At 37.5% G+C, this 72,089-nt stretch overlaps 2 protein-coding genes across 5 annotated transcripts; one reads left to right on the forward strand and one right to left on the reverse strand.

Annotated features, from left to right (window-relative positions):
- Positions 1-5,058: 5,058 nt before the first annotated feature.
- On the reverse strand, positions 5,059-36,905 carry LOC148845596 (alpha-L-arabinofuranosidase 1-like). 4 transcript variants are annotated; one of them, XM_088955611.1, is made up of 18 exons: positions 36,637-36,905; positions 35,631-35,836; positions 34,918-34,972; positions 33,203-33,414; positions 32,447-32,568; positions 32,177-32,330; positions 25,905-25,974; positions 23,729-23,874; positions 23,566-23,611; positions 23,395-23,447; positions 18,794-18,938; positions 17,243-17,361; positions 17,069-17,140; positions 16,889-16,992; positions 11,509-11,565; positions 11,203-11,401; positions 10,261-10,407; positions 5,059-5,429 (listed from the first exon to the last, which is right to left on the reverse strand). In XM_088955611.1, the coding sequence occupies exons 2-18, from the start codon at positions 35,802-35,804 to the stop codon at positions 5,283-5,285; spliced, it is 2,022 nt and encodes a 673-aa protein (XP_088811737.1). In that variant the 5' UTR covers positions 35,805-35,836; positions 36,637-36,905; the 3' UTR covers positions 5,059-5,282. The 4 variants fall into 4 exon arrangements, with proteins under 4 accessions (XP_088811737.1, XP_088811736.1, XP_088811739.1 ...); XM_088955610.1 differs by having other exon boundaries at positions 17,069-17,152; positions 36,637-36,897; XM_088955613.1 differs by lacking the exon at positions 34,918-34,972 and having other exon boundaries at positions 36,637-36,883.
- Positions 36,906-61,120: 24,215 nt separating this feature from the next.
- Positions 61,121-68,084, forward strand: LOC148845597 (Exostosin family protein). The gene is made up of 7 exons (XM_088955883.1): positions 61,121-61,824; positions 61,984-62,157; positions 65,218-65,375; positions 65,517-65,685; positions 66,132-66,560; positions 67,077-67,145; positions 67,737-68,084. The coding sequence occupies exons 1-7, from the start codon at positions 61,276-61,278 to the stop codon at positions 67,854-67,856; spliced, it is 1,668 nt and encodes a 555-aa protein (XP_088812009.1). The 5' UTR covers positions 61,121-61,275; the 3' UTR covers positions 67,857-68,084.
- The last annotated feature ends 4,005 nt before the right edge of the window (positions 68,085-72,089 follow it).

A 72,089-nucleotide genomic window follows, 5' to 3' on the forward strand; every position in this document is an offset into this window, starting at 1 on the left:
GCATAGGTATAGAAATTTCCCCCCTAAAACCAGGGCTCGCCTTGCCCCAAATAGGGTAGGGATGGGGTTGCATATAATTCTCCAAACCCGATGGTAAATTTGTAATATATCCCTAGATTTAATATTAATTTTTAAAGGATTTTTTGCATATTAAATGACCAAGCTTGGTTAATTAGCATATTTGGTCATGTTTTGAAAATAATTGCAAAAACAATGAGTGGGAGAGATTTTAATTTTTAGGTCCAAATTGCCCTTCATTTAAACCCACTGATAAGACTGTATTCATCTCTCTTTTCTATGATTCTTTTAGTCTCTCGATCTCTCCCCCTTCTTACTCTTTGTCTTCTTATTTTTATGGTTGAAACTCCTCTCCCCATTCTCACCATTCTCATCATCTTGTTTCGACCTTCTCTCCTCTCTTATTTCATATAGGTAAGCATCTCTCTCTCCCTCTGGCATCAGTGGCAGCAACCAACTCCACTATTACTATTCACCAATCCAATAACCAATTCCACTGCTACACCTACCCCAAGCCACCGCACTAGAGGCCACATGAGCACATAGTGATGAAATGATAGGGTTATAGTACTAAGATGAAACCTTTGCCATGGAAGTAAATTACGAAAGGGACAAAATTGTATATGATTCTTATAAGTGCCTAGGCTATCCGATATATGATAGACCGGATGATGTTCAATAAATTTAGGCATCATCCAGCAACAAGCAGTTCGAATGGTGTTTTATAGGCTTAACAACCATTTGGTATTACAAAGATTGGATAGTTCCTTGTAGTTTGAATCATCAATTACAGTTGTAAATATCTATCTCTCAAGTGACAAAATATTATTTATACTTTCAAATTCATCTAAAACCCAACAGATCACAAGGTTTTATATGATTTTCACAACTACACAAACCATCTGGTATAGTGGAAACCGGATGGTGTTTTATAGACTTAGAAACCATCCGGCATTACACAAGCTAGATGGTTGCTTACAATTTTGAATCATCAATTATAGTTATAATAATTAATTACATAGGTGATCTAACACACTCAAATTCTTTTAAAACCAAACAAACCACATGGTTGTATATGATTCTCATAGGTACACAAACCATCTAGTATGGGGAAGACCAGATAGTGTACTAGGCTTAAAATCCACCCGACATTGAAAAGACTGGTTGATTGCTTGCAATTTTGGAACATCATTTATAGTTGTAAACATGTATCCCCCAAATGATTTGGTTTTACTTACACTATCAAATGCACCTAGAACCCAATAGACCACAAGGGTTTGTATGATTTTCACAAGTGTATAGATCATCCCGTATAGTGGGAACTGGGTGGTGTTTTACAAATTTACAAAGCATCAAGCATTACACATGTCAAATGATGTTTCACAATATTAGTCTAGCGAGCAAGGAAGCTCTATCTTCCTCGATCGTTTAAGATGAGCAGCGTACACTTACATGAACTCATGAAGCAAAACATCCTTTACCATTCTAGCAGTCTCCATGACTACAATAACATGTAGAGTTGTAAAACAACGATGAACTTTTAGGGTTTTTACTCTCTACGAAGTTTAGGTGGCATTTTTGTAGGAGATTTTACTTTTAAATAATTGAAAAATCTAGCAAAAATCAAGCTAATTTTTTCTTCTTTGAAATAAACCAATTTTAGACTTGTGATGTATGTCTCCCCATATTAATAGCTCTTTATTCTACAATATTGCCATTGCCATTGTCATCATCATCATCATCTATATTAACATGTTGAGGCTTTACTTGTATGTTCTCATCCACAACTTCATCCTTAGGTCCTAATTTTTTTTGCAATTTTGTATATTTTTTTGTTGCTTCTTTAATACCTTTTATTTTATGAGATGTTTTTCATTTTTCTAGAAATCTCAAATAGGTGTTTTGGGCAATCAATAACATTTGAATATTCTCTAAATTATATTTCAAATGAGTTATACCACCACCCCTCATTTTTTGCCCACATAAGTTACACTTTGTATGAAGTCTATTAACATATCAATTTTTGTATCAAATTTTCAACCAATGTCTAGTTCTTCCCTTAAGTATCATATCAAATGACTCAAATTCAAGTATCCAACTATCATAGTTTATATATAGCTAAAAAAATACTATCATAGTTCATATTGCACAAAAATTGATTAAAAATAAATTTAGAATTTTAAAATGATAAATCTAAGAAATAAATACTTAAAAATAACAAATTATTATGTTAACATTCAAATTCAACTATAAACTAATTGTATAAGTGTTAAATAGTTCAAAATTAAAATAATAATGTGTTCTTAATTCTTATTTGTTTTCAATAACTTGTATTTGCCTTAAAAATAATTCAAAATCTACTTGCAAAAGACAAAAAGAAAAGAATATAATTATCTAGTTTCCCAAAATAAAAACCATTAATAATCTATGAATATAATAGGTCATCCATAAATCTAAAATATAATCATTCTTTATGATTAGGCCACACTAAAAATATATTTTTTTTGGCTTTTTTAGAGTTCAGTCCACCTCATAATTCATAAATTAATTCCCCAAATGTATTTATCCCCAACCCCTATAAACAAAATCCCCCTGCGAATTAGGAATCTTTCCCCCTTGACATTGATCCGAACTTTACAGTCACATTATGAATTCTAAGACCCTTAATTTTTTTGTTAATTTTCATTTTCCCATTTTCTCCACAAAACTTCATAAGTTTACTTATAGCACAAAAAAATGTAGGATTTTTAATACAAAAGAGCATATCAACGAGTATCCAAGCACTCAAATAAAAAACAAAAAATTTCAAGATATTCTAATACAAATTTAAAAAGAATATTTATTTAATAGTTTTTTCCCAAGGGTAAAATGTCTTTTAAAATCATGAGTTTTGATTATTTTTTCTTTTGTTTCTTTTTTTTTTTTTTTTGCAAATCTCGATATATAGGGTGTCTAGACTGGGTTTGGAAAGCTTGGACTTGAAAGAAGGCTTCTGAAGAGGGTTAAAAGCCTTCTTTCTTTACCTTTTAATTTTTGTTTTCAGCATTTTAACTTTTGTAGCATATTGATTGATACACTACCAAAACATTTGAAATGATGCTGAAGGAATCAATATGACAAATAGGAATAAAGCTCTCAATCTCGATATGTTCCCCATCTCAACCCCTCAACGAAACCATGTATATTAGTTGATACAAGCTGATATGTTGCAAAAGTTTGACATTGGTAGGAGAGAACTATAAATTAAGTGGATTTATTAATGATCTATCAAACTCATTGATCTTACAACAATTTGATGCATCTTGTAATGTATTTTAGTATATTGGAAACTCAAGCAAGCATTGTTTGGTAAGTTGCTAGTAAAGTTATAGCATGGTATTTACATGCTATATTGGTGTTGTTGATTGTAATGTATCTCTATATATAAACTATTAAAATGTGCATTTCTTATGTATATTCATATTTTAGAGTTCCCCAATATATTCAAGTGTATCCATATATTTCCATTGTATGCAAAGTGTATTTGTATCCAAACTTCCCTTGTGATACATGATATTAATATTTTGAACCTTGGCTGGGAAAATTCAAATAACTTCAATATTTCCTTAGAAAAAGTTCAACCTGAGGTCTTACATGACTATAAATGAGACATATAAGCATAAGAAACACACACCTTAATTGTTTATATTAAGTATGAACTATTGGGAAACAATTGATAAATGTAGACAAATGTTAGAATGGTCAAGATATGCATGTGCATTTTAATTATTGGGAAAACAATATAATCATTATTATTATTTCTAAATAAATAAATTTTAATAGCCAACTATTTCTTAAAAAATTGTTCATAGACATGCACTAAGAATAAATATAAATTAAAATTGAGAATTCATGTGGTTATAACAAGAAGTTGAAACATGGCATGGTGATAGATTTCTTGTCTTTAACAGTTTAACCTAGATATTCAAGTTCGCTTCCCCTTTTAGATTTTTGAAACTTGATGCTTAAATACTTTGCAATGCAAATTTACTTGCATTGGTTTAAAATTGTAAATGGATGAGAGTGTAAATTCTAATATACTTGTACTTCATATTTGACTGTCTTATTTGTTTGTGAGAAGTAAAATGGTGTGTGTCCCCACCCCAACTTATATGAAAGAAAATGGAGGTAGAAGGGTTATTTGTTTAGGAGTGAAATAATAAACAGAGATGATGTGATCAATGTTCTGAGAACTGAACCGGGCATAAAACTAGAGAGGGGAGAGGTTCACTGGTCAGAGATTCAACCAAGGTCAAACCGCAATAACGTGGCATATACATATATATACTAGAGGTCATATAAATATTGTATGTAATACATTTTACAACTTTTAATATACTTAAACATGTTATATTGATGGCAAATCCCTCAATTTTTAAAGCAAATGATTAAGATTCAAGTTTCTTAATTTACATTTTCTTTAAATACACACATAATAAAGTGGACTAATGGTAATTAAGAAATATATAAAAATTTTAAGCCATAGGTTTAAATCTTGTTAAACACATTCTAAACTTCATATTAGTTAAGGGCCTTGGCAGTTTCATGAAACCAAGACTGGTTCATCAATTTTTCAGTTAAACCAGCCCGTTAACTGGTTTTTACCAATTTTTTAACCAAAGTGGTTATTGGGGTATGACAGAACCAGCCAAGGTCTCGGGTCATAGTTTAACTGGTCCAGTCCGGTTTTCTAAACACTGGATGTGATCCCACTTTATATGAGAGATTTGACATAGAAAGGAGGTGATGCAACTTTTGCATCAGATTTTAGGATTCAAAATTTGCACTGCCAGTAAGTACGGAGACAAAAAGTACAAATTTTGTATAAGTAGTGCAAAACATTATTAGATACGAATAGATGCAAATTTAAACTGGGTGCAAAATTTATATCAGGTTCACATTTGCATTGCAAATAAACACAGCCTAAAATATTCATTTGGTATAAAGTTAAATTAGTGGAATTTAACGGGGTTGTTGAGAAGAGAGAGCTAATTCTAGATATTTTGAAACGCGAGGTTTCCATTTAATGAATTATGGTCTTCATATGATACAGCCATATGCTTGAGAGAGAGAGAGAGAGAGAGAGAGAGAGAGAGAGCATGGGGATGGAATTGAAGTAAACAAGCCACCAGAGGATGGTTGGCTGCAACAGAAGCCAACCTATCATATACACGAGGTGGTTTTTATTTCTTTTAGATATTTACATCGTCTTTTATTTAAAAATTCTAAATAAAGGATTGATGGACTGATTCCACTTCTTTAAAGCGAAGATCTGAAGTTCTTATCAAATCAAACGACGTGAAAGAACGTGGAGACAGAACAACATCCATGTCTTTTCCAGCAGTTTGAAGTTGGCTTGTGATCGGCACCACCTACGGAGAAAATATCAAATAACAAACATGAGTAAATGAGAAGCAGACCAAATCCAAAATCATCATAAATTCACATCCAACTCTCAATTGGTTACTACATTAAGATATACTTTAGAGAAACACAATAAGTCATGGTCATGGGGTACTGGGGGCAATTACTTTGGACGTCTATACAGTACGAGGGAATTGTGATCAAATGTATATATATATATATATATATGTTTTTTTTTTATTTTGTTGTATTATTCCAGATTGGTTTATCTTGGTTACATATAGACACGTATACTATGAGAATTGATAATGTGAAGTTAATTGGATGGTAAGGAATCACAGTTTCTTTCTTTTCTTTTTTATTGCAATCTTCTGCCATGCGCAGACATTACTTGCAGTTACAGGTTTTATAATCTGAATAAACAAAATTAGAGAAAAACATTACTTTTGAATGTGCTTAAAATTAAAACATCCTTTGAATGTTGATTTGTATACAGAAAAATACATTACTTGCAGTAAAATGTATAGTAAGCACGTTTTAATGAGCACTTGATAAATACTCTGACAACTGTCAAAATTGGCTTTGAATATTTTTTAAGGGTAGGCTGGGGGTATTTTAAGGGACAAGTGTCAAAATTTTCCAAGTGTGCCTACCTGATCCGGATGTGCTATGCATTTATAAGATTAAACGGTAAAAACAAACTTTATATGAATTCCAATACTTTGATTTCTTTTATAGTATGCACAGAAACCAATGCAAGCATCCGCTTTCTATATATTCAATAGGCTAACTATAAGGTCCGTGTGTGGTTCTCAGGCCCCCATAACTTGCAACCGGTCCAGCATGGGTGGTTCCTAGTTAATAATAGGTTTATCTGGGCTAAAAATAGCATGTACAGAAGACTGTAACCTACTGAATTCAATGCATTTAATTGGAAAACAGGGGAAAGTTTGCCTAAAAGTTAAGAAGTCATTGGAGTAACTAGACAGACCCTGCATGTGCAATACATATATTAAAAAGACAAGCATTTCTATGGACCACAGCATAAATGCAAGTGTATTGTGCATTTATATTTAAATTGTTGTATTTATTGGATGAGAAATCCTAGCAGAAAGATCAGTTGTATATCAACTAACCATAAAAGCAATTACTTTAGTTGGTCCAATCATGTTTGTAATGCACTGTGTAGTCGTGTTTGCAGTAAACCGGCTTTAAGCCTTAAAGAGATGAGTGGGATAAAAAAGATGTCATAGGAGTAAATACAATTTGTTTCACAAAACGGTCCAGCAACTGCTTAGGCAATGGGCTCGCATAGGATAGGAGTCAAAGTGGAGCATTAAGGCTTAAGATTCAAGGGGCTAAAGCAATATGCCAAAAATAGGTTCCATGAAATGGGCTACGCTTTTCATTCGTTGTATATAGGTTATATATGAATGTCCAAATTAGGTGGTTCAAAATCATCAGATTATTTTAATTTTTAGCATACACAGGGACATGTGATATGCCATGGGGGATGAGACCCATCTCCAGGTATGGGTCCTACATTCCCAGACTTGAGACACTCCCTCTTCAAAATAGTGATCATGACTAATTCGTAATGCTTTGCTCACCTAACTACATTTTATAAGCTAGCCAGATTAAATATAGGCCATGAGTAGTGTCATATGTACTGTAAAAATAATGGGTCCTTCAGCCCATGTTCTTTTTGGTCTACCCCCTAGCTCTTCTAGCTCCTTCAACTTGTAATAGTTAGCTTCTTAATGGTGCAGTAGATAGTCTTCTTTGCAAATTAGCAAACCATCTTGGTCTATTTTCATCATTTATCACCTATTGAAGGTAGTCCTAGTTCCCTTGAGTGAGTTCATTTTGGTACTATCTTTTCTAATTTTCCCACTCATCCATCATTCACATATTTGTAATACTCATTTATTTTGGACATTTTGTTTCTTGACTGCCCAACACTTTATATAACATTGCTGGCCTTGTAACTGTTGTGTAAGTTTTCATTTTGGCCTAAGTGGTATTGAAAAAATACAGATGTCAAGGCTGTGTGTTGTTTGAAGGAAAAAGTAGGGAAAGGAAGGGAAAGATAGGGAAACCTTTACAAACCTTGTATAGATTTCCTTACCTTTCCCTACCTTTTCCTTCAAACCAAACATAGCCTAAGGACAAGGTTGCTCCGAACAAGGGAGAAATTGAAGATGTCACCCATAGAACTAGAGTAGGATGGGTTGGTGCATCCAGAGTCTTAGGATTAAATGCAAAATTAGCTTATGGACAAATGCCTTGGAAAAAAGAGGTTTTAAAATAATCAAGACTAAAAAAGAATATAAAAGGGCAGCCCAGTCCTGCCAATGTGTGGTCTGGTTGTGACATGGGAGAGATTGAGGAGAAGCTCACCCATAGAATTAGAGTACGATGGGCAAAATGGAAGGGTGCATCCAGAGTTTTATGTGATAGGTGAATGCCAATTGAATTGAAAGGAAAATTCTATAAAACAGTTGTAAGGCCAGTTATGCTGTATGGAAGTGTTGGGCAATCAAGAAACATGTCCAAATGTGTGTGGCAGGAAATGTGTATGTTGATATGGATGAGTGGAGAAACTAGAAAGGATAAGAACAGGAACAAAGCCATTTTTAGGAACCTAGGAGTAGCTCTAATAGGTGATAAAATGAGAGAAAGTAGACTAAAATGGTTTGCTCACATGCATAAAAGGCCATCAACAACACCACCCATAAGAAGAAGTGATTTGTTGGAAGTTGAAGGGACTAAAAGGGCTAGGGGTAGACATATAAGGAATGGGTAGAAGTAGAAAGAAATGATTTAAGCATCAATAATTTAACAATGGATATGGCATTAAACAGAATGGAATGGTAAAAAAGGATTCAAATACCCAACTTCATATAATTGGGATAGGGATTGGATGATGATGATGAACAGAAGATTTGGAACAACAACCCATCAATTTCTTTTACTGTTTACTCTCAATAGAAAGTCAAACAAACTCAAGTTGTTACCAGAAAAGATGAAGCAAATTTTATTCTAGATGGTTATTTCCCCTAAACTAGTTTCTTTCTTCTCTTTTGAGAGGTGGGTCTGCCAAACATTAGCCTCTTAGGTTTTGGTCTTTCTTTTGTAACAAGGACACTGTTATTTACCTATTAGTAATTTTCCAGTTGTATTTACCTAAAGTAAGATACTACATCCCCCCTATATATTCATATTTTTATTAATAAATTCGTAAAGCTGAAGGGGGAGGATGGAAATGGATATCCTGTTACAATGAAGAGGGAGGACAGGGGTTGTGTAAAGCCCTGACCCCAAAATCTTTCATTTTGATTGGTCCAGAGTAGCCCAACTTTTTGAGGTAGAAAGCTGTTGTCCAGGATCAGTAGCGGAGTTTATAAAAGATTGGAGGGTGGAAGGTCTGAACAAAATAGGAAAACTGATCTGGAACTTGGTCCCAGCAGTGGTATTTTGGTGCTTGTGGCAGGAGAGAAACACAAGAATTTTCAAAAATAAGAGCAGTTCTTTAGATTCTGTTTTTCAGAAAATTTCAGGAAAAATGCATTCCTGGATTATGGGCCATTTGCACTTTAAGAATGCAAGCTTAGTTCCCTTTTTGTCTATGAAAACCTTTTTGTAAAGCAGGGTGGGGGGTTTAGTGCTGCCAGGGCAGTTTTTTGATCAGTCCCTGTGTACATCATCTTGTTGTACATGTTTTGTTTTTCTTAATATAATTCTTACCTTACCTCATAGTTTTCAAGGCGTCAAGGCGAGGCTAGGCGACTGGGGGGTGCCTAGGCCTAGGCGATGGATTTTTTATGTTAAAAACATAGATCCTAGGGTAGTTTCCTAGGTACCATAACCATATTTCTTTAATAATTATTCATGATTTTCATAAGAAAAGTATAAATTTCAATTAAAGTATAGAAAATCAACATATTCATGAGAAGAAAAGGAAGAAGGAAAATAAAATTCAAAAAATATAGGGGCTGAACCCTTATTTTTGTTATAGGAAAAGAAGAAAATAAAAAGTATTGGTAATAGTAGTAGTAGAAGAAGAAGAAGTAGAATAAGAATATATGGAAGGGGAAAATATGCTGATTAGATAAAATTTTTAGTTCTTCCTTATTGGTTCAGGTTTTTAAGTCTTTGAGGGTTCAATACAGCATTTAGCAATGTTTTTGTTGATTAAAACCCTAATAAATAAGAAAATAATAAAAAGAAATTAGTATATAAACACAAAAAATGATTATTTTAGTTTAATAATGTCTATTTTATAATTAGAATATCAAAAAAGAATGATAAAAAGTTTTTTATAGTAGGAAGTAGAAAACTGTTAGGCGATTAGGCGAGGCGAGCCTCAAAGGTCGCCTTGACAACTATGCCTTACCTTGTCTCAAAAAAAAAAAAAATCTTTCATTCTGATAATGATACATGTACACAAACAGAATGGACATAGCGCGTTAAATATTACTAACATGAAACTGAGTTCCAAGAATTAAACGGTTGTTGTTCACATTAGATATAACTATGGGGATTTTGATACCAACAAGTGGCACCAATTATATTGGGCCAAGAAATGCCTAACTGAAATCCTCAAATAGTCAATACTGTTAAGTAGACTGTGGTAGGGGTAGGAGAGGAGCCTGGAAGTGGAATCAGGCTGGATCAGAAAAGCACGGAACAGAGCGACCTTGCTCACTAGTCAACTTATCTCAAACAAAATCTAGAAAAATAATGGACTGTTGAGCAGACTGATCAAGGATTCCCACTCATTTATATATTATGGGCATGCATAGGCATATAGAATAGTAAAAGAAAATGATCATTTACCTTATTTGGTGCTCCAAAGGAATTCTCATCCATCAAATTATTGGATGTAAGTACAACTTTTGTTGAACCAGACAACGCTATGGAGTTTGGTTCCAATCCATCAATGGAGATCTTAAGATTCACAATGCTGCTTCCAAAATTGACAATCTACCAAAAGCAGAAAAAGAATGCACAGATTAGTTGACAGAAATAATGGTTTCCATACAGCAACAAATAAGTGATTTTAAACTTGAAAATGAGAGAACAATGGGATTTGGACAACTGGAACCACAGAAAATGGATAAACCTGGAAAAAATATCCTAGCAATTCAGTGTCTTGTGACCTTCTGTTTCTGTTTTAGTTTCCCTACTTTTGTTACCATTTACATTTTTTTATTGACAAAGGACTGAAGAAGAGTTTACTAAAAGAAATTAACATACAGAAGAGACCTATAAAATGGAAGACAACTCTCAACATAAAAGAAACTTCTTTTGACCTCTAGTCAATGAACTAGTGATCTAACGGTATTCTTGGAGAATATGGCTAAATAATACAATGTTTGCCTTTAAATTTCTTATTCATTGATGAGGCATGAAAACCAAAATTGCAAAAGACAATTCCACCAGCCAACCATAGGGCTTAGAAAGGATAAATATCTTAGTGCTAACCCATAAAGATGTCAACACAATAATCCCAAGACTGCTAACATACTTTTGCATTCATCTTTACTATGTAATGCATAAACTTGCTGAAGAGACTTCATGACAATGCCATAAAGCAGAAAAAGCACAATTAGTTGCAATTTTTTTTTATCCATGTGCTACCTTATTGTAATAAACATGTTATTAATGTAATTTTTGTTTATCCATGAGATTGCAAAATGGATGATAGAAACATTAATGTAATATGCACTGCTGAAAATTTAAAAATATTAAGAACCAACTTATATTGAGTATCAAGACCTTTATTCTTAGGTAATTGTTGTTTCCAACTGGATCATCCCATGTAATTGCAGAAGTAATCAGAGAACTTGGAGAACTCGCTTGAAGTGTGGTGTTGAGAAGAGTTGCACCACTTGATTCCCTGAAGAATGTTTGCATCCAGTAACTAGGAGTTCCATACTGTTGCCATGAATTGAAGACGATTGCATCTGGGTTCCACCTTCAAGATTATGAAGTTCAAAACTTAGAAGCTTCATAATGTAAAACCAATAACATTAGATAATACTATCGTAATTGGAAAATTTTCAAAAATCAAAAGAAATTTACCGTCGATCATTGGTATTTACAAAAAGTGGTGCATAGCTTGCCATATGAACAACATCACTGTGTTAACAGAAAAAATTATAACCTCACTCAGCAAGCAACATGGGAAAGCTAAATAAGAAAATATAAAGAACAAATCTTTAGTTTTCTCATCTATCATAGATTCATAATCATAATGCACTGAAACTAATCTCAAAATTGTCATATATAATTAACTTTGTGGGTCACAAACTGCACTGGGCTGTGTTGTAACTTGTTTATTTTGGTGCCAGCACCTCTTTCTGGGTGGTTGAAAGTTGCATTTCCTTGATGAATGTAACCATTTCCAATTAAAAAAAAAAAAAAACTGCACTCGAGAAAGACGTATGGATGGAAATAATAGTCTAAAGACATGGGTGGAGAGGCGGTATGCGTCGTGCAATCAAAAGATTATTTCTGAAAGAACTCTGGAGCTTCATTTAGTTGGGTTTCCCTTCAATTACTGGAAGGAAGAAGTTGGTTTCTTTCAATCTTGGCAACCTTCATGCTGCAAGAGTAAGAATCGAAGGCCTTGAACCTGAAGAAGTTCCCAGATGTTTAAAGATTCTTGTCGATGGCGACTGGCTTAAGGTGTGGGTACTTCTGGGAGCAGTATCGTCGCACTGGAGGAGATGTTCCAAGCAAGAAGACGATGGAGTCCTCGAACGTTGGGTTACACGTGGAAAGGAGAGAGATGGTCAAATGTAATTGGCTAGAGAACAGACGCCGGTGGATTTTGAAGAGACTCCACGCGGGCTAGCTGGAAGGACTCTGATTACGAATTTTAGTAGCTCAAAATTGTTGGAAAATGGAGAGAGAACGAGGGGCAAAAAGTCTTTTGCAGAGCCCATAGGGGGCGGTGCCACATCACCCATTCCATTTGGTCCACAATACATATTAAATCAAAGAAGGCCCAACCTGGTCCAGGTAATGGGAGATGAACCGGGTCCTGGTCAAGCTGCTGAAGTTGGTCCAGGAGATTTTCAAGTGACCTTTGTGTGGGGCCCTTTGTCTGGCTTGACAGGAGAAGTTGGTCCCTTTATTCCTCTCTAGGTAGGAAAACAATTGGTTCTGAGTTCGCAAATGCAGGAGATTTTCTTCATGTTCCGAAGGAAGGTATTAAAGTTTCTGGTGCAAATGCTCCCATGGATACCGAAGAGAAAGGCTCTTGTATGAAGTACTCATTTCATCCATTAGGTAAGGAGGGAAGTGAGCAGGAGCTCAAGGTCAGTCTGCATATCGGGAGGAAGGGATTTAGTTGCAGAAAAAGGAATTGTGATAAGAGGAAGCTGTTAGGGCCAATCAAACCAAAGATGAAAAGAGTTAAAGGGACAAGGAGGAACTCGACTGAGGCTAGAAAAATAAAGGAAGAGAACTGGATCTGGGTGATAGTTAAGTTCGATAAAAGCGGTAAGAAGAAGATTTTTTAAGGCTCAGGGAAGATTCTCAACCAATTACCATTGCCTCAGGTATGTGGGGGGACTGATAGGTTTTGTGAGTCTGTTAAGACTGGGGAAGAATGTACGAAGTCTTTAGGGATCAATCGTGATTCTGAATTTCAATCTTCACAGCCTTCGGAGGTTCTAGCCTTTACCGAGACTGAGAGGTTGGAAGTGGAAGAGGAGAAGGGCTCGGAGAGGAACCATAGTGCTGATGACCAGTCGGAAATCGAAGACAAGGCTGAAGGAATGATTGATTCGGGTAATGAGGAGAACACCGAAGAACAGGTTGAAAGAAATGTCGAAAGTAATCTATATTTTGAGGAGTTTGAGGCAGGAAGATTGGGGGTTGATTTGGGTCGAAGGAGCAATGTAGAAGAATCTGAGAAGATTCAAAGTAATGGGATAATCAGCAAGAAACCACGTAATCCGAGATCTCATAATACAGTTCATGTGACGAAGATCTTTTCAAGGTAAAAACTCGGACTAGCAGGGGCAGGACCTACAAAAAAATACAAATGGGTATACAGAAGGAAGAGAGTAAGAGGTATTGGGACTTCTGATTCCAGTCAGAGGGGGTGGCGGTGCAACTTCAGCCACAGTCTCCTCCTACATTGAAGGAACAACAGGAAAAACAGATGAGTGGTGTCATTTCTAACTCTAGTGGAATCCAGTTGATGTAGGAGATTGATGGGGATGAAGAAAACCCAAGAGGTGTGGATATCCAGAAATTAGTAGATAGAGAGGTTACCGTTGGGAAAAGCTTGGGCTTGGTATTGGGGTGGCAAGGAATTTGCCAGGAAGGCCTTTGAGATTTTTGAAGGAAGTAGAAAGGAGGAGAAAGTGAACAAAAAAGCCAAGTTTCAGGGGAACAAGGTTTGGGCCAATGATTTTACAAATCATGAGGATGGGTTTACAGATGAAGATTGAAGTGTGCTTAAGAATGGGCTTGCAATTTTAGTCTAGTGCTGGTTTGGTGGTCTTTGTCTTCTGGATCTTTTTTGGGCCTTTTGTTGATCTTTCTCTTGGTTTTGATTGGTTTGTTTTGGGTGTGTGATGGGGTGCCTTTAGGCCTTTCGGGCCCCCCAAGGTTGCTTCCTTGTTTCTGGTGATATCTTATCACCCATGCTGTACTCACTTCTTTTTCTTTTAATGAAAACTTTCTTTTTATTCTTCAAAAAAAGAAAAGGAGGATAATGAAGTCTTCAAGAACGCAAGGGATCAGAATTTATGCTTTTGATGCTTTGGAGGTAATGGAGCATGTGGAAGAAATTTCAATCAAGAGGGGAGATGTCAGCAATCAATTGAACATCTCTATAGAAGGACCAGAGTTTGAAGTGGATGACCGTCGGAGATAACTGCAGTAGCAATGGTGAGATTCTGAACAGGAACTCTTGCTGTATCTCTGTGGGTCATCCAGCATCTCATATGGATCATCAAATTATATGAAGCCTATGATATTTATGGATTTCTTATATGCATCCATTGTATTCGTGACTAATCAGAACTCTGAGGATCATGTTCTGTCTCCTATGATACCAATGTTATTAAGGAAAGGAGATCCACTTCTTTTGGAATGGAGGCTGAAAGCATGAATGTCATACTCTTGGAATCCAAGGTCAAAGATTTGCAGATTAGTAGAATTAGGCGACTGGGTTTAGAATTGGAAATATCGAGATGATGAAAGGAATAAGGAGCTTTGCAGAGAGAATAGGAATGAAGTGGAGGGTCAATGCCTATTGTACAAGAAGGACATATCTCTAAGTTGTCTTTGAGGCTGAACAGAATAACGAAGATGAAGGTAACAAATGAGCTTATGATGAAACATAGGATGAGGAGTTGCTGATAACAAAAAAAAAAAGGATGAGAAGAGGTGGACAAAATACATCATTAACAAGAAATTTTTTATTGAAAAAAGTGGGCAGAATCTTTGATAGAAAAGGAAATACAGAAAAAAAAAATGTAGCTAGAGCAGAAAGGCTTTTGATTGGATGGACTTGTGTCTTGAAGGAGCTCAGAGGTTTTTTGTATAAGCATTTCAGGGATCACTGCAAGCAGATAGTTTTCAATTCTAGCTTTAAAGTTGAATGATCCATTTTTTTTTTCGTGTACACCTGTAGCTGCATTGTCAATACAAAACATTGATGCTTGTATCTATTTTTGTACAGTTTGAGGGAAACTCTCGCTCATTTTAGTATAAAGTTCAATATATTGGGCATTTATAAAAAAACGGCCAAGTTTTTATGGCTAATTCTTTTTGGCAGGGGTGATTAACAAACAACCAATTATTTTCAAAACTCTGGAAGAAAATAACAGAGTGACACCAAAGCTTGTTACTTTATGAAACTCATAGGGAGGTCTGTACTCTTCTAAACTGGGATATGCCAGAACTTTGGTGATAAAGCAGGGAGTAGAGAAAGAGGCAGAGTTGGTGTAAGCAAAAGATGAGGAGCTCATCTTTATATTGTGTACCTGCAATTATTTTCCTCCATTGGGGGCGGGAGGTGTTTTGTGGAAATGTTATAGGCTAGCTTTTGGGTGCAGATCTCTCTCTGTCTCTCTCAGTTTGCATATATAGGCATTAATATTGTTAGGTGGTAGTCTTGTTGGACTAGTGTTGTCAGACTCTTACTGGATTGAAAACCGTTTTGGCAACTGGGTAACAGGTTGAACAGTTCAACTACTTGACTTTTTTTTTGATAAATGAGTGCAACTACTTGACTTGCTCAAATAAAAAAAATGTGAAATTAAAAAATAAATAACAGAATTGATTCTGGACTTTCTTTTAAAGCTATTTTCATCAAAATAAGCTTAAAACAATAAATATTGGAGGGTATAAAAGACATTAAACCATGTAAATAGGGTTAGTTTGACCAAGCCAATATTTTCAAAAATAGTCAATAAAAAAATCATTTTAGCTGCTGATTCCCAGTTCTGACATCCAACTTTCCAGTATGGTCTGAGTCTGAGAACATTGGTAGGGACCCTTTCCTGGCTGTAATGGATTTGATATTGGGTGTGGGTTGACAGCGTGTGGTTGGTCCTCACAACACTTGCACTACTCCTTTTATGCTTCTCCTTTTTGTTAATAATTTTTTATTTCCCACAAATGAATCCCCAAGTTTATAGACAACTGATTCTGAATCACCCAATCAACAAACTTCTATGTACTGTTGCACATTTTATAATTGAATCTCTATAAGAGAGCTCGTTGTTATGATTATTAGTATTGTAGTTAATACATTTTAATTAAGATTGCATGGCCAAGACTTGGCATCATATTAACAATATTGGAATGGAAAAACCATCAGATTAAAAGGGGCATGACACACTTGAGGATATTGATTAACGAATACAAGAAACTAAGAAAATATAGGAAAAATCATTTAAATGGAACTTGGTCAGAACTAGTTTTTGTAAGGTTTTTATAGCTTAATTGATTTCCATTCACATGTCTTCTAATTGTTGTCTTAATTTTAAGGGAAAAATACTTTTATTTTATCTTAAATTTTATGTCAATATAAAGATTCAATTGAATGTCAAAAATTGTGATGTTATCTGAAAGAGTTATTGATAATTTTGTGGCAGAGTGGAAAGCCATGATAGAAATTCAAATTTCAAGTTTATTGTAGTTAGAAGTATCTTTTCTTGGAAACCAATCATTACCCAGAATAGAAATTTCTTATGTACATATTTATGGGATTGAATCTGAAGAAACAGAGACTTACATTGATTTTAATAAATTTAGTTTCTTCAACCTAGAGTATTTTGCTAGACTTACACTTGCCTTTATATTCTTTAATTCAGAACCAGGCTTTCCATTTCTATTTTTAATTTACTCTTGGTTATTGGTTGCAATTGTTTCTTTTCTAGTTCATTTAATTATTATACTAAATAATGCAAGTATTTGTAAAGTCAAATGTAACCTGTTCCTTTCTATTCCAATGAGGAATCCAGCTTCCGCTAGTCCTGCTAAAAGACTTCCTGTGCCAGCATCTTTTCCAGTTACAGCATACTCGCTCACAAAAGCCTGAAATGCATATTTTGAAAGGATTATTATAACCAAAAGAAAATGTCAAATTTACAAAAAAGGAACACAATCATACCTTTGGGCCTGCACGTGATGTATGATCAAATTGATGGCCCATTGAAAACATATTATTTGCAGATGTGTAAATCTGACAAGGAAACTGGTGAGAAGCCTAACAACATTACCATACATAAATGATACATAACTTACACTACATATACAAGAGGAGTATAGATTATGATATTCTTACATGAAAATCATACAGATCAGCCGGATGATCCAACTTGCGAGAGGACCCATCACAGTTTGAGATTATGTTGATGTCTGGGTAGGCATTCTTTATAGCATTATAGAATTCAATGTAATTTCCTGATCAATAGGGTGGTAAAAGTCTCAGTTCACATGTAAAGTGCTACACTTGAATTATGCATGCAGATCTAATCAAGTTTCTTCAAAACAAAGGCAATGTTCATGACAATGGAAATGCTTCTAGTAAAAGATCTGAAACAGAAGAGAAAATTAAGAAAAAAGTAGAAAAGTGATTTAGAAAGTGAGAAGAGAATGATGGAGAGAAAGGATCAAAGGGGAGCAAAAAGTGGGCAGCCACCCCCTTAGGTTTCAATTTATATCAACATAAAGATGTGTACAAGGAATATTGTACCCCTGCCCGGTCCATAAAACCAATAAAGGGAATAAGAATATAACAAGCTGCATGCCTATCTCGACACTTCTTATCATGCACAGTTTCTTATCAGTAACTTGAAAATTTTTATTGATATTATATGGAAGACAGAATCAATGTACAAAAGGATATTATCTCTTTGACAGCAAAGAAAAATATTGAGGTATACTTACGAGACACACTGTGAATCTTCAGTGTAGAGTAACTGGACAAGGATTGGGACATGGAATGAGACTACCAAAAAGAATTTTGCATCGTGCAAGTAAGGTCAATTCTTGATGCTTATTTGCATTCTTGGGTAATAATAGGGAAGTTTAGGGGGGAGAGAAAGATGTAGTCATGATGGATTAGGATAGGGAAGTAGGATAATCAGGTTTGAAATAATAAAGGACTCATGAAATATCTTGTTTCTTATTAACAAGGATAACCAAGGTCCAAACCTACAGTCCAAGAAAGAGGTCCACATCTTTTCTAAAAGGTGCTGCATTCTGAGATTCCTTACAGTGCAGCTTATTGTTCTTATGTTTCTCTGGGATTTGTGAAAGAATCTTCGAGGGATTCTATGATTAGCTGGCCATAGGTAGGAGAATCCGCCCTGTGCTTGCTGATTTTAGGGATTATTTCAGTTATTCTAGGAATTGGAAAGACTTTTAATAAGCACTTTCTGTTTCTTTGACGGAAGATCGTTCTTTAGTACACAGATTTTAGTTTAGTCAAAGATTAAAAAGGTTACTTTAAAGAAGATACATCTGATTGTACATTTTTGAGGATGGCCTTTTTTGAGGCCCTTCTGGTTTGTTTTTTGTACAGCTTCTCATTGTACAAAGGACCTTTTGATTAATACAGTTATACTTTACCTTTGCTCAAAAAAGAAAGGATACTTTAGAAGTTTTAAATGTTTTAATTTAAAAAGTCAAAATATAGTGTTAGAAAGGTTTAAAATATCAACATACTGGATACACAAACGTTGTGTATCAAGCGTTTTGATCAAACAATACAATAACTTTTTTTTGTAACTTTTTCAGTGTAATAATTCACAGACACGTATCTGAGAATGGGCATTAACATTTGAAACCATTAGAGTACATGAACTCTTATTTCTGGAAAAATCAAACATACCTCGATAGTTTTTCTTCCAACAATCCTCATTCCCAGCTGCAACATATCTCAAGTCAAATGGTTCTGGGTGACCCATCGCTGCTCGAACAGAACCCCATGTTGAATTGGGATCACCTCTAGCAAACTCAATGCTATCAAGAACATCCTGCATTAAGATGACAAGGCAGAAGGAATGCTTGTTTGGAAATCCATCAAGATTGAAATGTATTGGCATCAACAATGAATACCTTTTAATGTTAAAAATGATTAGAATGACTAAGAATAAATGTAGAAGCTAGGAAAATTAAATTATAGTAGATAGCCACATCTTATCATATCTTCCTAATTTTTTACATTAGAGAAGCTTTTTGCAAAATATCTTTCACCAGTTATATTAAAGAATTAGTTTCTTTTTTGGTATTTAAGAATTAGTGTCTTTCTCTCTATTTATTAGCATAAAAAAGGAAAAGATCCCAATCAGAACATCTATATGAGAAAAACTATACTCGTTTACATTTTTAAGTTCTCTTGTGTTAACATTTATTGGACCAATTTAGCTAAGGAAAATGGATTTGTAAACAGGAAATCATTACATACACAGTAAAAATGTAGACAACCCATATAATTCTAAGTATAGGGTTGCAAGAAATGTCATCCAGTACCTTGTATTGATCAGCCAGCAGTCACCCAACTATTACAGTAAACCAAATTGATAAATAGAAACAACTCAAGTTCAGAAATCCATGTATTAGGGGGCATTTGATAACCTGAAGTAGCTGAACTAAATGGCTTATTGTTTTGTCTTTTAGTGAACATGCTATTAAGGAGGTTGTGAGCTCCTTATTAGCTGAAACTGAAGTTGGGACGGTTAACATTTACTTGAATACTTTATTATTTAATTAGTTTATTTACTAAAAGACAAAATCAATAAATGAAACTGATGATCAAGGGAGCTACACCGGAGATGGAGTAGGGAGCTACAAACTACAGGCCAGTCACGAGATGGAGAAGGGACCTAGCTTTCGAGGCAAAGAAGTTCGTTTTTGAGGAGTGTAGAAACAACGGCCAGGTCTGCCTGAAGATCAGGGAAGAGAAAAAATCCACCATTTTTCTCTTCAGGGATGCAGTGGTCTGGGTGAAAGGCTTTATGGATGGAGCCTTGCATGGAAAAAAAGAGAATGGATGGAAGGGCCATTTGAAGATTGAGAGGAAGAGGTTTATAGCAGAACTAAGAAATAACAAAAAAGGGTTGGTTTATAGTGGTGACTGAATGCTTCGGAGAAGAATTAAAAAAGTGCTTCCACGCATAATTTCACAAAACCAAGGAGCTTTTGTGGGAAATAGGCAGATTGTGGACCAAATTTAAATTGCTAATGAATGTGTGGAAGATTTAAAGAGAACAAAGAAGAAAAAATTTGTGTAAGCTGGACCTAGAAAAAGCTTATGATACGGTGAATTGGTCTTTTCTAATGCAAGTGATGGATTACTTTGGATTTGGGAAGAAATAGTGCAAATGGATCATGGGTTCTATGGAGACATGTCATTACTCAATTTTGGTAAATGGAGTTGTAGTAGATCATTTTCAGGCCATTAGAGGAATCAGACAAGGAGACCCCCTTTCTCCCTTCCTTTTTACCTTGATTGCAGATGTTTTGGGGAAGTTAATGGAGAGAGCAGATTCAAGAAACCTAGTGAAGGGGTGGAGGGTTGGGCAAGATAAAATACCTATCACTCACTATGAAGTGGAGGACATCAGATGGGTGAAGTTGGTAGTTCAAACCTTTGAGAAAATGTCAAACATGAAGGTGAATTTTGATAAGAGCTGTGTGGTGGGGATTAATATGGAGGAGAGCACAATTTTGGTAAATGGAGTTGTAGTAGATCATTTTCAGGCCATTAGAGGAATCAGACAAGGAGACCCCCTTTCTCCCTTCCTTTTTACCTTGATTGCAGATGTTTTGGGGAAGTTAATGGAGAGAGCAGATTCAAGAAACCTAGTGAAGGGGTGGAGGGTTGGGCAAGATAAAATACCTATCACTCACTATGAAGTGGAGGACATCAGATGGGTGAAGTTGGTAGTTCAAACCTTTGAGAAAATGTCAAACATGAAGGTGAATTTTGATAAGAGCTGTGTGGTGGGGATTAATATGGAGGAGAGCACAATGATGGAGAGAGCTGAATTATTGGGGTGTGTGGTATCACAATGGCCTTTGTAGTACTTGGGGATGCCCTTAGGGGATAATCCGAGGAAGAATAGCTTTTGGAGCACAGTAATTGATAGATTAACAAAATGGTTGGCCTCTTGGAAGAAGAACTACCTATCTCTAGGTGGTAGAATCACTTTGATTAGAGCCACCTTGTCCAGCTTGCCAGTTTACTACCTTTCTGGTTTTAGGATTCCAAAGAAAATAAGCAAAGTATTGGAAAAACTGATAAGAGATTTCTTGTGGGAACTAAGGGAGGACAGGAAAGACCATAGGGTGAAGTGGGAAATAATGTCTAGGGGCTGATGGAGGCTTGGGATTAGGCAACATTCAGAAGAGAAATGAAGCTTTCTTGGGAAAGTGGTTGTGGAGGCTAGCAAGAAAAAGATACAAGTTGTGGGGTAAGGTAATACTAAGCATCCACGGACAGGCAGATGGTGGCTGGGACTTTGGGGTCTTGGCAAGAGCTACTAGTACCTCTCCTTGGCAATCCATACATGCCATTCTTCCCTCTTTTCTACAGCACATCAGGTATAATCTATGTTTTGGAAACCAGGTGAAATTCTGGGAGCATATTTGGGTGGGTGATAATGCCTTTAAAAGACCAATTCCCTTCTGTTTTCTCTCTCTACCCCTATATAAAGGGAAAACTGTGTCTATCTTCTTGGTCCCTTCTGAGTCCAACTTTGGTTTTGACTGGGATTTGGGTCTTAGAAGAGGCATTAAGGTTTCAGAACTTGAAAATGTTTTGGGGTTAATTCAGGTTTTGAAGGGAATGGTTTTACATCTTTCAAAAAGGGACAGCAGAATTTGGACCTTATCTCCTTCCGGTGTCTTTTCTTGTGCATCTTTCTTCAAGTCTTTGGTGCAACCTGCCAATTCCATTGCCCAAACTTTCCTAGTAAAAGAAGTATGGGGTAAACCGATCCCTCCAAAGGTTGGATTTTTTTGTTGGGAAGCCTTTTTGGAAAGATGTAATACCTGTGACTTACTCCAAAGAAAAAGGCCTAATTGATGCTTGTCCCCAAATTGGTGCATACTGTGTAAGGCTAATGGTGAAAGTCCCTACCACTTATTAATCGCTTACCCGTTTGGTTCTGTATTTGGGAGTGGTTTATGGCTTTATTTGGTTATAGGTGGATCCCTCCTAAGTATACAAGGGTTGTTTGCTGCTTCATTCTTCAGGTGGCCAAAAAGGAAGGGGAAAATCTAGTGGAGATGCTTAAGAGCTGCCATATGTTGGACTCTATGGGAGGAAAGGAATTTAAGGATATTCTCTAACAAGGAAAGGAAGAAAGAAGGTATCATTGAAATTATAACAGTTAGGGTGGTACAATGGGTAAAATCATTGGAGTTGTTTGTTGATATCTCTATAGGGATGCTGCTTAATAGCTGGAAGGAGGTGGCAAATTCTGATCCAGCTCTTTCAGCTGTGAGCCCTCAGTGGTGACCACCAGTTCTAGATTTTATAAAATTAAACTTTGATGGTAGTAGTGAAGGGAATCCAGGACCATCAGGAGTTGGGGTGTATTCAGAGATGAAAATGGGAAGGTGGTTGCTATGTACTCAGGCCCCACTGGGGTTGGTGACTCCCTTAGAGCTGAGATGTTCACTGTTTTGGAAGGGTTAAGAAAGGCTAAGGAGCTGAACGTTCAACAGTTAGTGGTTGAAAGAGACTCAAAGTTGATTGTAAACTGGTTAGGGAAGGATAGTGGTTTATGGAAATTTGCAAATGAAAGGAGGGAGGTTAAGTGGTTATCCAGCGGATTGGAAGTTCAGTATTATTGAGTGAAGAGAACTGCAAATGCATTTGCAGATACATTGGCAAAGCAAGGTGTGGGAAGGGAACAAATGTTTTGGGCTATTTTGTAATTTCTTTCTTGTTCTCTTGGGGAGAGGTTAAGTCATCTTACCTCTTCCTGGAGTGCTGTATTTAATCCTTTCTTTTCTTAATAAATGAGTTTCTGTTATTGATAAAAAAGACAAAATCAATAAGTCATTAAGTTCAGCCACTTCAGCTGTTATTAAATGGATTCTTAGTCCAATATGTCATCATTGCAATCCATAGTTTTGGAGGAAAGAAGACATAAAATCATAGCATATACATTTGGTAAAATTGTGCATGTATCAAGTTCATACTGAGTTCTGGTGAAATATGTGTGCTATGTGTTGACTTTGAGAACATATCAAATTGAAAGAATCTTATATCATTGGATATGAGCTCTAGCCTTTAGAGCATATAAAGTTTCTTTGACGTTTTTAAGGCATAATGGGATAAGTTTGTGCTGCATTATCAGCATCTAAAGAATTGCTACTCCCTAACAATTTGGAACATCTATTTATTTCATTGAATTGCTTGAGCAATATAATGGATGGCTGACCATATATATTAAAACCAAAATAAAGATGGATATTTACCTGTACAAAAGGGAAAACAGTTGAAGTATCAACTTGGTCATTATGGCTAATTCCTATAAAATGAAAAAAAAAAAGAGGAAAAAGAACAAATTGGAAAAATATTAGTCATGTCTTGTTTGTATTTATTCACATTTCAGGACCATGTTGTTTGACTGAGCAGATGGAAAATACCATTATTGAAAACCCATATTGGCAATGCCCCAAGATCCTCTGCTAGCTGCAGCAATGAAATAGTGATAATCCATTAAACAGCATCGTCTCCAAAAGCTATAGATTAAAACTTCTCACAATAAGATACACCCAAAGAATGCCAAAAAAAAAAAAAAAAACCTACTTGTAGAAATTCCAAGTATCCAAGCCCATCATCAGTCCAGTACATCCAAACATCACCAAAGTGTCCAGGTCTCTCCTCCCAGGGACCGATGGTTTCTTTCCATCTAAATGCATTTCTCAGCCACTCTCCTTCAACGAAACAACCACCTAATACAATATAGAGAAAGAAGTTTTCTGCATCAATCATTTGAAATCTAACTTCCATATTGACACAAGATATTGAATAAATAAATGGTGCAGCAGGCTTTAGAAACTTCTCCTTATCAAAAGAAAATGTCTTGGAAATTTCTGCTTGGATGTCCACCTTCACTGACCCTAACCTTTTCCAAAACAGTTCTTCTTTTAATTCTAAGGACTACTGTGTAAATAATGTCATGCTTCTATTTGCAAGCTAATAGAGTGAATTGGTTATCCTAAATTCAAGCTAAAGTAATTGTTTTTTTTTTTTTGTTAGGTTCCAATTCCATATTCCACGGAGTTTATATTCAACTCCAGACAAGGTTAACTATAACTTATTAAGACTTATATAGATGTATTTGCTCTAGACCATAATACCATATATGCATATATGTAGGGAGAGGAATATGCATAAGAGTTTGACTAATGAATTTGATTGAGTTATATTCACATGTCCAGATACCATGAACAATTCCTGCACTTCAGAGATTTTCACATGCATAAATAAATAAATATGGCTAATTGCAGTTCTTTTAATTTCAGAGACTAATAATCTATAGTAGGATTACCATGAAGAGTCCAACTATGGTATGGCCTATCACCAATTACATAAACACAAGTATGGTATTGACCCTATTGTGTTTGAATGGATAGTAAAAAGGGTAATAATTGTAATATCAGAACACCATGTAAACTTGTTCTTTTTGCTTGAAGCTTCCAGGATCTGTAGATATGATGGGTGCAACATCTATAACTATATAATCTGAAACAGGTAATTTATTAGTCCAATACTGTTCCAGTTAAATGCTATTGATTGTCCTAACAAACTTGATTCCAAAGGAAACAAGGTTAGTGACCTTTAGTCAGCAGCCACAGAAAATGGAAGTATTTCCTTAGAGAGAGATAATGCCTTTGGCTTGGAAGACTCTGAAAAAATTATAGATATTATTGAGGGTGGGGATTCTTGTGATGTTACTCAACAGACTCTCAAAATGGAAGTGTTTTCTTATAGAGTAAAAGCTAAAGCAGGGCATGTTAAGGGGATGGTGGATAAGGTTTAAGATTTTTTTTTATCAGTAACAGTAGGATTTATTAAGAATAAGGAACTTTAATTACAAGAGAGGGGGGAGGTAAACTTTCTTAACTCAACCATTAGAGCAAAACAAAGGATACAAAATTAGAAATGAGCCCAAAAGAAATACCCCCTATTCACCCCTTGCTTGGCTAACCCAAGCTTTAAGATGTTTTGGGGACAAGGAAGGTTGATTCTTGTGATGTTCAACCAGTGGATACTGCAGTTGATCTTGAAAAGGAAGATTCAGATAAGGAGGAAGAAGATTCAAAGATTCAAGAGATTGATGGGGATGAGATCCTCGATCAAATAAGACCGGTTGAGAAGAAGGCTGAGCTAGAAGTAGTGGTTGAGAAAGAGGTTCAAGTGAGTAAAATTTTGGGACTTTTCTTTTTGGGTGGGGAAGAATTCGGTAGGAATACTTTTTGGGAGTTGGAAAGAGCAGAGAAGATCAGATCTGTTAAGATCAGTGCGGTGTCAGAGCTTTTTAGAGGAGGTTTTGTTGATTAGGGAAGAAAAAGGGTTACTTTGGGAGACTTGTAATGTTTTGAGTGGCTGTAAAGATGGGAGTGGCTTCACTTTTTTGGGATGAGGATGTTCTTTCAGGAGATTGTTTGAGTTTTGATTACTTCTGTTTTTTGCAGTGAATTGCTGGGGAGGTTGTGGTTTTTTTTTCAGATTTGTTTAGGGGTGGTGCAGGGCATTTTGTTGGAGTTGTGGTCTCCTTTTCTTTTATTGGGGTGATTTCTCATCACCTTCTTTGTATTGTAATATGTTATTGTGTTTCAATAAAGTTTCTTTTCTATTCAAAAAGAAAAAAGTTAGTGACCTTTAGTTGGTGACGTTCAAAGGTTTTCATGGAAGGGCGCATGCATATTGTCTACCTAGGTCTTTGTCAAACATGAAAGAAACCAACTTCATTATATACCAGGAAATCTAATAAATTGGGGTTTTAGGCGTGCAAGCATATCCACAAGCTCTTTCCGGAAACCATGTCCCTGTGAAAAAAAAAAGGATAAAGATAGAATAATAAGTCAAAATAATACAAATATGTTGAAGGAGAAACACACAAGTCTTCCTATAAAAATGAATCAAAGTGTAGAAAACAATTTTCAGAAATTATAAAAGAAATCAACATAAAGATCCATACAAAGATGATGAAAGTTAGAGAAATAAAGCAAGACAAAAAGATATATAAACTAAACTGGAATTTCCAGAGAAATAAGGGGGAATTACCCAATGTTGGTCCCAACTATCTTGGGAGGGATGGACTTGATATTGGACCTAAACCTTGGAATTTTTTGCACAAAGTGACTGCTACTTGAACCCGTATCCTAACACTTATCAGTCTGATATTTTACCATTGCCCCAAGCAATGGCCCCTAATTTCCAAAGAAATAATAATGAAGATTGATGATGATGATAGTAACAGTAATGGTAATAGTCGTAGTAGGATATAGTCATCATTATGAAAAAAAGGAAATTTTATTCTCTCCTTGAGGTCTGATGATGTAGAAAAACCTAATTAAAGATTGCTTATTTGTTCAACTTGAGAGTTTAGCAACCAGAGTAATAATAAGAAATCCAAGAGATTGGTATGGCTAAAATGACAGTAGGGTAGGCCATTTTCATTTAAATGGATTCAAGAAGGGGATGTTAGCTAGAAGCTAGTATTGAGTAAATCAATAAGGAAAAAATAGGTAGAATGTGGACAACATGAACAGTATTCTAAAAGAAAAGTGCAAGGACCTTCTTGTGCCTGAGGTGCAAGGAGCAAAGCAAGGCCCACACCTTTTTCAGGTATACAAAATTAAATAATAATAATAATAATAATTGTGTTAGTGTCAAATATGTAGGGGTATTTCTATCTTTATACTTATGTCTATGTGCTGATGTGTAAGATTATGTTACATTTAGTATCCCTTACTTAAGTAGGGGCACATGTGTCTTTTCCACAATATAAGTAATATAAATCAATTCTGGCCGAATGGGAGAGTGATCTTTTTCCCTCATTCAAACTAGTTCTTTCTCTCCCTTTCTTCTCTTCTCTTCTCCTTTCTCTCTCTTTCTTTCTCTTCCTTCTTCTTGACTGTTATCAGCTTAATAGGATTCAAGGGCAGGCCAAATCCTAATATGGTATCAGAGCCAAACTGAGCAAATCAGACCTGCCCAGAATTCTGTTTTCTGCACACCCAGTCTAGGGTTTTCTCTTGGTTTCTTCGCCATCTATTGGAGATAAGGAAAAGGGCTGAAAAGGAGTGGTCGCCCTCTTCCCTTGGAGGTTTCTATGCCTCCAGTTATGCTGTTTGTGGTTGGTTGCTGTAGTTTCTAAGAAGTCCTCCCCCTATGGTATTGACTACACAGAGACCTCCCCGGTTGCTAAGATTGGTTCAATTCGTGTTGTGATCTCTCTTGCTACTACATATGATTGGCCCATCTATCAGCTTGATATCAAGAATGCTTCCTTGCATGGTGATCTGCTTGAGGAGGTCTATATGGAGCAACCACCAGGGCTTGTTGCTCAGGGGGAGGACAGTAAGGTGTGCAGACTAAAGAAAGCCATTTATGGGCTTAAACAGTCTCCTCGAGCATGGTTTGATAGGTTCAATGAGGTGGTAAGGAAGTTTGGTATGAAACAGTGCCAAGTTGACCATTCAGTCTTCAGTCATGACTCTCAAGCAAGAAAGATCCTATTGGTGGTGTATGTAGATGATACTGTTATTACTGGAAATGGTAAAATGGGCATTGATAGGTTGAAGGCTTTTCTTCAATAACATTTTCAGACAAAGGACCTTGGTAAATTGAAATATTTCTTGGGGATAGAAGTAGCAAGGTCTAAGCATGGTATTAACTTGTGTCAGAGGAAATATGCCCTTGATTTGCTGGAAGAAACAAGTTTGTTAGGTGCTAAACTAGCTGAAACACCAATAGAAACAAACACTAAGCTGAGCAGCGATATGGGTGAAGTGTTTGAAGACCCTGGAAGATACCGGCGGCTTGTAAGTAAACTGAACTACCTAACCATTACTTGGCCAGGCATTTCATTTGCGGTTAGTGTGGTAAGTCAGTTCATGCAGAATCCTCTGGTTCCACATTGGGATGTGGTTCTAAGAATTGTGAGGTATTTAAAAAGGGCTCCTGGTCGTGGTTTGATATACAAGAGTGGTGGAAAACTTGAAATAGAAGGATGTACTGATGTTGATTGGGCCGGTTCTATGTTTGATAGGAGATCTACCACAGGCTATTGCACTTTTCTTGGGGATAATTTGGTGACATGGAAAAGTAAGAACTAGACAGTTGTGGCAAGAAGCAGTGCAAAGGCAGAATATAGAGCTATGGCGCATACTACTTATGAAATAGTGTGGTTGAAGAACCTTCTACAAGATATGGGATACACTGTTGACACTCCAATGAAGCTCTACTGTGACAATCGGGCTGCAATTCATATTTCTTCTAATCCGGTATTTCATGAGAGAACCAAGCACATAGAGGTTGATTGTCACTTTGTGAGAGAGAAGGTGCTGAGTGGAGTGATAGATATTGCATATGTTAACACAGGGAACCAGTGGGCAGACTTGTTTACTAAAGGGGTGAGTCGGGGAAGAGTGGACTACATATGTAACAAGTTGGGATTATATTATATATATTCTCTAGCTTGAGGGGGAGTGTTAGTGTCGAATATGTAGGGGTATTTCTGTCTTTATACTTATGTTTATGTGCTGATGTGTAAGATTATGTTAGATTTAGAGTCCCTTACTTAAGTAGGGGCACATGTGTCTTTTCCATAATATAAGTAATATAAATCAATTTTGGCTGAATGGGAGAGTGATCTTTTTCTCTCATTCGAACCAGTTCTTTCACTCCCTTTCTTCTCTTCTCTTCTCCTTTCTCTCTCTTTCTTTCTCTTCCTTCTTCTTGACTGTTAGCAGCTTAATAGGATTCAAGGGCAGGCCAAATCCCAATAAATTGTTTAGAAAACCGAACTGGCTGACCTAACCAGTTACACTGTGACCCAGCCCTTTGGCTGGTTCAGTCATACACTAAAAACGGTAATTCATGAAAAACCACCCAAAACCAGCTGACCGGCCGGTTTAACCAGAAAATTGGTGAATTGGTCCCAGTTTTATGAAACCACCCAATTCATAACGTGAATAGAAAAACTTCAAAATGTTCATAACAAGACTTGAACCCAAGGCGTCCTATTTGTTACCATTAATCCATCTCTTTGTTTTCATTTATTTGTGCCTCTTTAATGTATTTATTGCTCTAATACACACATATTTTGAAGAAAATGTGAGTTAAGAGACTTGAACCCTAGCCATTTATTTAAACTTAAAAATAGGTCATCTATCCACCATATGCAAGTGTAATAATACCCTCCCAAATCATCATATCTAAAAGACAATAGTATTTTAAATATATTAATTTTAATATTTCAAAGATAATACTAATATGTAAGCATTTATAGAGCAAATTCATATCAAATAAGAAACTAAAGAAGGCTATAATTTTATTTGAGAAACAATTTTAAATACAGAGTAAATAAAAGACAAAAGAAACAAATGTGGAGCTGCTATTTTATTTAATGGAAGAGAAAGAAAGAGAATAGAAAAAAAAAAAACAAAACAAAAAATTTCTTTATCCTTCTCTTATTTTCGACTTTCTCTCTACTGGAAACTCTTGGATCTTTTAAATCTTATTAGTTAAACTTTAAAACAAAATATATGGAATATAATAGAATGTATTAACACATATGTTAGCAAGATGTAACCATAGTAATGATATTATAATAATAGAATGTATTAACACATATGAATGCCCTAGCAAATATTATAATAAGATCCAACAAAATGTGTCTTATCTTTTCTTGAAAAAAAAAAAGAGTAGGCAGTTGGGCTCATTTAAAACTCAACTAAGTGGATAGGGACCACATTTATGAAAGAAGGCTAAAGGGCAAACTAAAAAGTCCATTTAGGTCATTAAAGGAGTATCTTATGCTTGTCTCTCCCTCTCTTTAAGTGGCAGGCTAGGTATCATTTATTTATAGAGAGAAGTGGTTACATAACCACAAATCCCTATTTAATCTCCTTTGAGGGAGGCTACAGCTCCCCTTTCGGAGAAAGGTTTCTAAGTAACCCCAACACTTTCAAGAGTCTTAAGGAATTCAATCTCTAAAGAGTGAAGAGAGAAAGAAAAAGGAAAAGTTCATATAGAAGAAGATAAGAAAAGAGAAAGAAAGGGAGGAAGAAAGAGAAAACACCCAGAATATCTATTTTAGGGATTCTCTAACAAGAGAAAACATTGGATGAGATTCCTCTCAATATTTACAGAAATCCAACCTTAGGTCATAAAATCTTGTCCTAAAATTTTTTATTGGATTAAAATTGAATGGATGAAGTTAGATATGCTTCTCAATAGCTAAGGGATCAAACCCTTGGTAATCAAACCGAATGCGAAATTTTATACTACTAAAGACCGGTATGCTTTGTGGAGCAGAACATTTAAAATCAAGAAACACCACATCCATAAAATAAACATGGAAGAAATAAAGATGCAGAGATGAATATGTATCATGAGTAGGAGGTATGAAATGGCTGCAGTTTAGTGACTTGAAATTCAGCCCCACTTGGTGACAATATAAATAAAGTCAAGTGGTCAACTGAGATTGTTTGATCATGTAAAATCAAGGCTGCATTTGGTAAGAGTGAAAACGCTGAACTGAAGCAAATTTGTACTCCAGTTCAGTTTTGCAGGCATTTGGCAATAATACATTTTAATATTCAACTGAACTCAACACTCTTACTAAATACAGCCAAAAGAACAAACAACGAAGTAAAAAAAAAAAAAAAAAGAAGAAGATTGAGTTAATGACAACATTTGAGAAATGGCTGATAATTCATTAATAGATAATATGGCCCTAAACAGAGTAAAATGTTGGAACAAAATTCAGGTAGTTGGACCAAATAGTTTGATTGGACACCAATGTTGATTAAATGATGCATAAACGTTTTTTTTTTTTATATGAACATTATATTTTATGTGCTGCTCAAAGAAAAAACAAGCAGCAGTCTTTACCACAGAAACAGCCAAGCATTCAACAAAAAAGAAAGAAAACTACTCTAGACAAGATGATCCAAGAAACACAAACAACAGATCACCAAAAACTAAGAAGTTACAGATTACAACCCGGCCCTGGGCAACCCCAATCCAGCTGACTTTTGACCACACCTAACCTAGCAAGAGAGTCAGCTAGACCATTCGCACTTCTAAGCACCCGGTTGAATGATCTGTTCAATGAGAAAGCCAAAGAAAGTGACTTCTCATCCAAAAACTAATGGTAATAATGGTTTGACAGTCACCTTCTACCACATAACTTATCCATCCTCCTTCATGGATAATATCAGTCCAGAAATAATGTTTTTTTTTTTATAAATTCCAGATATAATGGTTTGCACCATCATGGATTATATCAGTCCAGATATTTCCGTCCTTTTTCACAAGCATTGACATTCCAACCACATAACTTATCCAAAAAGTGAAATAGATATCCTCTGGCCGATATTACACATGAATGCATTTTTTGAAATATTATACCATGATATTGAGTCCTTGTCACAAATCCAGTGAGGAGTACTGAATTAAAATTTATAGATAGTATCATCACCACCATGCTCAAACATATAATTGTTTTGGAAATCTTTGTAAAAGAAATTCTTAAGAGTTTATATTTTATGTGTTATTCCTACTCTAGGGTTTTAAAAGAAAAAAAAAAGAACTAAATAAATAAAAGGGAGAATAAAGATTAAGTATATTATTGATTAAATCTTCAGCATCAAGGTTTAATAGCAATCTTGCAGCATTCATGCAAGAGTTTTACAATAAACATAAAAGGAAACAAATTTTCAATATATCTAATTGCTAGTGATAAGTTTAAGTAAACATAAATTCTTTTTTAAGAATCATAATCATCATCATCAACCATGCCTTAAATTCTTTTCTAAGAATACAGGATGGTAATCCAACGCCTCTGTAAAAATTGGAAGTTTTTGTGGACAATTTTCTAATTCTTTTCAATTTGAGGTAAATATGAAAAAACAAAATCTATCTAGTAAGGTTACAGCTTTGTTGAGTTCAGTTGAATATTAAATTTGAGATAAATAATGTCTATCCAATTACTTCACTGGTCTGTGGCGTTAATACCTTGTATGTGTCCAAGGGCATGGCTGACACCTGATCAAACCATATTATTCCTTTTTTTGTTGTTGTTAATTGAAGTCGAGCATTATGGTCTGTACTTTGCGCTACCATTAGAATCTCCACCTTTTTCCAATTCAAAACATCAGAAGCAGTCAATCTGCAACAATGATTCAGCCAGAAAAGTTAAAATAAAATCATAAGTATGGAAAGAAGATTTTATTAGCAGAGTATAGGAACATGAGAAGAACCAATTAAATACATGAAAATGCTCACCTAATGTGATCAGTAGCCAGGGTCCGTGATCCATCGGAGCTTGCAAATGAAGCTACTATATCAACTGAATCCAATGACTTAACATACAGAACCACTTTGTAGGTCTTCCCTTGTTCAATGTTCTGTGCAATAAAAAAGTACAAGAATTCAAGGACAAATTAAATACGTAAATTAGAAGGGGAAATTTTCCAGACCTTAGAAAACTAGCATACTATTGGAAAATTATGAATGAAGTGTTGAAATAGAGTGTTAACAGAAGAAAAATATGGATGTTTTAGTATTCCACAGACAGAAGGGGAAATGTGGAAAGTAAGTTAAAATGAATGGAAGATGGAACGGCTAGCCCCTTACAGATCCCAGAATCATTAAAATGGTGAAAAACATGTCTAAAAGTCTACTTTTCTAGGGATTCCACCTTGCTCCTTTATCAGAACCAAGAGGTGAATAGGGTTTTAAGAATCACTTCCCATCAATGTTTCAAGTTTTCCATTTCTACACAAACCCAAAAACAACCTTATGTCCATGTTTACATATGGATAGTAAGATGGTATGAGATAAGACTATCATTCTAGTGAAGAACAATTGACCAGACAATTCACCAATAGAAGAGACAAGAAGTATATGGGTCCCAAGCTAAGCTAGGGGTATAGCAAGATGAGGATTGATACACATGAGATGTAAAAAAAATAGTCATGTGGAAAACAAGATATGGCAGAAAATCACGTTCAGAAAGAATAGAGCCTTCCTACTTCTTACCATGCCCCAATATCCAGGGTTATAAATTCCAACTCCTCCAGATGGACAAATGTTAGAGCCTTTGATATCACAAAGTACCTCCATTCTCAGTGCAACTTTATTACGGTCAAAACATGATGTACGGTCAGTTGACACAATTATATATGACAAGTTTCCAACAGGAGACCAGGGATCAATGTTCGATGGCGTATTAGGACCCCCAGCTTCAAAACCTAGCATCAGAAAATTATCAGAATCTCATCAGTAAAGATTCATTGGAATCTTCTAAATTTCTGCACCAAAATCATCGCAAGAACTTTAAATCCAATATTAGGAAAATCCTATAAAAGATTTACAATTACTGCAAGTCTGCAACAGTAAAGTTGCCCATATAAACTTCAACATCCCCTCTCCACAAAAATGAAAATCAACATGGAAGATTGACAGTGATAAAAATAGAAAGGTCAGCCCAAAAATGCATCTGGTATCACAAAGAAGTAATCAGTTCTTCTGTCAAGTTGTTTCAAATACACTGGAACTTTAGAGTTTATTTGTTTGAAGACCACAAGGTATATGTAGTGGCACCAAGTAAATATTTTTGGTACCATGTGAGAAAGATCCATTCAAGAAATTGGCTCAATTTGATAATCTTAAGTCCTAAGCATCTCATACAAATGGATTTAATTATTTGGGCATATCGATGAGAAAGATGGAAAGTCTGGTTGTTGGATGGTAAGTAAGGATTGTGCAGTAGAAAATTGGTGGATCCATGCCACATGCATCTTCACCACATCAGTGGAGATTGTGAGACATTATGAAATATCATAACATGCTGCATAAAATTTGGAAGCCATCAGGTGTTTCATTGTTCATTTCATTTCCAAAACTAGGGCTGTTCACGGGTCGGGTTGGATCGATTTACTGAGATTTTTCCAACTGACCCGACCTGGTCGGGTTACCTGAAATTGAAACCGAAACCGACCCTGTGTTAAGCAAAACCGACCTGGTCGGTTTGGGTCGGTTTCGTCTCTAAGTTCAACCATGGTAATAAATTTGTAGATTGGGCATCAGAGAAGTAGCTAGCAACATCATCCAGCAAGGAAAGTACATAAATTAAGAGAAAACAGGCCAATAACTTTGTGAAGCAGGAGCACCCCCCAATCAAGTTATCAAGAAAATAGAAAGTCAAACTGTATTAGAGAAAGAAGACTGAAATTTGTATATTTCAAGAAACCTTCTAATCTAAGTAAAAAAAGACACCTAATTCTAACTGTAATTGGTTGTCTATTTGGTGTAAAAGACCATAGAAACTAGGATCCTTTCATACTTTTCTTTAAACTTTTCCAAAAAAATTCCTTGTCTAGTTGTCTTACAATACTTGTCATTAATGTCATTCCTAACTAGAAGACTAGAAATTAAGTTAGGTTGTAATTAGGATAGAGTCAACTTAGTTAATTAGGAACTAAGTAGGTTGTAACTACTAACTACTAAGTCGGGTCGGTTTCGGTTTTCATGTGTGAAAACCGAAACCAACCCGAACCATTGGTTTATAACTTTTTACAACCCGAAACAGACCGGTGCTGAAGAAAACCCGGCCAACTCGGGTTGGGTCGGTCCGGGTTGGTCAGTTTGGTTGGGTTGGATCTTCTTATGAACAGCCCTATCCAAAACATTTCATATGCTGTTGATAAGAATATAGTGCTATATGGTAAGAATCAAGAGTATATGGAAGTGACCTCGGTTGCTCACAAGCTCTGCCCATATACCACCAGCCCCAGCATGGTTGATCTCCTGCATGAACGCATTTCAGAAAGAAGCTCATTCTCCAGAAACCAAGGAAAGCTTTTTTTTTTTTTTTGATAGATAAACCAAGGGAAGCACATTGACACCAAACTTCATGAGATAATAAATGCATCATGAAATTTTTTTACTTGTAGAAACATCTAGACATAGTATAGCTACATTATTTCATCAAGGAACAGTAAGAAAATAATACAGGAGCTCTTCTCCATAACCTCATTCAGATGGGTCCACAAAAATCTACAGTCATTTACCAAATGCACTTCTACAACTCTACATGACAAATAAAAACTACTAGATGACTAAGCACCAAGAACAAAAAGAGCAATACAAGAAAATCTCTCTAATGCACTACTGCAAATCCAATTGAAGTCACAACATGATCAACTTCAAAGGCCATATACATAAAAAAAATATATATATATATATATACACGAGGAAAATTGTCAGTACTTCCACGAAAAACAAGGAAGAAATTGCAAGCTACAATGCTCAAAAGAACAGAATATGAACCCTTACAGTAATAGTAATAACAAATAACAACAATAATAGTGATGGTAACACTGATACATAAAAAACAACATCAATAACAACAAACAGAAGCAAACCAGAATAAATGAAACTCCATAAGCAAAGGTCAACGATTCACCTCAAAGAATATCCCAAACAGTGTTTCTGGGATCTTCCATAATTCTTGAGAAGCATTTACAAACAATTGCGCAGTCTGATTTGTATCTGCTCCAACAACAAAGCTCTTGTACAATCCACACAGCCCAAGGATAACGTATAACAGAAAACAGAGACGTCCCTTGCAAGATCCCATGGCTTCCTTACCACATTCAACCTACTCGGGACCTGATGAAGCATAAACACAGAAGCAAATTCAACTGTAACAAATCCTTTGTCCACATTACAAAAGCAATATGTGTTCCATCTAATCGATTTTCCTCTGTTTCCTGACCCAAAACAAAACAAAGCAGAAAGAAGAGCGCATAGAAAAGCTTATCAAGTAATCAGTTACGCCAAAATATAGAACCCCAACGATGAAGCATAAACACAGAAGCAAACTCAGCTGTAACAAATCCTTTTCCCACATTACAAAAGCAATATAAGTTCCACCTAATACATTTTCCTCTGTTTCCTGACCCAGAACAAAACAAAGCAGAAAGAAGAACGCATAGAAAAGCTTATCAAGTAATCAGTTACGCCTAAATACAGAACCCCAACGAATTTTCGTAACAATCTATTCTTAAAGTTAGACTCTTTATGAACCAACTGTCTCCAAGAAACTTGTCTAACCCAGAACCTGATTATGCCTATCAAGCGTAAATATCCAAATTCCTCATTGTTTCAAAATAATCACATAAACAAATCAAACAGACCCTTCTAACTGTCATAACTTTCATGCAGAAAACGTGCAGACTTCAGCATTTACAATCAAGCAACCACGAATTTCAATCATTGAAAACATGCAAAATGCAGAACATCAACAAGATCAACAATCAAGCAACCACGAATTTCAATCAAACAGACCCTTCTAAGGACTCCAAGTCTCCAACTGATAAATGAAAACCAAAACTTCACAAAGAACCATCCACAGATGAAATTCGTTGACATAATTTGACCATGGAGCTTAAGAAAAATCGATAAATTACCTCAAAAAAGATCTAATGATTGTTATTCTGCAGGAGATGTGTATTTAAGAGAGAGAGAAGAGAGGAAGGGAGGGAGAGTGTGCTTAGACTACAAGTTTCAACGTTGAGAGATCATATTTAAGGCATAGCACGACCACAGGTGTCTTGCTTCCTGGATAAAGCCGGAAATTATCACGCAGACAGCGTTTTACGCATCTCTCGCTTTCGCTTGTGGCATGGGAAAGACTGAAGAGCAAAGACTCACCCAAGACGCAAATTTTCATTTTTTTTTTATCGTGGGCCCGGCCAAGCCATTAATCAGAAATTTCATTTGCAATAAAACCCCATAAGTTTTCACTTTGCCACAAATAAACCCTTCGTTAAAGTTTCGTCAGTTTAATTTAAAAAAAAAAAAATCATTCAGCTGTTTAAAATTTTTAAAACCCTAATGGTCAGTATGAAAGAATGCAAATACAAATATGTAAAGTGCAAATACCGGTTTAGAAATACAAAATACAAGGATTTGTACTGTACATATTTGTATTTGCATTCCTTCTAAACTGAGCCTAAATTATCCTTTTTTTATTTAGTTGAACAATTTATAATTTAATTAATTTTCTAAATATAGCATTGAAACCCTCCTAATTACTTCAATAGATCCTTGTAGATTTGTGATTGGATTCAACTAATATTTAAATGGAATGATAAAAGTTTCTTGTAATAGATATAAATTTATGGTTTTATTTGCTTTTTCTTAATTTATTAAAAAAATAATAGATAATTTCTATAGTTTAAGATGAGAAGAGACATTCATGTCAGTAAAATGAATCAAGGATTAAAGAAAAAACTTTTTTCTATGTCAATGAAATGTTATTGTTATTTTACCTGGTTCATTTAGAGAAATGGAGATATTCTTTATGAATTAGGGTTTAAGAGAAAATGATGAAAACAATAAAATAAGTAAAATATGGATAGGCATTTTAATAATTAAAAATATTCTGTTATCTCACGACTAAAGGGTATTTGTAACAACTAAAAAGTGTAGGTCTTTATCATAATTCACAAATCAAAGTTAGGAAGTATTTTACCATGGGGTCTATATAACTACGCAGTACGCACCGTGGATATTTCAGCTTCTGTTCTATTGGATAACAACGATAACGGAAAGTACAATCAAATGATTCGGCTACGACCTAGACCCGGTTCTTCCGATTGTTCTGTGCTGATCTATCTACTACATGGCGATCTACCGCATTGGCCGCTAGTTCTTGGATCAACGGCGGTAAAAGGTTTGGGACTATTTTAAGATGGTAGCTTGAGAGTATTATAATCCATTGATTGGATAAATTAATATACAAGACGACAGAAAGTGAGACGTGGAGTGCCGGATTAATTAAGGGGGTGATGCATTGCGTTTACTCCAAGACAGAAGATGAGTGGGTGGGTGACGTATAAGGGTAGTTTGGGTATTTTGAAGAAGGTAAGTGCTTCACTTGGGTTGGGTCAATGTCAAGCTATCCAAAAGACATCAAATGCCCTTATGCTTCTGCGAGTAGTTTTGTCTTTTGAAAAATATAAGGTGACAGTGATAAGGCTATCGCAGGGATGAGAAGCGTGGGACTCGAGAGGGGCGAAAGGAGTCACATGGATCAATGATTTGAGTGGCAAGTTCATGAATGAAGTACATTTCCATCTAATTCCATATATTATTGAGACAAGCAGGGCCCACCTACGGTTCAGCACTTGCATTAGTGCATTTGGTTTGATGGTATCTTCAATAATTCTGCCCACGTCTATCCAAACACGAGACGGAATCTGCTACTCACACTCGTGCGGTAGTATGCATAGGAGGTGTTTGTGAGGTGCGTATGAGGCATCTTCTGCGATGAATAGATTCGGTCTCCCATAACACACTATTCAGTACATTGGGAATATCTCTCCCCACATAATATTATATTGGAAGATGAGACGTTTTCTACTTGTGACTGTGATGTGTTACAGGGGTAGATGTGGGCAAAGTTATTGTGGGTTGTGGGCAATGTTATCTTTGGAGAGCTTTAATCTACACCCCTCCCGTTAGTCTCCAACACCTACCCATGAGAATTTTACCCACATTTGTCAGAGCCACACATGGAGAACATCTCATCATTTGTATAGTATTATGCAAGGGGAGATGTTCCAAATTCAAGGAAGGGGGGTGGGCAGAGCTCTCGTGGGCAAGTGATTCGGACTACCCTCCAATTAGGGGTATCGATTGGATTGGATTTGGTCCAATCCGATCCAATCCAATGCGAGTCCATTATAAATGGATTAGATCCAATCCATTCCAATGAATAATTTGGATCGGTCCAATTCAATATTTGGACCATCTAATTTGTTCAAATTCATTCTAATTTAGATTGGTTTCAACCCAAATCCGGTCCATTAACACCTATATTCTTATCTTATATCAATGGACTAGATATTGGATTAATCCAATATAAATTTATTACGGATGGAACAGGTCTAATCCAATCTAATAAATATTTTGGACCAGATTGATCCAATCCATTATGTCTTTTTGGTCCATCCAAATTGATTTTGGAATGGACGGAGTCCGGTCCAAATTGATTTTGGAATGGACGGAGTCCAGTCCAAAACCGGTCCATTGACACCCTTACCTCTGGTTGGCGTCTGAAAAACGTCTCACACAGTTAGAAGCGTCCGCGTGTCCTCCCACACGCATGTGCCCTCAGCCATTGCGACGCCAAAACTCGACCCCCCACCCCCCACCCCTTTTCCGCTCATACTATTGGTCTCTTACTCACTCCTCTCGATATGTCCTTTGAAACTCAGGCCCTTGCACCTCCTCCCTCATCTGATCTTGTCGAGAAATCCGACGCTAACGATCGTTCCAAGAGACAACCACAGGTATTTGCTGTCCGGCAACATAGAACAGGGGAAAGTACAAATAGAAAAAAAATATAAAGAAGAAGAAAACCACACCTGTATAATGGTCAAGTGGTCATTGACGATCCTTCCCTTATTCATTTTTTCTGTTGCAAAAAGAAAAAAAAAAAAAAAGTTAAAAAAAACTCAGAAAGCATATTCGAACAATGTGATAGAATAGATGAGATGAGAGGGACCGAGAATATCTTTGATTATCTATCAGAACAATCGTCGACGTCAGATTTCTAGGCAAGATCGGACGGGGGGGGAAGTGCAAGGGTCTGAGTTTCAAAAGGCAGGTCGACAGGAGTGAGAGACTGAGACTCTGAGAGTATGATCGAAGAAGGGAGAAAATTAGAGCTAACGGGATGTCGCATGAGCTGAGGGTGCATTTGTGTGGGAGGACATGCAGCTACTTCTAACTGCGAGGAACGTTTTTGGGGTGCCCATGTGGAGCACTTGAGATAAGTGGTAATAGCGTGATTCGAATCTGCATAATTGGGCGTAGTTAGGTTGGTTAATAATTTAACATCAATCTTAATCCAACCTAATTTTTTCAGGCTAGGTTGAATTTAGGCATATGGTAACTTTTGGACGATGATGATGATGATAGTAATAATAGGTATTTAATTTTTTTATATTTTTTTATATTTTTTTATATTCTTATATGTGTAAAATTTAATTTTATTTATCATATATATTTTTGTTTAATATGATGGATATATAATATGAAGGATGTATCTGCCCAAATTTGTGTTTTTATTTCCTTTAATATTTCAAATGCAAGATTTAATGAGAGAGAATTAAATAAGGTGAAAAGTAATAATTCAAATAATATTTGCTACCCTTACAATTAGAGATAGACCAAATTCAAAAACGGGAGGTATTTTAGACAAAAAGAAAAATTTCACAAGTTTATTTATAGTTTTAGTAGTAGTAGCAGTAATAGTAGTATATAGATAGCTAGATATCGAGATTGATATTTCTATTTCTTCAATTTAAGATTAGATTAAGGTTCCTTGATCTTGGCATTATAAGGACAAAATTATGGTGCTTTAGTATTACCATATTTTATTTTGTCACACCAGAAAATGTTTAACTTCAATCGGTTGTATTCATGAAAGCAGGATTACTTCCATGCATATATACATATAATATTTATACATAGAAGTATGGAGACATGTTGTTCTAGATTGGCCAAAATCTCAATCTAAAGTTAAGTCAGTTAATATTTTACGACCCTGAACCTAAGTTGAACTTCAACCCTATATGCCTTTTTTTTTGTTGGATTCATGCAAATGCAATCCAAGTAGGGCAAGTAGGGCAGTCAAATGATTCCAAAACTCCAAATTCGATTACCCCATGTTTGGATGTTAAAACTTACATCCAATTAATATTTGGGTTGGATGTAGATTTAACTCCATCCTATCCAATTAAAATCCAAAGCCTTTGAGAGATTAATCTTTGTTTGAAATATTTGGGGAGGTTTATTCAACACTAGAGTTGCAATCCCTCGAAATCATAACCGAAATAGTCTATTTGGTTTAGGTAGGAATTAGAATCAAATGGATGGAATTTGGTGGGGGGCGGCCTAACCCAACCCATTTGAGGCTTGGAGGCCCAACCCACGAGCATCATACTTGGGAACGAGATCCATTACCACAGAGGTTACTCCATTCCCCTCGTACGGATCCAATTGTAGAGTGCCCACACATCCCCGTAGAGCACTCTGACTGCCCTAATACGGCTCCCTTCTCAGGCATTCTTCTCCACCTACCTCCAAGTAGCTCAAGTATAAACAGGGGTGCCCTCCTCCAAGTAAGGGGGACGGAATATAATCTACATTTGGACTTGGAACTAATCTCAAAAGCTACATTCTAATTTCCCTCTTCACACTCTGTACTAACTTGACTGTTGGAGACTTTGCCTTAGTTTCTCACCCGGGGCCTCTGATGCATTTTGCCTTACATCATCTTGGCCACATGCCCTCGGCTTTTGCAGTACTCGAAGCCCTCTTTGCCTCAACCTGCATACCTCGACTTCAACAACAAGCTCCCTGAACCCTTGAAGCCTTCAAGGTCTAGGGGGAAATTACTTTGTAGTCCTTGGCCATCTCTAGCATCAACAATTGGCACTGTCTGTGGGAAACATCGCTAGGACGTTCCCTAGAAGAACTTTAACAAGCCAACAAGTCCCCAAGCTCCAACCAACCAACATGGTACGAAGAACAAGAAATACACAAAATATTGTCACCAATGAACAGTTCCAGGCTATGTTCGACCGCCTGGAGTACTTGACACAGCGAGTCGAGCAGAACTACCCCCATGCAGGAGGCCATCCCTAGGGTGGCCACCCCGCTGGGGAGTCAACATAGCCCGACCGACATGGGTCCACTAGCCAATCGATCCCCAGCCTTGGCCATGCACAACGGACTGAGCCTTCAGAGTTTGGTAGCAGTCGCCCAACCGACCCGCTCTCCTGAAACAACTAGACCTCCCATCCGAAGGGAGGAGGAGCCAGAACAATCGAATGATAGCCGCCAACCCTCCGAGCAGCATAACTGACGCCAAAAGGCCAATCCGAGGGACGAAGGTGGACACCGCGATCGCCCCAACGCCCATTCCAAGATCGAGCGTTGGCATCGAACCTCTTCCCCTCGCATCTCGGACCTCCAGGACGTCCTGAACGACAACTGTGCTAAGTGTGAAGCACACGGTCTCAACTCCGAGCACTCCAGAGTCTGCGCCGAGCACCACCATGTTCATGAAGACTGGGATGGCATGTAGGCCATGCCCAACCCCATGTTTGCCGAACTCCGAGTCAAGCTTGGTGTTGTCAAAGCCAAGCTCCGACAGGTTAAGGAAGGCCAAATTGACACCTTGGTCAGGCAAAGCAACCGCCTAGGGAGAATGGGTGCCTTCTCCCCTAATATCGTCGTCGAGCTTCTGCCCCCAAACTTCAAGTCTCCTGCCTTGGAGATGTACGACGAGAATATAGACCCGGATGACCATTTGGAGAGCTTCAAGGCACACAAGATCCTGTACAGATACTCTGACACCTTGACATGCTGGACTTTCCAGGCGACCTTTAAGGGAACTGCTCAACGGTGGTTTTCTAGCCTCCCTCCTCGACCCATCACCTCATGGGAGCAATTTTCTAGCATGTTCCTCGCTCACTTCACCAGTAGTTGGCGCCCCTAGAAAAGCGTTGTCTCGTTGATGACTATCAAGCAAAAGGGAGGAGAGAGCCTACAGTCATACATCGACTGCTTCAAGAAAGAAGAACTCAAGGTCCGTGACCTCGACCCCTGGTCTCTATGCATTCTACCGTCAACGGGCTCCTCCCAGATTCGGCCCTCAAGTGCTCCATTTCCAAAAGCCAGCCAAAGACGAAGTTGGAGTTCTTAGAAAGGACTCAGAAATACATTGCCGTCGAAGAGGCTTCGGCTATAGATGCCCATGAGAGAGGCACAAAGCACCGGGACGGAGCCCCCAAGAAGAAGAGGAAGAATGGGGATCAAGGCCACAACAACAACAATAACATCAGGAAGCCACCAACTTCGGCCTTGGCTTACAATCAGTACACACCACTCACTCCACACGCACATAGATTCTAATGCAGATCAAGCTGGAGAAATTTATGAAGTGGCCTGAAAAGTTGAAGAAGAACCCCCGTAGGGGAAACCCCAAAAAGACTACAAGTTCTACTAAGGTACCAGCCACGACACCGAGAACTATTATGATCTCAAAAACGAGATAGAGTCCCTCATTTATCGGGGCCACCTTAAGCAGTATGTCAGAGGCGAGGCCGGTGCCTCATCCTCTCAGTAGTAGTAGCACCAATAAGCAATAGGCGTCATCGACGTCATAGTGGGAGCAACAACCTCGGGCGGAGCCTCAGCCTCAGCTCACAAAGCCTATGCCAGACAGCTGAATATCCAGGGGCCAGCCCCCATGAAGCAAAAGCAAGAACCCCTCTCCTTCACGGATGAGGACCTGAAGGGGGTAGCAATCCCCCATGACGACACATTGGTGGTCTCAACCATCATTGCAAACTTCATAGTCAAAATGATCCTTGTTGACATTAGTTTCTCAGCCGACATCCTTTTCTACGAAGCTTTTGAAAAAATGAAGATAGCCCAAGAGCGCCTTCAATCAGTAGATGCCCCACTAGTCGGCTTCTCCGGCAACATCGTCAAGCCAGAGGGCAAGATCTCCCTACCCGTCACAGTAAGGGTGGAGCCTCAGCAGTTGACATAGATGACAGAGTTCCTAGTCGTGAAGATCAGATCATCCTACAATGCCATCATGGGGAGACCAACTCTTCACACACTCCAGGCAGTCATCTCCTCCTACCACCTTGCCTTGAAGTTCCCCACCAAGCACGGCATCGGAGTTGTTCGTGGGGACTAACACGCCACCCGTCAGTGCTATGTGGCAGCATTGAAGGGCAAGAATAAAGAAGCTCTGCCTCTAGAAGGACTCGACCTCAGGGAGGAGCTAGCGAGCTGAGGCCAGTTAGCCAAGAACCTCGTCTCAGTTCCCCTAGACAAGGACAAGCCCGACAAAGTAGTCTGCATCAGGTCCAACCTTCCCCCCGAGAGCCTATCCAAACTGGTAGGTTTCTTCAAACTTAATGCCAACATCTTTGCTTGGTCCGCCACTGACATGCCCGGAATTGACCCCTTGGTAGGGTACGAGCTACTTAGCTTCATTAAACGAAGAGGAACTTTGCATCGGAGCGTTGGAAGGCCATAGAGGAGGAAGTTGAAAAGTTACTCAACGTCGGCTTCATCTGAGAGGTACACTACCCTAGCTGATTGCCAAATGTTGTTATGGTAAAGAAAGCTAATGGGAAATTGCATATTTGTATTGATTTTACAGACCTTAATCGAGCCTTCCCCAAGGATAATTTTCTTTTGTCGAGAATAGACCACCTCGTTGGCACCACGGTAGGGTACGAGCTACTTAGCTTCATTGATGCCTTCTCTGAATAGAATCAGATAAAGATGCACCCGGATGATGAAGAGAAGACCTCATTCATCACCTAACATGGCACATATTGCTACTGCGTGATGCCTTTTTGTGACATGGAGAGGAACGTTGAAGCCTATATGGATGACATGGTAGTGAAGAGCCTGAAAGCCGAGACCCATGTCTCGAATCTGGCCAAGACCTACAACACCTTGTGGAAGTATAACCTGAAACTCAACCCCAGCAAGTGTGCCTTCGGCATCATATCAGGCAAGTTCTTAGGTTTCGTCATCACTCAAAGAGGCATTGAGGCCAATCCTAAGAAGATACATGCCATAGTAGACATGTCACTCTTGCGAACGGTGAAGGAGACCCAAAACTCACTAGCCGAATAGCAGCCCTCAATTGCTTCATGTCAAAGTTAGTCGATCACTGCCTACCCTTCTTTCGTGCCATTAAGAAGCTGAAAGAGTTTCAATGGACGGAGGAGTGCCAACATGCCTTTGACGAGCTCAAGGTGTACCTCATTTCGCCTCTCTTTCTCACCCGGCCGATCGAAGGGGAAACCCTAAACCTATACCTCTCGGCTAGGAATGAAGTAGTTAGTTTAGTCCTTATCAAGGAAGATGAAATGCAGAAGCCATTGTACAATGCCACCAAGGTTCTCTGCGATGCCGAGACCAAGTACCCCAAGATAGAAAAGTTGGCTTTCGACCTCGTGATTTTGGCAAGAAAACTCTGACCGCATTTCTAGGCCCACACTGTAGTGTTCCTAACGAACCAGCCCCTTAAGGCTGTCCTTGCCAAGCCCGAGACCTCGAGGCGCCTGACGAAGTAGGCCATCGAGCTGTCTGAGTTTGATATCCTGTACCAACCGAGGCCCGCGATCAAAGCACAAGCACTGGAAGATTTCATAGTAAAATGCACCTTCAATCGAGCCCTTCTTTAGCCCCTAGAAAATGTTAAGGGTGATAATGTGGACGACGAGGCTCAACCTCGATGGAAGCTCTTTGTCAACGGTTCCTCCAATGGTAAAAGAAGCAGAGCAAGCCTCATTCTCCTCACCCTAGATGGTGTTGCCCTAAAGTACGCACTAAGGCTCGATTTCCCAGCTTCAAATAACGAAGCCGAGTACGAAGCCCTCCTCGCTGGCCTGCAGCTTGTTGGGGACCTTAGCTCCTCACACGTCAAAACCTTTAGTGACTCTCAACTGGTGGTGAATCAGGTGAATAGCGAGTATGAGGCCAGGGAACAAAGTATGTCCAAGTATCTCGCCAAAGTCCAAGATTTATCCTGGCACTTCCAATGCTTCTCCCTGCAATGGGTCCCGTGAGTTGAAAACGCACGAGTTGATGCCCTTTCCAAGTTGACAAGTAACTCGAGCGGATCCCCCAACCACATCGTGCACGCCGAGAAGCTACTTCGGCCCTCCATTGAAGAATTCCAAGTACTTCCCATAGAGGTTGAACCTTGATGGATGGATCCCATTGTCAACTTCCTATCAACTGGACGGTTGCCCGGAGACAAAAAAAATGAGGCAAAATGACTCAGACGAAAGGTGACTGATATACCTTCACCTTGCCTGCTAGAGGGAAAGCTGTGTCGAAGATCCTTCACCTTGCCTTACCTCTAATGCCTTTGTCCAGAGGAGGCCAACTATGTGCTACAAGAAATTCACGAAAGCATCTAAGGTAACCATCTCGACGGGAGAGCCCTAGCCCAAAAAGCACTAAGGTAGGGCTACTTCTAGCCTACCCTCCACAAGGATGTAGGTATATTGGTGCAAAAGTGTGATCCATGCCAGAGGCACGCTAACTTATGCCACAGGCCGGCCACCACTCTCTCGGCCCTCAACAACCATGGCCCTTTGCCAAGTGAGGCATGGACCTCCTTGGCCCCTTTCGTCCGACCACGGGGGGCGGGAAGTATCTCGTTGTTGTAGTAGAATACTTCACCAAATGGGTGGAAGTCGAGCCCTTGGCCGCCAACACGACGCGAGCCATCCAAAATTTCTTTTGGAAAAACATCATCTGCCACTTCGACCTACCCTACATGCTGGTCTTCGACAATGGGAAGCAATTTGATGACGTCAAGTTCCGGGAGTGGTGTGCCTCCCTCAGCATCAGGTAATAGTACACCTTGGTAGGCTATCCTCAAACTAATGGCCTGGCCAAGGTCACCAATAGGACAATACTGGATGGATTGAAGGCCAGGTTAGACCGAGCAAAAAGCCTATGTGCTGAAGAACTAAATAGTGTACTCTAGGCTTATCGAATTACGCATCGAACAGCCACGGGAGGAACTCCCTTCGGCTTAACTTACGGTACAGAAGCAATAATCCCAGTAGTGATTGGCCATTCAGCACTCTGAGTTGAGGTGTACAATGAAGCCGAGAATGATGAAGCCCTCAAAGCAAACTTAGACCTACTGGAAGAAGCCCAAGAGCAAGCACAAATAAGGGTAGCCGCTTACCAGCAGAGAGTGACCCACTACTAACCCGGAGTATGGAAGATCATGGTCTCCGAACCTGGAGTATGGAAGATGGGCCCCAACTGGGAAGGCCCCTACAAAATCAAGCAAGTCATCGGTCCTGACACTTTTTGCCTGGAACACATAGATGGAAGACTTATACCTCGAACATGGAATTTGGAGAACGTCTGGATGTACTACAAATGATTGTAACATCTTTTTGAAATTGTCGAATGAATGAAGCAAAGTTCCTCTTCGGCTCAATGCTTAGCGCGTGTACCTACTAAATTCTTATAACTCTTCGGCCTCGTAACTTGCAGGGGCACATGGCCTTCTCCGAGGGCTACACCTCCTCACTAGGCAATGCTAAGACTTTACGAATAAGTAGCAAACACCTTAACTATAAATTAATGCATCAGAATACACTAGGATGGTGAGGGCCCCATGTGCCTCAGTGCCCCACCTCGGTGGCGGCCTCCTAAACTTTCACACTTAGCACTACCAACAAAGGAAGCCATCTTCCTCAAAGCGTTGTGCTTGACCTTATCAAAACAAGTATGTTGGGATATGGGAGCCATGCAAACTTTGGCTCTGCCTAGGCCCCATAGATCCAGACAAGCCTCAACTTTGTCTCGATCACCCCCCCAATAGGGTAGGCCACCTTGGCCTCGCTAAATCAAATGTGTAAGGACATAGGATCCAGGTGAACCTTGGCTCTGCCTAGGCCCCGTGGAGCCAAACAGGCCTCTACTTTGTCTCAGTCACCCCTCAACACTTAGAAGAATGGGAGGCAGGCGAGCCTCAGCTCAGCCTCATTCCCCACTCTCACGTCGACAGGTCATCCTGCTATTTACCCAAGCATAGGTAAAGGGGAGAGAGAGCTAGGCGAGCCCCACGCTTTGCTTCGGCCTCCCTTCACCATAGGCCTCTTGGGCAATGCCTAAGTGAATACTTAAAAGGGCGTTAGACCAGGCAAGCCCTGGCCTAACCACGGAGGTTTCGCCTAGGCCACCCCTTCGTCATGCTCCTGACGCACAAAGTGAAGTGAAGAGAACTACGTTTGTCTCACACTGTGTTTTTTCTTTTGGAGGGGCAAGGACCCTTAAGTAGCAAAAGCATAAGTGTAAAAAATACAAGGAAAATCAACACAACAAATCACAAGTGTAACAATTAAAGCAAACAATCAAAAAATTCCACTGATTTTCATTATGCACAAAAATTATGTGCATAACTAGAAGGGAAAATTCTTCTTTCTGTCATTTTCCCGATGATCGGTCCTTTAAGTCAGGGTGGGGAGAGGTTAGCAAGGCTGTGGAGAAGAGTATCCCCATGCTCATGAGTGAGGAAAACGATGGTCTTGTGCAGTTGCTTGACCTAGGGATAGTTTGAGCCACCACCAGCATGGCCACTATAGTCCTAACGGCGTTAGGCATTAGTTGGCTAAGAGTAATCCCATATGCTCTCAATAGTTTGGAAATTAGTGGATGAAGGGGAAACCAAAGACTGATATGGAGAAAATGTTGGTAGACGCAAATCTCCCCCTCCTTAGGAGTCCATGGTTGTTCACCTACTTCGAGCACCCTCATACCATAAGACGAGTGAATGAAGTATTGCCTTGCTAGAGCTTTGACCTAGTCTCCATCTAGAGAGTTCTCGAAACCCAGATGGAGGACATCAGTTTTAGCTACTACTTGGGCAGCCCTTGTCCCAGGAACACGGTCTAGGGTTCCCTCCCCCTTGGTTGGGTAGGACCCTTAGGCCTCCCTCGGTGTCACAGAAGTGGCACTCTTACAAGGAGGGACCTCACCTCGACGGCTGCCTTTGGCACCCTCAGGGGCTACCCTCCTCCGGAGCACCTCAACCTCTTGCCGAAGGGGGGCAAGAGTAGGACTCAAAGGAGAAAGGGGGGAAGGGTATGGGAATAGCTCCCTTCTGACTCATCGGAAGATCATAACACTCAGGACCAGAATCTAAGAAAGACATTGTTTAAAGTTACCTAAGAATTGTGGAGGAAGAAGTTGAAGGTTGTAGAGTCTGTAAGCTGAGTTCACTTGAAGGCAAAGGTGCTTAGAGGCAAACGACAAGAATGCCACCGTTAAGGACCCTATTTAAAGAGGAACTAACAACCCAGATTTCTCGAGATCCAACGACTGAGAAGCCACCGCTTCCACAACCCAATCATGGTGCGCCACGTAAAGCTCACCTTAGGAAGGTGAAACGATGCGCTAGTGACGAAACAGATTGTCCCTGATCCAACGGATGCACAACGCCTCCACACCTGTAATCCAGCCGCGCCGCACCCCCGAATGCCCATCCTCAGAAGGCGAAATGACACCTGCCCTTAAAAGACGAAATGATGCTACGGGTGAACCAATGTGTTCGCCCATTGTGAACCACCTGCTTATACGACCCGGTTGCACGAATGCGCGCATTGGTCCGGTTGGAAAGCCGTCCTGTTCACAGATCCTCGAGCCTCACAAGCCCTCGGCTTTAACAACCTTTGGCTTTGCAGGCCCTTGGCTTAAACAACCATCGACTTTGTAGGCCCTCGGCTTAAACAGCCTTAGACTTCACAGGTCCTCGGCCCAAATGGTGGCACTTGAGCATTCGCACTGAGCGCGCCCCCTGGGTCACTTGTCCAAAGCAACAGTAGTGTAGACCACTCACAGCCTCTGCCCAACTTACAAAGATGAACTAGGCAGAGACACAAAAGAGGACGCCACTGCAGGGTACACCTCGGCTATTGGGCCCACTGGCGCTAACCATTACTACTCCCATCAGCTGAAGCTGAATTTCTCTCCTCGGCCTCAAGAGTAGGGGGCAAGTGATGTGGGGTGACCCAACCCATCCCACGAGCGCCGTACCTGGAAATGAGATCCTCTACACCAGAGGTTACTCTGCTCCCCTCGTATGAAGCCAATCGCGGAGCTCCCATGCATTCCCGCAAAGCTCTCTAACTGCCCTCGTACAACTCCCATCTTAGGTGTTCATCTCCACCTACCTCAAGGCAGCTCAAGTATAAATAGGGGTGCCCTCCTCCAGGTAAGGGGATGGAATACAACCTGCATCTGGACTTGGAACTGGTCTCAAAAGCTACATTCTAATTTCCCTTTTCGCACCCCGTACTAACTTGACCGTCAGAGACTCTACCTTGGGTTCTCACTCGAGGCCTTTGACGCATTCTGCCTTGCAACTCCTCGACCACCTGCCCTTGGCTTCTACAGTACTCGGAGCCCTCTCTACCTCAGCCTGCATACCTCGGTCTTGGCAACAAGTCCCCCGAACCTTCGAAGCCTTCGGAGTCTAGGGGCAAAATTACTTTGTTGTCCTCAACCATCCCGAGCATCAACAAAATTTAATTCCCAAGGGAGGGGGAGGGAATGTCATTCCACCAAGAATGGTAATGGGGTTCTGATTCTACATAGCCAAACAGTTGGAATCGAAACGGCCGATTATGATTCCAAGTCTAGACCCTTGTTTCCCGTGAACCAAATGAACCGTTAAGCCAAATGATGGTTCAGTTCAGTCATTATGAATTTTTTATGCCCACTCTATTAATATTCATTTCTTATTCATCATTTGATTTTATTTCTTCATGGGTCTACACAAGGGGTAGCTCATCCCCTATACCCATAACCCCCCAAACCCTGTTAAACCTGTTGGAAAGGGGTTTGATTCCAAATCTCTATTACAAATTTACAACTAGCGAGAGAAGTTGACAAGTCTCCATCAGTTGGTGCACTTGGGATGTATGACTCCCACTACTATAAACATTGACGTTTTCACCCATGATTGGACATATATATAACTGCCTACATGTCGTGATGTGAAAGCAAATTCAGGCTCCAATTGCTACCCTCTTAATCGAAGGATGCCAAAGAATATGACTGGATGGCATAACAACGCTCATATAAACATATGGGTGAATCAAGATCTTGAAAATAGTAATGAAAATGACTCTTACAAACTTACAAACCATTAATAGTTTTTGCAACTGTGTTGTTGCATTCCTATTTTTGACTTCACATGGTAGGCTATTTAGTATAAAGTATATAATTGTATTGGATTTTGCATGCAAGTCATAAAATTAAATCTAAATAACATATGGTTAATACTTGCACGTTGCATAGTAGGTACTCTTGTGCTACTTAGATTTAACCTAAAATGGCTGAATTTTGCATTGAGTCATGTGCAATCTCACCTCAATTGTCCTATATGCAATTAATGGTGCCTCAGGTGATCATGGGCTAGTCTAGGCCTAGGCTGGATCTCAAGGTTCCGTTTGTTTTATAGGGATTTATTTACTTAAGTAAATGTATTTACCTAGGTAAGTATTTCTTAGAAAACATTTATTTGGGTAAATGACATTCAAGTATTGGCAACCTTCCTCTCAAGTGGGAAAGTTATTCACATGTGAGATGGGTATCACTTATTAAGAAAAATAAATTTTTCATGGACTCCACATAAATTTAAAAAAAGAATATGAGTATTTTGGTCAATGGAACCAAAATTATTGACCAACTTTTCCCTCTCTCAAAATCCAAAAAAAAAAAAACAAGTCTAAAATATAAGTTTGTGTCTATGTCTATGTCTATATGGGTCTAGACTCGATTGGGGCTTTGGAATTTTTAGTTGTGCATATGGCATTGAGTTTTCATATAATTATAAGAGTGTCATTAAAAAGTAATTACAATATTGTCACATAGTTGTTATTACTCGCTTTGCTTTTCATTTATTCTCTCTCTCTCCCCCTCCCCCTCTCTCCTTCTCACTTTAGGGTTGTTAATGGGTTGGGTTAGACTTGGCGGACCCAATCCAATTGGGTTGGTTCTGGTTTCTAAAATATTGTTCCGATTTATATCGGGTCAGAGCTGGTTTCACTCAATCTCGAACTAAAAGGGAAAAGTGGTCTAAAAATACATGAGAAAGCTAGTTTTGGCAATATGTAAGGTTTAACTGATAGTATACTAACAAATGGACCCAAGTGTCTATTTTTGAGAGTTCAGGGTACTCAAGTATTGCAATTGAAAGTTCAAGGTACCTATTTGTAATTTACCCAAAAAACTGTTATGTAAGTCGTAATAGTAATTAGTAACTTCATGTGTTTGGTTGAGACGTGTGCCGACTTACCACTTTAAAATGTTATAATTGGGTCACTTGGGTTAGATTTTGTTGGGTCTACTATAGCTTTGCATTGGAAATATTTTTCAATACAACATATAAATATGGGAGATATTTATGACATGCAACTGCATAATGAAAACATATCTCTATGAATTTAATATACATGAGTCTATATCTCTTAACAAAATATGTCTAAAAACAGTCAACACCCTTGCAATATGATCTTACGCAACACATATCATACACGTCGGCTCCCATTTTTATGATGGGTCCTAATCTCATGGTGAAACATGCAGTGCCAAATCAAGTTTGGGAGGAGATTGGACTTCCTACCCACAAGAGCTCTACCCACACTTACCCACATGTCATCATATCCCAACATAGGGAACATCTTCTGTACTTGTATGTTATTATGCATAGGGAGATGTTCTCAATTCACGGGTATAATGTTTTGTGGGTAGGTGTGGATAGAATTCTTGTGGTTAAGAGATTAGGAGTTGTTTGGGAGGGTATTGAAACGCGCTTTATTGTCAGATGATCCATAGCTCACATCAAACATTCTCTATATACAATTGGATGATATATTCACAGAATTTTTGCTTATTAAGAGATCCAGTCATCCATGTTCACAAACGAGGGGGTTTGCCTCTGAGACTGAAAGTTGGTCTTTTTCCCTTTTGATTTTTCCCGGCCCCATGCATTGGCACACTATGGATCTCCTTAAAGCTCTTAGCTCTCCAGTTGAATCGGTCATGGATTCATTCTTACACACTGGATTTTAGTGGTAGCAAGTAGCATTGGCTAATAAAAAGCATTTGAAGGAAATTAATTTAATTAGGTGATGGAATTCAATCTCAATGGCAATTTGGTGAGGGAAGCAGTTCAACTCGTGTTTTATTTAACTCCAAGAGACGAAGCAAGAAGCCAATGGCACAGCCTTTAGTGTTCAAGGAGAATTTCAGAGACCCAAAAGCAGAGCTGGATCATCAGATGAATGTTGTCGTTAATTAATCACATTGAGCATCATCAACTCAACGGGGGAATCATTCACTTTGTGACAACTTCAAATTGTTTGTGGAAGATGGCTAGGACCACTTACTAGTCTCAAAATTTACATCAGCGAGTACAAAACAGAGCAAGAACTTCTGTCAAAAGTTGGTTTCGGTATGATTTAATAATAACCTACCAGTCGGTGGTGCTTCTTCTTCAAAATTAACGACTTTTCCGTCAGATTTTGAGTTGCCAATAAGTGGAACTAAAACTCGTTAGAATGGAAAACAACTTACTCTTAGAGTGGTTTATTGTCTGTGTATTGGCTATGTTTTAGTCCTTTTCGTTTGGAGGGGGAAGAGAGAGAAAGAGAAGATAAATAGAAGAAGGAGGCTATCGGACTGGTTCAGCAGCAACAGTTGCTCCTCTCTGGTTGGTGTTCATAGGGAAGATGAACAGTAGAGCTCCGCCTCCACACCATTAACGGGTAATTTGGTCTTTATAAATGTTTAATGGTCCATCTGGACAACTTCTGTCAATGGTCACTAACGGTGACCTGAGTGAAGGTGAGTTTTGGATAGTAAAATATCTCTAAACGTGTGGCTTCTTATACATTCCAAAAGTTATGATGAGTTTAAGAGAAATGTTAAAAATTTATAGCAAATTTTAGACAATTTCCCTACTTTTTAATGTATACTCTTTTTATGATTTAACATATTTTAAATTGCGTTTGGAAGCGAGGTAAAATGTCATCGATGTAAATATTTATGTGGATTTAGTTTTATTGGCGCTTGAATGAAGTGTAAATTAAAATGTCATCGATGTATATATGCACCAATAATATTTATATATATACTCCTAAATATATGTACCAAATATAATAATATTTGAGATGTCTGTTTTCTTCATTTAATAATAAATGTTTTTTTCCTCCAGTTCAACGACTATGTGTTGTGTAGAATATATAAACGTAGTCGTGGCAATGGCAAACAGAATGATGCTTCTTCAACTGTAGCAGCTGATCAGAGTGGTGAAGTTGTGGTTGAGGCTGAATGGGAAGGACAGGAGAGAATTCAAGGGCAACATGAAGCAAAAAATAAAATGGAAGAAGAAGACTTATATGAAGCTCTCGATAAGATGTTGAGTGATGATTATAGGAGATACTCGGATCTCTTAGAATCCCTTGAATTGCAGTCAGATTGTGGCCCGTCTGAGCCCAGGTTCTCAAACCTTAACTCAGCATATGCTTCGTTTGACATGGGCAACATGATTAACTCAGCTCCAGCAATGCCTAGGCATAATCTTCCTTCCATGGGCAACATGCTTGAACCAGTTCTTGTGATGCCTTTGCAGAGTTTTCCACCAACAAACACCTTACCGAATGTGGAGTTTACATCAGAATTTGAGATTCCAGTGCAGGATGTGGATGAATCTGTTACTACTAACACAAAGAAACAAAGGATCCTTTGAGACATGGGGATACATGCATGCCGGAGGGTCTTGTCATTGAATTTTTCAGAACGCTTGATGAATTAGGGAAAGTTGGGAATCTTTGCAGCAGGCTTATAGAAAGTTTGGTACTCTTTTTTATATGTAATTGAAAATTTCATTTATTGTGGTCTACTATTTTTTCATCTAATGGTATTATGTTTTTTCTTTTGCCAACGGTTATCAAAAACTGCTGCAAAAGGTCAACGTCATTAAAATTCCGCTCCTGCAACTCCCAAAATCACGTGCCAAAAAACATTTCACGACATTTGTTGTAAACGCCATCGATATCTGTTTCAATGACGGTTATATAAAACAATATTATAATAAATGTCTCCCGCCAATATATTCTATGGCGGGAGTGTACGTTTTTAACGATATTGGACATAAACATCAAGATAAAAGGAGAGTTAAATGTCACAAAATAAATCACTTTTGTATTGATTTTAAATTGTTAAAAATTAGTTTTAAAATTGTTTAATTATAAAGTTAACTTACAAAATTTGTATTACTTAATTATAGAAATATTTTTTTTATTTTACAAATGCAATTAATATTTTTATTAATCTTACAAATTTGTATTCAACTATTAATTGTACTCTATGTTTTGATTAAAGTTATTTTGAATATTGAAATGGAGTTTAAGGTTATCCATGTTCTAATTTTTTATACTTAGAATATATATATATATATATATATATGAATTGATTTTATTTGCTTACATTTCTTAAAAAATTATAGTGGTGATATATAAATAAATGGTTGAATTTTTTTTCACATTCCATTGGTTTGTTGCAAAAGGGAAGATATATAGTAAGTAAATTAGTGCCAATGAAAAAACTAATTTATTAAATATTAAATTTTTCTTTAATTAATTCATTAATGTCTAATTAATCAACAATGTTTTTATCATTTTTTATATTTTATTGTATTATTAATTATTAATTAGATGACTAGTCAATTTATTATTTTTAATTAATTAATTAATAAACCTTCGAGGACTACTTCTAGTTAGTGACGTCAAATTGGGTCCAGCATGGGTTTTACTTAACCCTAATCCCACTCTCAAATGTTCCCATGCAAATCCAATTTGAGCTGATTTAGTAACTTGTAAATTTCAAACTTGACCCAACTTAATACAACACTACCAATCTGTCCGATGCAAATCTATTCTCTCTCTCCCTCTTTCTCTTTGTCTCTTGATGCATGGGAAAAAATGTTATGGCTTATTGGACTTAAAGCCTATTACTCTATGAGGATACACACCATGAGGGTTGGGATAACAATTTTCCCCATCCCAATCGAGTGCCCAACCTCCCCAACTAGGCAAGGATGGAAATGGAGATTGTCTTAACAGGGGTAGGGTGGAGATGGGATTAATAGAAAAACCCTAATTGGGATAGGAATGGGGACTAAGCCTATCAATGATGCCCAAAAATCCAAGGCCCAATTCAATTATAAGATGATGTACTTATATAATCATATCGGGTTTGGATTTTTTAACCTACATCTGATTAATAATCAGATCCGGATTCAGATTTGATTCCATCCGATCCAACTAAAATCCAAATTTGATTATAATACAATATTTATTGATTTTAATTATATATATATATATATATATAATAAATTCAATATGTATATTTACTTCAACTTATTATATAAAAGTTGAAAGGTAATTAATTTTTTTTTTGAATTTTAAAACATTAAAGCAAAATTGGATTAAATCCGAATATGATCATAGTCTGTTAGGATCAATGTTTTAAAAACTGACTCGGAGACCGAACCATTTTTTCCTTCGGGTCATGGGTAATCGGTTTAATTGGTCAAGTCAAACGGTTCAAACTGTGCCACATCAGCGCATATATGTATTAAGTATATATGTGTGTATATAAATATATATATAGCAATAAATAACGTATAAACATATTTTAGATATGTTATACGTATTATTTATATTTAATTTATGTTTTTTAATTCAGTTTTTTAATTTTTGTTTATAAAAAATATTAAAATTTGCAATTTGGGGCCAAAAGTTTTTTTTTTTTTTGCAAAAATAACGGGCCAAGGTGCTTGGAATGCATAGATCTCAAAAAGTTACCCAATATAAAAGAAACCACCCCAATCAGACATCGAAGCGCAAAGTTATGGTCTCTAAGTTTTGCAAGCATTGAGTGTGCAACCTGCGACCCGGTCACTAGGTAGAATGGGTCAACAATCCAACCGGCTAGTCGAATGGTTCTTGACCAAGTCAACGGTTTTTTACCGTTTGGCAGGTCTTAACTGAATTGGACCCAGAATCTTGGTCGAGTAACGATTCGAATGGTTCAATCACCCGCATCCATGGCGGGTTGACAACATTGGTTAGGATTCAAATTTGAATCCAAGGTCTTTAAATCAAATTGGATTTCAAGTAAGATTCAAACCAAATTTGCAATTTGGTTCAATTTCATAATTTTGAGAAATATGGTTTATGGTTTTGGTTTGGATTATTATTTTATAAACCAAACCTAATTGTAAACCGTATTAATATATATATATATATATATTAAAAATAAAAGTAGTTATTTTTAATTTTAACTTTTAATATTGAACTTTCCCTTTGTTCTAATCGATACCCTAACTTTCTTCCTCAACAGAACACTGAAGCCAACTCTCCTAGTATACATCGTTGAAACTACTCTACCGACCAACAACCACCATTGCTATTTCCATTTTATCATCGCCGATCGCTAGTCACTTCGCCATTCATTCTCTCTCTCTCTCTCTCTCTCTCTCTCTCTCTCTCACACACACACACACACACACACACACATAGTCATCATCTCAGAAAAAATTACAACACTTTGTTGCTGCTCCATTTTTACCGACTCATCGCTTCCACTCCATCATCATCATCATTCCTCTCTCTCTCTCTCTCTCTCTCTCTCTCTCTCTCTCTCACACACACACACACACACACACACACACACACACATCTTGTGATTTGTCTTCCAAGTTCCAACCCTTGAAAAAGCCCTAACACAAGAAACCCGAAACCCTTGTTCCTTCCCCTACTCAATCGAACCATATCCGCCCCATTTCCACCATTGTCGTCGACTTGTTATTGGTTGCTACAATCTCCCTCTCATCTTCGCACCTCATCCTCTTTGAAAAAGAAAAGCCCTAACCCCTTTATCCCCATCTTTGGACTCTAACCTATGGTTCAACTCAAGTGATCATGGGCTAGTCTAGGCCTAGGCAAGGCCTGAAGGTCCCATTTGCTTTATGGGAATTTATTTACTCAAGTAAATGCACTTACCTAGGCAAGTATTTCTCAGGAAACACTTATCCAGGTAAGTGCCATCGAAGAATAAACTCAATGAGTGAAATTAATGCAATTAAAAATCTAATTGTTGAATTCAATTATTGTTATGCACAACAAGTTAATCTAAATAAATCCTCTATCCACTTCAGTTCTAATATGCATAGAAGAGTGAGATATGAAATTTCCAATTGTTTAGGGGTCAAATTCTTGAATAGTAAGGAAGTGTATCTTGGTTCCCTTCTTTTCACTTAAGGTAACAAAGTTATCTTTTGGCAATCTGTAGTAGAAAAATGCAAGAACAAACTTAAACCTTGGAAATCGAGATGTTTATCCCATGCTGGGGGTAGGGGTGGATTCGAGCCGAGCCGAGTGGAATACTACTAGGCTCGAGCTCGGCTCGAGACTGTTCTACAAGGCTCAAGCTCGGTTTGAGCCAAAACTTTGAGCTTAAGTAAAAAATTCATAAGCTCAAGCTCGGCTCGAGTCGATCTCGATTTTGAGAAAAAATATTTTATAAAAATAAAAAATTATATATAAAAATATTTTTATTTAATATTATAATAATTAATAATTATAATATTTTCATTATATATATATATATATATTATTTTCTCGAGTAGCTCATGAAAAGCCCGGCTCATTGTCACCCCTAGCTAGGGGTAGGAGTGTCAATTGGATTGGATTTGGTCCAATCCGATCCAACCCAATGTGTGTCCATTACAAATGAACCATGTCCAATTCAATCCGATGAATACTTTGGACAGGTCCAATTCAATGTCCGAACCATCCAATCTGTTCAAATTCATTTTAATTTAGATCATTTTCAACCCAAACCCGGTTCATTAAATCTGTCCAAATTGATTTTGGGGTCCACTGACACCCTTAGCTGGGGGGGGGGGTCTTAATCAAATCCACTATCACTATAATCCCCTCTTATTTTATGGTCACTAATCCTCTGCCCCAATTAGTCTATTCACAACTAAATGCCATTTCCCATGACTTTTGGTGGGATTTCAAGCCAGAAGGGTCTTATATTTACTTATAGAGTTGGGGTAAATCTATATCTATACTACTTTAAAAAGCACGAATAGCCTTAAGAATATTTCTGATTTTTTTTGAGGACAAAATTTGCCCCTTTATATTTAAATTTTTTGATAAAAATGAGGGCAAATAAGGTAATTGGTTATTGATATTAAATGAATTAAAAAAGAGGTCATTTTAAGATATTCAATGCATTCAATTCCCTCTTATTAAATCCAATGTTTAAGATATTAATTTACATTCACCTTTATTCAATCATATATTTAAGGCATTTTTTCTCATTATTAAATTCTATTAATTAAATCGATACATAATAAATTAATAATTCTAATAACATAAAAAAATTATACTTTTAAAATCTACCTAAAAATAGTGTATTCATCTAGGTGAAGGTAAGATACTAAACCATTTTGGGTCAAATGGGCAAATCCATATTGCCACAATTAAACAATAAAATTAAAAAATAGATAAAATATAAAAAAAATATAAAAATTAAAAAAATGGGACATTTTTAACATCATATATTTGACATATTAAACAATAATAAATATGATAAATAATAAATGTTTTTATTAATAATGGAAATGGAATGTAAAATTTAGAACCAATTGGAAATCAATTTATTTTCCTATTCTCTCTCTCATTAAGTCTCATATCTAAGGTATATTCTCCCATTAAATCCTATTTTTAAGATATATTTATCTCATTATTAAATTATGCTAATTAAATCCATAATATTAATTATAATATTATAAAAATAAACATTTCAAGAAGTAATTTGAAAACAAAACCATTTTCTTCCCTTCTAGTTATGGATAAGCAATTCAACCATTTGGGGTCAAATGGGTTAATGATATGATATTTAAATAACAAATTTTATATTAATATATATAAAAATATTAACATGGGCCTCTTTATCAACATACAATGTGCAAGTCCGATCCCAAGCCTTATATAAAGCTCGAAGCTTGAGCCCAAGCCCAAGCCTGAAGTCCGATTTGTACATAAAATGTCTTATTTTCAATATACTTTTATAAACTAATATTATATTAAGTTAGTAATAATTTTAAAAATTAATAATATAATTTCTATTTCCTAATAGTAAATTGATATTTATTAATAATTTAAGAAGTAAATATATATATAGGCATGTATGTATGTATGTATGCATAAACAAACAATTGTATACATAAAAAATCATATGAAATAAAAAATTAAACATCTTTTTCAATTTTTTTTTAAAATGGACTTCTCATAGCTTGGCTCGGTCTGCGGTCTGGCCTGGCCCAAGGCCATGGACCAGCCCAACCCGTGGCACGACACGGGCCTGTGTGGACTCAGGCTGTGGGCCATATCGAATCGAGCCCCCAAATTATCACAAGTGAGGAAGGCATGGCTCGGGACACCTTGTGGGATAGTATTTTGTGCGGGCCTCATGCAGGTCATGTCGTATTGCCCCAACATGACACAATTTACACTTCTACTTGAACTTGCCTAGTACTGGGGATAGGGTGGGGAAATTTAAGGATTCTCCATCCTTGGTGAGGAGTGGAGTGCCTTGCTCCTAAACTCACCCAACATTGAGGAGTGGTTGCTTTGCCCTGAACTCGCTTAACACTAGGGATGGGGCAAGGATGGGGTAGAGTGTCTTGATTATGAGGCAGGGACAAGGATGGGGTACCCCGCCCTAAACTCGCCCCATTGTTATTCCTATATAATTGTTAATTATTAGTGAAATTAATAAAAATGTTAGCTTTTGTAATTATTTATATTTATTTAAAGTTAATCAAAATTTCATTTAAAAATAATAACAGTTATTAAAATTAGTATAAATTATTAATAAAACTAAATTTATTAAACAAATATTTATGCATATTAAACTAATAATAATTTTTTTTGTAAATCAATATTAAATAAAAAATATAATTATTAAAATTTTAGATATTAACAATAACTTTGAATACTTTTAATTAATTAACAGTAGATTTTGATTATTAATTTAATATTAATTAATAATAAAATTATTAAATATTTCAAAATTTCCCGTGCATCGCACGCGTCCCCGCCAATAGCAGGCCGAGCTAAATAAAAAAACCTAGAATCAAGCCCGGAATTTTCAGGCCGGACCATGCGGGGCTTTGCTGGCCTGGCCCTGGCCGGGCCACTCCTGTCATGTCGGCTGTCACAGAGGAGAATTTTTCCTTTTAACCCTTGCGTTTATTGTTAGCCCACTTGTGTCAGCTGCTCCGAACTCCTGTAGGCTCAGATCTAGATAGTCCCTGAGCGACTGATAAGTGAAAACACACAGAGAGATTCTCCGGTAACTTCAACCACAGACAGATGGCTGGAAAACATCTCTTCTCCGGCAATGCAACCAGAGACAGATCCTCCTCGCACCCCTCCTTTCGTACTCCTACCACATCATCATTATTCCTCTTCGTCATTATCCTTCTCGCCATCGGATTAGTTTTCTTCTTCTTCTCTTCCTCCACCTCCCACACGCCCTCCCACTCCTCTCTCCCATTGTTCCCAGATCCCCACTCTAGCGTCAAACCAGATTTCTCTTTCGTTGCCTCTCTCGAGAAATTCCTTACATCCAGATCTCACGGTCTGAAATCGCAGCCTGCTTCGGACGATTCGGTGGGTGTCGATGCGGATGAAGAAGCTGTAAAGGCTTTGGACAATTCGATCTGGAAGACCGAAATGGAGAGGATTCACGAGAATCCATTCTTCCCGGCTCCGACTCCGCCGGCTTCGGTTCTCAGGGTTTATGTCTACGAAATGCCGTCGAAATTTACTTACGATCTACTTTGGCTGTTTAGAAACACATACAAGGAAACATCAAATCTAACTTCTAATGGCAGCCCTGTTCATCGCTTAATCGAACAGGTTGGTATATATATATATATATATTAGAGGACTATTAATTGGAAAATGATTTAATTTAATGGTAATATACCGAATTCTTAATTAGAAAATGGAGTAGTTGGTCTTTCTAGAGATACTTGCTATGGTTCTTGAGTGATTACTTCGTTTATCTGTATACAGCATTCCATTGATTACTGGCTATGGGCGGACCTGATTGCTCCAAAATCAGAGAGGCTACTGAAAAATGTTATAAGGGTCCATCGGCAAGAGGAAGCGGACCTGTTTTACATCCCGTTCTTCACTACTATCAGCTTCTTCTTATTGGAGAAACAGCGGTGCAAGGCTCTTTACAGGGTGTGCGTGCATTTCCAAGGTTTATTTTTGATTTGTGATTTAATGTTGTCATGTGTGTGCGAAACTGAAAAAAGTCGTTATGTTTTCTCACTTATTAGATAACAACCAGCTATTCAGTTCAATTTGCACAGGCGAATGCTATGATGAAGTTCTGAGAAAACGTTTGTTTCATCTTCAAGTCTGTGAATAGAAGTTAACCAGTTGAAGAAGAAAAATTAGAATAAATGCCTCTGAAACATGTAAAACTTGTAAGATGACAGATAAAAGGTAGAGAAGTATTATTGATTTTGAGAGCTAGAGTCACTTTTTTATTCTGTCTGATGCAACTGTTTTATTGGTTTCCCTAAATTCTGCACAACATCATATTTGGGCCTTTTGTGATGGACAGCTAGAGTGCCAAAAGTAGAATTCTAATGAGGATGGAAATTCTGAAATTCCACCAAACAATGTTTATTGAGTGAGAATCAGAAGGGGCGGGGTATCTATTCTTAGCTGTTCTCCAAACCATGCAATAGAAGAGAAAGTAGAAGGCAGAATATTGGTATTTAATAACATTATATAAGGATAAAATGGAGGGATAAATTCCCTGAAGACAATCAATAAACCCTAATATTCAACTTAATTCAATTTGATTTTTTTAGGAAACTAAGCTGAATATATTATTCAACTAAATTCAGTTCTCAATTCAGAAAACAAATACAACACAATCTAGCCAACACTATATGATGAAATACCATGCAATGTCACAATCACTTAGGACTATATTATTTCCTAACTGGACATGGTTCCAATTAATAAAGATCTTAGCCTTTTCTTTTTATTATCTTCTCCCTATAACCTTCCATGAGATTTTCCATGTTCCCATGATATGTTCTAGATAAAATGAACTACACATAAAGAAACTCAAAAAAATAACACAATAAGGATTTTTCCTACATAAATTCCGCTAGATTACATTCGTTCATGAAATCCAATTATTAAAAGTAGTATATAAAACATAAATAATTATTAACTATTTAAAAAGTTAAAATATAAAAAATTGTCTGCTCTTATGTGTTTCTATTGTTTAGCTTTCGCTTAACAAAGCCCGTGCATTGCACAGGTCTCTGCTAGTATAACTTAAGTAAAGCCCATGGTCCCACTAATAAAGAAAGCCCAATAATAAACAAACATAAACAGCATAAATAAATAGAGCTAGGGGTAAATAAGGCCTAGAGAAGATTCTATAACATGATGGCATATCTGTCACCCCCTCCCCCCCCCCCCCCCCCCCCCCTCCCCCCCCTCCCCCCCCACCAGAAGCTGGCTTATAGATTAACCATGCCTAGCTTTCCTACACAATGGTCAACCTTCTCCTTGATGAGACCTTTAGTTAATACATCAACTAGCTGTCCATCCTTATTCACATATTGAAGGCAGACTTTGCCTGACGCGACCCACTCCCTAACCCTAATAAAGTGCTTGTCAAACCTCAATATGTTTAGTTATGTCATGTTGCATTGGATTATGAGCAGTGTTGCTGGCTGCATATCATAACAACACATCCTTATGGGCTTATCATAAACTAAACCCATAGCATATTTGAAATACTATTCACCGTAGCTTGATACTCAACTTCATCACTAGAGTGAGAAACTACAGTTTCCTTTTTGCTCCTCCAAGAAACAACATTGCCAGCAGCCAAACTATAGTTGCCTGATGTAAATCTTCTGTCATTTACTGATCTTACCCTGTATGCATCAGTAAATCTATCTTCTCTACCTAGCTACCCTTCCAAGTATGCAAGAACCCTCTTAACTTTGGTTGAATTGGTATCTTTGGGTGAGTGCGTATAATGGTTTGTGACACCTATTGCATAAGGAATATCTAGCCAAGTCATGCATATCTATAAAAATCCCTCAACAAGTCTGAAATATTCCCTTATCTTTAAGAAGTTGTCGATTAGTAGTTGATAGCTTGTGATTAGGATCAATAGGTATATCTGTAGGCTTAAGTCCAGTTTCCCTGAATTTTTTTGAAGGTAAAAAAACTATTAAAAGAAAAAGAAGATAACAAGAAAGGTGACAAGTCATCTGAAAGGAAATACAATCTTAAAACTACCAAAGGGACCCATACCTTCTAGAAGTCAAACCAAACTCAGTCCCTCCTGACAACTTCCAAAATTCAAACGGCAATAGCAAACCCGTACCCAGAGATGACTACAACAGAAAACAAACTTCATGCCCACCACATTTAAAGCAACCATGAATCAAATCCCTGTACAAATAGGTTTGGCCCAACACAAGATAAACTGAGCCTCCCAAAACCACTCTTCTGTCTTGACCATTACAGTAAATATTAAGAACTCTCAACCAACAAGGAAGCACCTTTAATAAGTCTATAACCATATTATACTTGCTCTGAGAGATTATACCATGCTTGGGTTTGGCCACCTCAATACTTAGGAAGTACCTTAACTCCCCTAGGTCCTTAATTTCAAATTCCCTGCTAAGAAATTGCTTTACCTGCTCAATTCCATCCACATCATTTCCTATCACAACGATGTCATCTACATATACAATTAAATCAGTAAACAAGGAACTCTTTTTTATGCTTATATAATGATCTTTCTTCTTTTCAGTATCCAATGAAGTTCAAATGTAATAATTTAGTAAGATCTTTAGTGCACAGGGTTTAAAAAACATGTTTGATTGGATTTCTTCCTGGAATGTATGCTTCCTTGAGGGTGTTTTTATGTTTTCTTCTTCTAGACCTGATATAGCAAATGATTTTTAGTGCATTCCAACATTATAAATGCTCGTCTTAAGAAAACATATGCTTCAATAGCATGGTAACAGAACTTCATAGGATTTAGATACTTTTTCTCTCTTGGTATGCAGATTGCTTTAGTAGATTATGTGGAACATCCTAGCATAAAATGATGCCCAACTTCTGTGTCAGATGGATGTGGTGGGAGATTATAATGTTTGTTTGTGTTCTAAAATTTATAGAATGATTATGCAATTCACATTATTTTCTATAAAATTTAATATTTGGTGTGCATTTCTTTTGTGAACATAGGAGGCTTTGAAATGGGTGACTGATCAACCCGCCTGGAAGCGATCTGAAGGAAGGGACCATATACTTCCAGTTCATCATCCTTGGTCATTCAAGTCGGTCAGAAGATTTATGAAAAAGGCAATTTGGCTTTTACCAGATATGGACTCCACAGGAAACTGGTGAGTATTTGAATATATATTCTATTAGCTTTTCTTTTTGATGAATAACTCACACTCTATTACTTTATTCTTAAATGCTTAAAGTATGAGCCAAATGTTTTTTGGCTGTTTACAATTGAAGGAGATAATATGTGCATTTAGGTACAAGCCTGGTGAAGTATGGCTGGAAAAAGACCTTATTCTTCCTTATGTTCCAAATGTTGATGCATGTGATGAGAAATGCCTGTCAGAAAGTGAATCAAAGAGAACTACATTGCTTTTCTTTCGTGGCAGGCTCAAAAGAAATGCTGTAAGTCTTTGCCAGCAATTACATTAAGTTTCCTTAAGATTATTTATCTGATCATAATATTATTGCTTTACACTTGTGATATGGTAAGGGATTATTGGTAAATAATAAACAATAAATATATAAAGATGCTAAAATTAGATGGGGAAAATATAAAGAGAAGGCCTCCTCCCTGCCCCATCCACCTGAAAGAAGGGGAAACTACAAAGACGGAGATCATATTTCTGACATTTCTAAGATAATATTGTGTATGACAATTTGATAACTTGTTTTCAAGTTGTAGTTATAATAATAACAATACAACTTCTTGTGGTGTTTGAGTGGTTCTTAATTCCATGTTAGTTACATGCATACATAACAGCGTATTGTAGTAGCATTATCTTTGCTCAAGGATACACTAACCACTAAGGGTCCGTTTGGTTCGTAGTCAGAATTGGAATGGTCCATTCCCATAGTCTGTTTGGTTCAGACAGGAATGGGAGTGGGAATTAAAATCAGCAGGAATGGGATTTCATTCCCAAGGGAGGGGCAGGGAATGGCCATTCCCTAAAATGGGGGAATGCCATTCCAGCAGGAATGGGAATGGGAATGGGATTCTGATTCCGCCCAACCAAACAGTTGGAACCGGAATAGCCCATTCCGATTCCGATTCCGATTCCAGACCCCTATTCCTGCTGATTCCAGACCCTAAGTCACTTAATTTCTGGATATTGTGGATCAGCAACTTGTCTTCTTTGCTTTATTTGTACTCAGTAATTTCTGAAGCTCCCGTGTTTTCTTCTATGCAGATAGTTTTATTTGTCTCCTCAAGTGATGCTGTTCAACCAGGCTGGCTTCTAACATTCCTCAAGAGTATCAGTCCTTCACAAATAAGAGAAATGCGCACCAACCTTGCCAAGGTTTGTTGCTTTGCCGATAGCAAGTATTTTACTGGCTGCAGTAGGCTCATGCTTTTAACACCATTAATTGGTCAAAAGATGAAGCTTGTACAACATGTTTTTAATCAATTGATGATGATGAAGGCCTTGCTATTCTGCTGCTGCTTAGGCAACCGGAGTCCCTGCAAGCAAAAATCTGCACATACTGTGAAAGCATGGGAATCCCACCGCACATTGGGAACATCTCATCTCCCCATGAATTTTACATAAATGTACAGGAGATATTCTCAATATGTGGCTGAATGCTATGTGAGCATAGTTTTTGCTTGCAGGAGATCCGGGGTCAGAGCCTGAAAAAACAATTAATGAAATCCTAGTTTGTATTCCCTTGACATTCTTGTTGTTCTCTCTCTCTCTCTCTCTCTCTCCCTCTCTCTCTCTCTCTCCCCCTCATATCTCTAGAAATATGGGACCTTATTTTTGAGACATTTTATGCTTCTATCTGCCAACTAACTCTATTATTATTCAAATTTTCAGTACTCAAGGCATTTCCTATACTCTAATCCAGCTCAACCCCTTGGCCCAGAGGATTTGACCTGGAGAATGGTTTGTCATCATAAACTCTTCATTGATTACAAGTTTTTCCTTTTTTTTTTTTGTTTTTGATATTTCACTTCTATAAAAGTTATGTTATGGACAACCCTGCTGAGCAAAAGTGCTGCCTACAATTTCAAATGATTAGAGGTCAATTATGTCTGTGGTAATTGCTAATGGTGTGGTCCTCTTTCTTGGTTTGTTACTCCCCCCTCTCTCCCTCCCTCTCTCTCTCTCTCTCAATTCTCTGTTGGAGAGGACACCCACTACACTTCAGTTAGTCACACATTGTACTGGAAATAATGTCCAGATTAATCAGTCCCTTTTTATACTAGAATCCCCATCTAAACAAGTTTTTCCTATTCAATGGAGTAATACTCTGTTAAATATCCTTCCTATAAACTGGCGGAGACGTGCAACCCCAGCTTATCAAGCCCGTAGAGGCAGCACTGTAATAGCACTCTTAATGTTTTCTACATGCATGTTCAATAAGATCTGTTATTTCCAGTTTAACAAAGGGATCTAACAGTTTATATTAAGAATCATGATAATCTCACTGAGAAACTTCTCTTAAACCTTTATTTCTTTCTTCTCATGCAACAGATTGCAGGTAAGTTGTTGAACATCAAACTACATATCCGTAGATCACAGCGAGTAGTGAAAGAATCCAGAAGCCTGTGTACATGTGAATGCAAGTACAAAAACATCACAACCTTATCATGATTAGTTGCTGATGGCCTATGCCACCATGCTTTTTTTTTTTTTTTTCTTATTTTTCATGGTAGTTTCTCATTTCTCTGATTTTTCCTCTACAAATGTCTTCAGTTGTTTTGAACACTTCTCTATTAGTGAGAAAGGAGATGTAGTTGTTATTGTGAATCATGTAATTATGTTGCTTATCAAGATCATGTAATATTTTCCATTTTATTTTTAATGCTCCCGTTGTGCTAATAGCTGTCATTTGTTACGTTGGCACAATTATTTCTTCTGAGTGGGATCTTGCAGATAATTCCCATAACTACTCGTCAAAGCATGCCACACCATCTGGAATTGGGCAAGAGTGTCGAAGGGGCCGGGAATCATGATGAGATGGGCAAGAAGATAGGAAAAGGAGAGTCGGGGAGAATAGAGGGATGGATGAAAGAGATAGTATTGGCAACTGCTTGAGAAATACTTTGAGAAATTGGTTTCAACTTTCAACTGAGGTAGGAGTAAAACCTTTGCAGAGGAAGGTAATACTCATTAGAAGAATCGAAAGAGGTATTTTAATATAAAATAGGATATGAATTGAAAGAGGTATTTGAAGGGAATTCAGATTATCTGAACACCATAGCTGTGTAGCAGGCTGTGGAACCAATTACAACGCTCCACGCCAAATCAAAGATTCATTGAGAAGGGCCAAATTGGATATGGTGCTGTTGCAAGAATCGCAACCATTTGAGTCATTTGAACCATAATGAATGTTGGTTGGGCTATTGAACCATTAGGGGGGTTTCAACGGGAATAATTTCAATGTGGGACACTGAGGTCCATGAAGGTATCAGGGAAATACTTGGTGTTAGTGGAACTGAGAAACATCAACGAAGACTTTCAATGGGTGACTGCCAATGTTTATGGTCTTTGTATATAGGCAGAGAAGGAAGTTATGGGAAGAGTTCTTTGCCGTTAAGGACTTTGAGAGGGATCATGGTGCAGCGAAGGGAATTTTTAATACCCACTTGATACGCATTTGAATCCCATTAATATATCTTTATCTATATACTATTTATAATATAATATATTACATATAAGTCTATTATTTATATTATATAATTATATAAAATTCAAGAACCCAAAGAACAGAAGAACCGAACCGATCAATCAGTTAACTGATTGGTTTCAGTTTTTGGTTTTTCAAAAATCGACGGTACCAGTTTGATTTTAAAAAAAAGTTCCCATGGTTCCTTTCGGTTAACCAAACCGTGAGCACTCCTATTTAACGGTGCAGGCGTTCAATGGTTGTTCATCTGTCTAGTCTAGTTTACTGCCAATCTCATGTGCCAATTTCAAGATTTTAGCAACCAAGAAATGTGAAATTCCTTTGATGCCAAAACCTCCGGATCCTAATACTTGGCATGACTCCAAGAGGTTGATTGGTTGAGTATATTAATTCTTTAATTTTTCTATGTTAAAGAATGCCTTTTTCATTCTACATTTCTACTAACTTACTGATTTCTGGTTTTTCAAAAAAAAAAAAAAATACTCATTGATATGACGATTTCTATGTATTTTACTCTGTACCTGGGAAAAGGGCTGATATCATATTAATTTCAGATTCTAGACGAACGCCAAGGTGGCAAGGTTCAAATATCATTAGCAAATTTAAGAAATGTATAATGAATGATATGCTTTGGGAACCACATGGATATGATGGAAATTTGAGAAATGACACTAATATATAGATTGTATAAATACATCAATGAGGCTAAATCTAAACTTTAATTGACTATAAGCAATTATAAAAAAGAAACAAGTTGTAATGGTTTATGCGAAGTGTGAATTCATAGGGTACACTTAGGAAATAGTGAGAAATAGTAAAAGAATTAAAATATACATATAATCTTGGGTAGGGATGGTAATGGATAGGGTATTCACAAAAACTATCCTATCCATTTCCAAACTTGCCTAAGCTTCCTTCATCTCAAATATTTGACTATGATATCAAAAGAACTCTTTATAATTAATTGGTATCATAAAAGTGGTAACAGATATGATGCTTTTTATTAAAATTCATGGGGGATTTTGATCGGTAACATCATGTCTTTTCAGCATCATAGATTTCCTTATACCAAGGATCAAAATTTCATCATGTATCGGCCAATACGTATCATATCAGAGCCTTCCCGATACATCCCTACAGGGGGTGTTTTGGGTCAGCGAGTGATTCAAGGGGTAGACTGAACTTAAACCAGCCCCTCTGAACTAGTTTCAAAAAAAATATATAAAAAAAAACAGTACTGATACAGGCCGATATACCCTACCGGTGTATCACCTTGTATTGATATTTTGAACTTTGCCCCATACTTATAATGGGAGTTGGTAACTGTGTTAAATATAATTGGGTTTGGGTATTAGATATCCTAAGGACAAAACCCAAACCTATAGGATTTTGATAAATGGGTCTTATCAGGGTTGGAATGGATCTGGTATCTAAAAACTCCCACAAAATTTTCATCCCTAATCTTGAAAAATCAACAGTATAAGCCTATAGGTAGTAGAGGTATATGAAATATGGGATAGGGAGTTGCATGAGTTAATATAGGAAGTTAATAGTCAAACTGATGCGAAGTCAATGGAAAAATCTATGATGGTGGAAAGACATCGCACTGGAAGATCTTTGACATTTAACCAATCAAAATCCACCAGTGAATTTTGATAAATACCATTTGATAATGATACTGATTGATTAGTTACAAGTTTTTCAGATATGATATCTTTCCGGTATGATAGTCCAACCCCACTCCATGATCCATGGATACAGCCATACAGATAGAACAACATCAAAACTGGGCCATTCCACTTGTGCCACATGGAAGCTAGTTTGAATTTACAACCCATCTAGTTATTATTGATTGGGAGCTAAGTGTCAAAATCATTCCTGCAGTTGTTGGAGATACTAGGAGGAGAGATGGGATTTCCTGAAGGCAAGAAATGGTACCCTGAGAGCACGGCATCCAGCCATACATTGGGATTATCACCCCATGAGTTTAATAAGTATAGGAGATATTCCTGAGCAGCTGGATAATATGCTCTCAGGGTGTTTGCACCATTCTTGCCTTTAGGAGATCCGGTCTCCTAAGCTAAGAGAAACTTTTGCATGCCAAACCCACTTTCATAAAGTAAATGTTTCATAAGGCAATAGATGTAATTCATTTTTAAAATTGATTATTGAGTTGCTTCATTATGTGAGGAAAAAGAAAGGCCCTCTTAGAAAAGGGCCATTATCAAATGTTGTCTCGGCTAGTCAGGATCTTGGGAGGGGTGAAGTGGATATGGACCTAATGTTTCGCAGTTCTCATTCTGATACAATTTCCCATGACAATTGCTTAATGGGCAAAAAGGTTATATTCATTCCTACAAAGGAATTAAAATTGAAGGAGGGGACTGTTTGTCTCTTTGCATATTCTGATATTCATTAAATTTAGGTGTTTTTAATTCTGATGTTCATCAGATTGAAAATATTTGAAGATAACTTTTACCTACCTAGGTTGAGTTGTTTGTATTTAATGCTTCTCTTTTCTAGGCAGATCGGGCTTTGTATTTATTAACCAATCTTCCATTTGTATAGATTTTTTAGAGGGGTAAGGTATATGACCCTCTGTTATTGGTCTTCATTTTTACTCAACAAAATTTCGGTGGACACCCCTTCACCGGGAGTAAAGTTTGGGGTTAAAAAAATAATCTTTTCATCATCTTTTACCAAAAAAAACAAAGGAAAATCCGAGAAGAGGATCTCTTTTTATGAGGGAAAGCCATCACTCTAACATATTAATTTGGAAGAATATGCAACTAGTTTTGGTAGGAATACTCAAGTGAAAATTAAAAGAAGTTGGGAAGAAAAACCCTCCTGGATTTGGAACAGTCTTATTATATAGAGCAAGTTCAAACTGCAATACAAATTGGTTTTGAGGGTCACTGAAAGCAAAAAACTGAAGATTTAGGCAGTTTCTATGGTTTTAAATGTTAGAAACCCTCATAATATATCTATCCATGAATTTGTGAAAACAAAAAAAAGAGCATATATGGTATTATTCGATGCTTGATACTGAAAAAATATTATCAACGTAGCGATACTTTTAAGTTCGAACATAACAATGCCAAATAGCTTATGAAGACGCATTTCTTCATCATGCAACAATTGAATCTCAACGGCAGCAGTTTGAAGAAATGAAGCTGGAAGAGCCACCACCGGGACAA

The sequence above is a fragment of the Nelumbo lutea genome, chromosome 7, assembly GCF_056320005.1.
Source record: "Nelumbo lutea isolate HS-2025 chromosome 7, American lotus-T2T, whole genome shotgun sequence".
Lineage (NCBI taxonomy): Eukaryota > Viridiplantae > Streptophyta > Magnoliopsida > Proteales > Nelumbonaceae > Nelumbo > Nelumbo lutea.

What these genes read in the sequence shown, in the direction of transcription:
- LOC148845596 (XM_088955610.1), bottom strand. Translation starts at nt 35,804, where the DNA reads ATGGGATCTTGCAAGGGACGTCTCTGTTTTCTGTTATACGTTATCCTT. An exon ending in AGAGCTTGTGAGCAACCGAG is followed by an intron (nt 33,415 to 34,917) that starts GTCACTTCCATA and finishes TTCTGATGCTAG; the next exon opens with GTTTTGAAGCTGGGGGTCCT. An exon ending in CTGATCTGTATGATTTTCAT is followed by an intron (nt 17,153 to 17,242) that starts GTAAGAATATCA and finishes GCTTCTCACCAG; the next exon opens with TTTCCTTGTCAGATTTACAC.
- LOC148845597 (XM_088955883.1), top strand. Translation starts at nt 61,276, where the DNA reads ATGGCTGGAAAACATCTCTTCTCCGGCAATGCAACCAGAGACAGATCC. An exon ending in GGTGCAAGGCTCTTTACAGG is followed by an intron (nt 62,158 to 65,217) that starts GTGTGCGTGCAT and finishes TTGTGAACATAG; the next exon opens with GAGGCTTTGAAATGGGTGAC. An exon ending in AGGATTTGACCTGGAGAATG is followed by an intron (nt 67,146 to 67,736) that starts GTTTGTCATCAT and finishes CTCATGCAACAG; the next exon opens with ATTGCAGGTAAGTTGTTGAA.